Source organism: Theobroma cacao, chromosome 1 (assembly GCF_053813885.1).
Source record: "Theobroma cacao isolate CCN51 chromosome 1, ASM5381388v1, whole genome shotgun sequence".
In the NCBI taxonomy this organism is placed as follows: Eukaryota; Viridiplantae; Streptophyta; class Magnoliopsida; order Malvales; family Malvaceae; genus Theobroma; species Theobroma cacao.
In genome coordinates this window covers 12896581-12967752 of record NC_142639.1, presented here as the reverse complement: position 1 = coordinate 12967752, position 71172 = coordinate 12896581, and the positions used below count along the sequence as shown (strand labels likewise).

General features: G+C 34.8%; 6 protein-coding genes, 1 non-coding gene and 2 pseudogenes across 10 annotated transcripts; 6 read left to right on the top strand and 3 right to left on the bottom strand.

The window, feature by feature from the left end:
• Positions 1-3197: 3197 nt before the first annotated feature.
• LOC148764543 (uncharacterized) lies at positions 3198-7755 on the top strand (annotated as a pseudogene).
• A 13584-nt stretch (positions 7756-21339) lies between these two features.
• On the top strand, positions 21340-28157 carry LOC18612423 (RNA-binding (RRM/RBD/RNP motifs) family protein). Its single transcript, XM_088807718.1, has 3 exons — positions 21340-21570; positions 21908-23108; positions 27587-28157. The coding sequence occupies exons 1-3, from the start codon at positions 21352-21354 to the stop codon at positions 27598-27600; spliced, it is 1434 nt and encodes a 477-aa protein (XP_088663844.1). The 5' UTR covers positions 21340-21351; the 3' UTR covers positions 27601-28157.
• Positions 28158-30341: 2184 nt separating this feature from the next.
• Positions 30342-30422, top strand: TRNAL-CAG (transfer RNA leucine (anticodon CAG)). Its single transcript has one exon. It is a non-coding gene; the product is annotated as a tRNA-Leu (tRNA).
• A 290-nt stretch (positions 30423-30712) lies between these two features.
• LOC18612422 (Auxin-responsive family protein) lies at positions 30713-32230 on the bottom strand. The gene has a single exon (XM_007049208.3). It carries the CDS (start codon positions 32107-32109, stop codon positions 30898-30900), a length of 1212 nt encoding a protein of 403 aa, XP_007049270.3. The 5' UTR covers positions 32110-32230; the 3' UTR covers positions 30713-30897.
• Positions 32231-33808: 1578 nt separating this feature from the next.
• Positions 33809-37694, top strand: LOC18612421 (Acyl-CoA N-acyltransferases (NAT) superfamily protein). 4 transcript variants are annotated; one of them, XR_001927424.2, is made up of 7 exons: positions 33820-34159; positions 34300-34371; positions 34510-34597; positions 35762-35894; positions 36101-36139; positions 36788-36996; positions 37375-37694. XR_001927424.2 is itself a non-coding variant. In XM_018119296.2 (6 exons), the coding sequence occupies exons 1-6, from the start codon at positions 33985-33987 to the stop codon at positions 36866-36868; spliced, it is 588 nt and encodes a 195-aa protein (XP_017974785.2). In that variant the 5' UTR covers positions 33820-33984; the 3' UTR covers positions 36869-37280. The 4 variants fall into 4 exon arrangements, 3 of the variants coding, with proteins under 3 accessions (XP_088659260.1, XP_017974786.2, XP_017974785.2); XM_018119296.2 differs by lacking the exon at positions 37375-37694 and having other exon boundaries at positions 36788-37280; XM_088803134.1 differs by lacking the exons at positions 36788-36996; positions 37375-37694 and having other exon boundaries at positions 33809-34159; positions 35762-35943; positions 36070-36143.
• Positions 37301-44196, bottom strand: LOC148764542 (cytochrome b561 and DOMON domain-containing protein At3g59070-like; annotated as a pseudogene).
• Positions 44197-51531: 7335 nt separating this feature from the next.
• On the top strand, positions 51532-54122 carry LOC18612420 (cytochrome b561 and DOMON domain-containing protein At5g35735-like). Its single transcript, XM_007049204.3, has 3 exons — positions 51532-52352; positions 52859-53113; positions 53551-54122. Exons 1-3 carry the CDS (start codon positions 51747-51749, stop codon positions 53875-53877), a joined length of 1188 nt encoding a protein of 395 aa, XP_007049266.1. The 5' UTR covers positions 51532-51746; the 3' UTR covers positions 53878-54122.
• An 872-nt stretch (positions 54123-54994) lies between these two features.
• On the bottom strand, positions 54995-57976 carry LOC18612419 (putative MO25-like protein At5g47540). The gene is made up of 11 exons (XM_018119254.2): positions 57851-57976; positions 57349-57510; positions 57140-57258; positions 56986-57060; positions 56431-56524; positions 56242-56301; positions 55858-55926; positions 55628-55726; positions 55446-55490; positions 55237-55339; positions 54995-55161 (listed from the first exon to the last, which is right to left on the bottom strand). Exons 1-11 carry the CDS (start codon positions 57968-57970, stop codon positions 55052-55054), a joined length of 1056 nt encoding a protein of 351 aa, XP_017974743.2. The 5' UTR covers positions 57971-57976; the 3' UTR covers positions 54995-55051.
• A 2506-nt stretch (positions 57977-60482) lies between these two features.
• Positions 60483-64141, top strand: EMB2761 (threonyl-tRNA synthetase, putative / threonine-tRNA ligase). The gene is made up of 8 exons (XM_007049201.3): positions 60483-60912; positions 61041-61187; positions 61317-61464; positions 61877-62130; positions 62254-62631; positions 62759-63067; positions 63313-63513; positions 63651-64141. Exons 1-8 carry the CDS (start codon positions 60604-60606, stop codon positions 63909-63911), a joined length of 2007 nt encoding a protein of 668 aa, XP_007049263.3. The 5' UTR covers positions 60483-60603; the 3' UTR covers positions 63912-64141.
• Positions 64142-71172: the final 7031 nt, after the last annotated feature.

Sequence of the window (71172 nt, the reverse complement as noted above, 5' to 3'; positions counted from 1 at the left end):
TTTTGTAAAGTGATTTACTCATGTGGGGTTTACATAAGGGGTTTAAAGGAGCTAAAACAATTGCATGGTTTTGAGAAAATGAATGCATCATGATTTCGATAAACATTCCTTATGGTATGCTTGTTCCCATCTTGTTCACTCACTGAGTATTGTACTCACGTTTTATTAAAAAAAATTCATGTTTTCAGATCAGGTGACTGTTGGACCCTAGATCGAGGAGTCCCCGTAATGCATCTCCTGGGTATGTGTCTGGCATTCAATAGTAATCCTTTCTATTGTAAATGTCTCCGCTGGAAGTCATGGGTCCTTTTGTAGTGTGAATACAATCTAACAATGTGAATATGTGTATGCAATGTAAATTGCTAAATACATTACTGGTATAGTGCATGTATATTATTATCGATAATGCCATTATGTTTTGGCTATGTTCATGTAGACACCTAAAAAAAAAATAATAAATAAATAAATAATTTTAAATTATAATAAAATAAACTAAAATATAAAATAATATAAAAATATTAAAAAATATATTAAAAAAAAGATGGGGTTCTGGCCACCAACTCCCTGGTGCCAGAACCCCATCGCTGGGTTGTCCAAATTTTTGAACAACCCGGCTTTTTAAGGACCACCTGCAAAAACCAAACGGGGGGGCAGAAAACACAGATCAAAAAGCTACCACCAGAAGCTACCTAGCCACAAGCAAAGAAATACAAAAAAAATCAAAACAAACACAAAGAAAAAACCAAAAAAGAAAACTAGTGAGATCTGAAAAATGAGGGAGAGGGGAGTTTAAGGGTAGAAAAAGTTTTTTGGGTAGGGGAGAATCGGCAGGGAGATCGGCGTCAAGGGAGGCTACCGGCTGAAAGTTGAAGAAGGGAAGAACTGAAACTAAAAGAGAGTTTTTGCGGTGGCCGATGGGTAGAGAGTAGGTGTTCGGAGAGAGGCCGACGAGTAGGTGTTCGGAGAGAGGCCGACGAGTAGAGAGAAGAGAGAGAGAGGTCGACGAATAGAGAGAAGAAAGAACGTCGGCGAAGAGAGGAAAGAAGGTTTTAGAGAGAAGACAGAGAATGGCCAGCTAGAGAGAGAAAAAAAATTTGAAAATGAATAAAAAAAGCTAAAAAGAGTTTTTATACCCATAGGAAAGAGAGCAAAATGGTGTCGTGGACCAGTTTAAAAAACCCATCTTTAAAAACGTGGACCAGTTCTCACTCTGTCGACGAATCTAAAATCAATTTACAACTTCGTCGATAGAATCGGGTTAATAGGTGACCAATCACACCTAGATAAAAAAGATTGGTGGCGACTCCTAAACGATTTTAATTTTCACCGATGTCTGGTGGTCGGGTTCCCCGACCCGCACGTTGCGACAGATGGCGACTCCGCTGGGGACATCGAGAGTCAAGCCATTAATTAATCATAAGTTATCTTAAGCCTTAAATAATTTACTTTTTTCCCTAGCATCAATTTTACATATTTTTGTTTAATGTATTCATTTATTTTGTTATTATTACTTCACTATTTTTAATAATTGCGAGAAATTTAGGATAAGGGGAATGTGAAATTATTGGTCTAAGGTCGGTATATTCCTTCTCACACACTACACATCTTGCATTCATGCATAAGCCTTCCACCCGGGCTTTGTCCTTAATTAGGAGGGAGTTAAGTAGCTACGCTCTCGTGAGGTGATAACCTCCGCATGGGCTAGTGAAGACTCCCACTCAAATCGAACCTAGTCCGTTTGAAGCTTGTAATGGGTGAGGACCGGGGTGCCTTACTAGTCCGTGTGGACGACAGTGAGGAGCGATTTGGGAACCTTTAGCTCAATTTTCAACCCAAACTCAGCATGTAGAATACCGAGAGTCACCTTTGCTTAGGTAGAGCTTCACCCGTGAGAATATACCTTTTGACTAAGTACACATGAAGGAACTTTCATAATCCCCTTGTTCTAAATTCTTCTCCGCGAATAATAAAGGTATCAGGTTATTAATTACTTTAATTCATCTTTTGGAATTTTTGTTTATAGTGCTAACTTGAATTTTTTGTCATATACATATTTGCATCATAATAGAAAAAGTATTTGTCACCTGACAACCATTAACAGAGTAGATCTAGTTGCATACATAAAGTCATCATGGCCATCCTCAAGTTACAATGGAATTTATGAAGTGACTCAGCATATGGCGAGTGCCCAACAAAGTGAAGGAGATTGCTTGTCAAAGGATCACTTCTCATCACTACCTGATAGGGTCCACCTTGATCTCAAACAGAACGACTTCACCGATTTGCTCAACATATGGGATAAGTGGGGGGCTACCACTCGGGCAAATTTTGATAGGAAATATGGCCACATAGCTCGACTCCTTAAGGTCCAGATAGATGAACAGTTGTTGAAGGCCATTGTACAATTTTGGGATCCGTCGTATAAATGCTTCGTGTTCAATAAGGTGGATATGGTCCCCACAATCAAAGAGTACTCGGCTCTCCTACAAATCGATCTCGATAATCCGGACAAGATATATTGGAGAGGACAAAAGACCGGATACAGACAAAAGTTAGCCAAGATGATGGGTATTACTTCGGCGAAAGTTGATCAGAACCTAAGGAAAAAAGGGGGCAATGAATGTATCCCGTGGAGTTTTCTACGTAGTTAAATCATGAAGCATCGGGACACCGAGCAAGGACAACTTGTGATGGCCTTGGGAATTTACGGGCTAGTGATCTTTCCCAAAGTTTTGGGACATATAGAGATCGGAATTATAGACTTCTTCGAGCAAGTCATTAACAAGGCCAATCCTTCACCCTCTATTCTAGCGGAAACTCTTAGATCACTGAATTACTGTCGGAGTAAAGGGGAAGGACGATTTGTGGGATGTGCACAGCTTCTTTCCATCTGGATAGTAAGTCACTTTGAATGCAAGGTCGATAAGTTCAGAAAACCATTTCATCCACAAACCGCCCCTATCATAGAATTTTGTGAGAGTGAATGGCCAGAAAATAGGACTAAGGAGCAATGGATCTCTAGACTTCGGGAACTCATGAGTGTGGAAGTAACATGGAGAGCTCCGTGGATGCCGCATCACCCGATCTTGTACAAATGCGAAAATGAACCTTGGGTATCGTTAATGGGGCCATGAAGAGCCATCAGTTACGCCCCAATTATGGTGAGAAGACAATTTGGGTCAGAACAGTTCGTGCCGATGACACACCGACTTAACACTTTGGAGTTTGCTTATGGAGAGTCAGGTTTTCTGAAAAATATTGAGGAAATTGCGCAAGCCTGGAAGAAAACTAGTCGAGTTGATCAAGGGAGGTACATCGATGAAGTAACTACCAGATATCAGATATGGCATGACCAATGAGTTAAGGATGTGGTATATCCGAAAGAAGATGAACTACGTGGCCCAATTGATCCAGAACCACGAGACGCTTTGCTCGAAAGTGAGTTGGCTCGGAAGAAGTCCGAAGCTGAAAATGCCAGTTGGAAGCAACGGTATGAAGACCTCCAAAAAGAGTGTGAGAAAATGAAAAGAGAAGTAAGTGAACAAAGAAAGAAGGCCCGAAGAATAGAAGGGAAGTATGATAGCCTGAATGATAAGTTTTTTGTCACGACCAGTGAACTTCAAAGGGAAATACAAGTGAGAGAAAATCGAGGCAATAAACTTTAAACGCACAATGATGGACTAAGAAGACAAGTGCGATTCCAACAAAAATCCATCCAATTACTAAGACAGGAGTATGAAAAGCTCGAAGGGGTCATGACAACTTATCAACAGGAATATGAACGCCTCAAGCAACAGAGCACCAGAATTCAAGAGTGGGGTGAATCTTATAGACAAGCTTATATAGAGAAACACGACCAGATGGATTACTTGGTTTGGCAAATGAGGGAAGTGGCTTACAAGGCGAAAAGCATGGCTTGGAAGACGGACATATTAAGGAGCCAGATCTTTCTAGTTGGAAAACAAGAGCAACAGTTGATAAAGTATTTAGATGAGGTGTATAGCCATTATAATAAGATTGGCGAATATTTCTAGATGGCTTCTGAGTTGTAATCAAAGACAAATATCTTATGCAATGGATAGCTGTGTTGTTGGGTGTCATGTGACGAATACTTTTAGTACATAATCATTCATACATGCATAAATCATCATTTCATGACAATAAGTATTTTCATCTAAAAATAAAGATAATGGGTTCATTCATGCATCGAATACGCATCTAATTCGTGTTTATGATCAATAATAAGGTTCCAAAATAGCTCGACCACCTAAGCCAAGTGACCAACGTGTTCATAATACGCGTCAGCGAGCAAGGATCATGGAAGAAGAACAAAGAGAGCGAATGGACAGAATGGAAAGAGCTCGGGAAGAAATGAGAGAACAGTTAGCAAAGATGATGGAATTAATGATGAGTTTCAGTAAAGGAAAAAGAGCGATCGAAGAGCCAGGTCCGTCAGAAAACCCACCAGCACAAGATAGTGGAAACCAAAGGGATGATCCATCCTATCCCCCAAGGTTCACTCCACCACATGCCCAAACCTCTCAAAGGGTCCACCCTCAAGTGATGCCATCTGTTTATTACAATGTACCACCTCCGATGGGCCATCAACCGACTCATGGGCAATTTGGGCCATATTCTGGGATAAATCCTGCTGAACCAATACATGTCCCAGATTTAGAAGATCCAAAAGAACAAGAGAAACTAAGAAATGACTCGTCACAAACAGGAGAAAATGAAAAAGATCAAAAAAAGTACGATCTGTTGGAAGAACGTCTTCGTGCTATCGAAGGAGTTGATAGGTTTGGTACCATGGACGCAACCGAGCTATGCTTAGTGTTAGATGTATTGATCCTTGCCAAGTTCAAGGTTCCGAAATTTGAAAAATATGACGGAATAAAATGTCTCATGGCACATATTACCATGTATTGTCAGAAGATGGCTCCACAGTCTCACGATGATAAGTTACTGATCCATTTTTTCCAAGACAGCTTGACTGGGTCAGCTGCTCGGTGGTACGTACAGCTAGATCGAAATCGTATTAAGACTTGGAAAGACTTAGCAAGAGCCTTCATAGCCCAATACAAGCATGTGGCTGAATTAGCCCCTGATCGGTTGTCATTGCAGACTATGGAAAAGAAGCAAAGCGAGAACTTCAAGGAATATGCCCAAAGGTGGAGAGATACAGCAGCGCAAGTTCAGCCACCTCTCACCGATAAGGAGATGATTGTTTTGTTCATAAATACACTCCGAGCTCCATTCTATGAGCGCTTGATCGGCAATGCCATGAAAAATTTTGCAGATTTAGTCTTATCGGGAGAAATAATATTAGGAGCTATCAAAAGTGGAAAAATTGAAGGGCATGAAGTTGCCAGCTCAAAGAGAGGGAATACGCCCAAGAAAAAAAAAAGGGATGTGCAAGTAGTCGCTCACGACAGCCAACAAGCCCACAACTTTAACCCATATTACCCGTACCCCCCATACCAACCCTTCTATCCGAACATAGGCAACATCACACAAAACCCATATGTGTACCAACCTGCCCCGCAACCAACATTTCAAACCAATGTTCTTCCACAAACTCCACCACCAAAACCGATAGCTTCAACCAATAATCCTGGTCATGGTCAAAGAGGACCTAGAACTACCCTAGAAAAACCAAAGTTTGATCATATTCCAGTCCCTTACACTACATTGTTGCCACAACTCATAGAAAATCGACTCCTTGCTCGAACCCCTTTAGAACCACTCCGACCACCTTTCCCGAAATGGTATGACCCGAATACGCATTGTGATTACCATTTTGGAATTCAAGGGCACTCCGCCGAGAATTGTACTACTTTAAAACATAAAGTTCAAGCGCTCATTAAGGCAGGACTTTTAAATTTTGCCAAAAAAGATAGTTCAAGTGTTGATGGGAACTCTTTACCTAATCATGGAAGACCGACTGTAAATGTCATACATGAAGGTATGATTCGAAGGGTGAAAAAGAGTATTGATGAGATTCAAACGTCAATGGATAAAGTGTTTGAGGCGTTGTCCAAGATAAATGCCATCACTCCAGAACCCATCGACACAAAGGAATTGGGGCATGATCTCGCTTATTCTTGCAAATTTCATATGGGGGCAATTGGGCATTCCATTCAAAATTGTGATAGCTTTCGTCGTAAGTTGCAAGAATTGATGAATTCATCGGTAATTGAGTTTTATGAAGAAGTCGAAGAGAATTTGGTAAGAACCATAAATGGAGACACCCCAGTTAAAGTGGCATCAAGTTCATTCGGGGCGAACAAACCTAAACCTCTCACCATCTTCTATGAAGAAAACAGAAGCCCGATGAATGATACATCCCCTACTATGATCAGAAGTGGTATTACTATCGAAGTCCCCAGCCCATTCCCTTACAAGAGCGATAAGGCTATCCCATGGAATTATGAGTGTAATATTTTGGGCACAGCTTCATCTGCCCCCCAAGCATCTTTTGAAGATCTAACTGGAGTAGGGGGTATAACGCGAAGTGGGAGATGTTATTCCCCTGAGATAGCAGAAAGAGTTGAAAAAGGGAAACCTGCACAGGGAGAGGGAGGCTTGAAGAAAGCGGATACCTTTTTCAAGGACCAAGTTGTCGAATCTATAGTTGCTCCGAACAATGAGGTCAAAAATCCTGTTACCGAAAAAGAAGCGGGTGAATTTCTCAAGTTAATCAAACACAGTGAATACAGCTTGATAGAACAATTAACCAAGATGCCCGCTCGCATCTAGCTGTTGTCCTTACTGTTGAATTCGGAAGCACACAGGAACGCACTGCTCAAAGTCTTGAACCAAGCTTATGTGGCACAAGATATATCAGTGGAAAAGTTAGACCACATCGTGGGGAACATTACAGTGGGAAACTTCATTGCCTTTATCGATGAAAAAATACCATCGGGTGGTCGAGGGAGTAATAAAGCTCTGCACATTACTATCAAATGCAAAGACCATGCCGTACCTAGGGTCTTGGTCGACAATGGTTCAGGGTTAAATGTCATGCCTCGCTCTACTTTAACCAAGTTGCCAGTAGATGTGTCGTATATGAGAACCAGTCACATGGTTGTAAGGGCCTTCGATGGGACCACAAGAGAGGTGGTAGGGGACATTAAACTACCGATAAAAATTGGCCCTTACATTTTTTAGGTCAAATTTCAAGTCATGGACATTGCCCCGTCATACAATTGCTTGTTAGGGCGTCCATGGATTCATATGGCGGGACCATACCATCTTCCCTTCATCAAAAAGTTAAATTCATAGCTGAGAGCCAACTGATAAGTGTATGTGCGGAGGAAGACATACTGGCTATTCAACCATCATCTGCTCCCTATGTAGAGGCGACAGAAGAAGTCCCAGAATGCTCTTTCAGATCTTTTGAATTTGTTAATGCTACTTATGTGGGAGAAAGAAAAGTGATACCGACTCCTCGTTTATCAGTAGCAACTAAAATGGGGGTTAAGCAGACAGTGGGTAAAGGATGTCGTGCCGGTTTGGGGTTAGGAAAGAATTTATAAGGAATTAACCGTCCTCTGACTCCAATAAAGAATGAAGAAAGATTTGGTTTGGGGTACAAGCCTACCAAAGAAGAAAGAAGGAAACTGACAGCTCGAAAGAAGATTAAAAGGATGGCTCAACTTGAGGGAAAAGAAGAAAAATTTGGGGAACGGACAATCCCACACTTATACGAGACTTTTCACTCCGCAGGTTTCATTCATCTCGAAGCACCAATAAAGGTCAATCAGGTTCTACGGATATTTGATGAGCTATCAATCCATATGATCAGAGATGAAGAACCTAACGAGAAGATCCCTGTGGTGTATCCAGTACTGCCAAGAGAGGAGCTAAGCAATTGGACAGCCACGGAATTGCCCATCATCTTTAAGTCTTCCGAAATGTAATGAACAATTTTATCTAAATGCCTATGCCCAAGGGTGTTAAGAGTAATTTCTTGTTTAAGTAGGGCTTTCTGTTACCTTCATCATTTAAATAAATGACAATGCATAATGTGTTTCATAATTCATCAATCTTTTTGCATATTTCCTTTCATCTATTCTTTTAGCCAATAAATACTTGCCCAAACACGCGTCCAATTTTACCTGTTTGCAGGTCTTTAAAAAATGAACACGAAGACAATCTAGACAATGATTTGAATATCTATTTCGAGATGATTCCGAGTGTTGATGAATTGAAAAACAAAGAGGAGGTGGATGACTATGGCTTACCCCCTGATTTGTCGAGAATGTTGGAACAGGAGGAAAAGGAGATTTTACCTCATCAGGAACTCATAGAAATGATTAACCTCGGGAATGGGGAAGAGAAGAAAGAGGTTAAGATTGGCACCTCGCTGTCGTCTGATGAACGACAGAAGCTAGAAAAACTGCTCCGTGAATATGTGGACGTATTTGCTTGGTCATATCAGGACATGCCAGGTCTTAATACTGACATTGTTGTCCACAAGTTACCTATGGGACCAGATTGCAAGCCTATTAAACAGAAATTGAGAATGATGAAGCCAGAAATGTTGCTGAAGATTAAAGAGGAAGTAAAAAAGCAATTCGATGCTGGATTTTTAGAGGTGGCTAAGTACCCTGAATGGGTGGCTAATATATTTCCAGTTCCTAAGAAGGATGGAAAAGTTCGAATGTGCGTCGATTATAGGGATTTGAACAGAGCGAGTCCGAAGGATAGCTTCCCTTTGCCACATATTGATACTCTTGTGGACAACACAGCAAAACATGCTTTGTTCTCATTCATGGATGGCTTTTCTGGTTACAATCAAATTAAGATGGCACCCGAAGATATGGAAAAAACAACGTTCGTAACCATGTGGGGAACGTTTTGTTACAAAGTAATGCCATTTGGATTGAAGAATGCAGACGCCACCTACCAAAGGGCAATGGTAGCTTTATTCCACGATATGATGCATAAAGAGATAGAGGTATATGTGGATGACATGATTACAAAATCTCATACAGAAAGGGATCATACTGTGAATCTCAAGAAACTGTTCGAGAGATTGCGGAAGTTCCAACTCAAGTTGAATCCTGCAAAATGCACTTTCGGTGTAACTTCTGGGAAATTGTTGGGGTTCATAGTAAGTGAAAAAAGAATTGAAGTGGACCCAGATAAAATACGAGCTATTCAAGAGCTACCACCTCCCAAAACACAAAAAGAAGTGAGAGGATTTTTAGGGAGGTTGAATTACATTGCTCGATTTATATCCCAACTCACCTGCAAATGCGATCCAATCTTCAAGCTGCTTCGAAAACGTGATCCAGGAGAGTGGAATGAAGAATGTCAAATAGCTTTTGATAAAATCAAAGAATATCTCACAAATCCACCGGTGTTGGTGCCACCGACGGTTGGAAAACCTCTTATTTTGTATTTGACTGTGAACAAGAATTCTATGAGATGTGTATTGGGACAACATGATGAAACTGGGAAGAAAGAACAGGCCATATATTACTTGAGCAAGAAATTCATGGAATATGAGTCCAAATATTCTGCGCTCGAAAAGATGTGTTGTGCACTAGCATGGACCGCCCAGAGGCTCCAACAGTATATGTTGTATCACACAACATGGTTGGTGGCGAAATTAGATCCCATCAAGTATATTTTTGAAAAACCCTGCCTGTCCGGAAGAATAGCTCGATGGCAAGTGCTATTGTCTGAGTATGACATTGTGTATGTGTCCCAAAAATCAATCAAAGGGAGCGCCATCGCTGATTTCCTTGCAGATCGAGCTAATGAGGATTATGAATCTGTAAGTTTCGATTTTCCAGATGAAGATTTGATTGTCGTCTTGCATATAGAAGAGGGTGGTCCCAATGAACTTAATCCATGGAAGGTGTATTTTGATGGAGCATCCAATGCTTTAGGGCACGGAATTGGGGCAGTATTGATTTCTCCAAATAAAAAGTACTATCCAGCCACGGCGAGATTGAATTTCAATTGTACTAACAATATGGCAGAGTATGAGGCATTGGTAATGGGATTACAAGCAGCAATTGAGATGAAAGCTGACGCGATAGATGTTTACGGAGATTCGGCTTTAGTGATATGTCAAATGAGAGGCGAATGGGAAACTAGAGATTCTAAACTAGTTCCATATAAAAAGCTGGTTACAGAATTAAGCCAACAGTTCAAAGAAATCAGCTTCAACCATTTGCCTCGAGAAGAGAATCAGATTGCTGATGCTTTGGCCACCCTCGCAGCGATGTTCAAAATAAAAGAGGTGGCTGATGTACGCCCTTTTGATTTAGAAGTCCGTGAAGTCTCCGCACACTGCTTGAATGTTGAAGAAGAGGTTGATGGTAAGCCGTGGTATCATGATATCATGCAATACATCAAGCACCAGGCATATCCTGAGAATGTCACGGATAATGACAAGCAAACTCTTAAAAGATTAGCAATGGGTTTCTTCCTTAGCGAAGAAGTACTCTACAAAAGGAGTCTAGATCAAGTACTCTTGAGATGTGTGGATGTTGCGAAAGCCAACAAAATAATGAAAGAAGTCCACGAAGGAACTTGTGGAGCTCATGCTAATGGACATATGTTGGCTAGACAAATTATGAGAGCTGGTTACTATTGATTGACATTGGAATCAAACTGCATAAACTTTGCTCAAAAATACCACAAGTGTCGCGTATACGCTGATAGAATCCATGCTCCACCAGCCCCATTGCACGTTTTCACGGCACCTTGGCCATTTTCAATGTGGGGAATGGATGTGATTGGACTTATTACGCCGAAAGCCTCTAATGGACATCGATTCATTTGGTGGCCATTGATTATTTCACGAAATAGGTAGAAGCAGCTTCCTATGCCAATGTGACACAAAAGGTGGTGTGCAGGTTCATCCAAAAGGAGATCATATGTCGATATGGGCTGCCGAAAAGGATCATTATTGATAATGCGAGTAATTTGAATGGTGCGATGGTGAAGGAGGTTTGCACTAAATTCAAGATCAAGCATCATAACTCGACAACTTACCGTCCGAAGATGAACGGAGCGGTAGAGGCAGCCAACAAAAACATTAAAATGATTGTCGAAAAGATGACTGAAGTTTATAAAGACTGGCATGAGAAACTTCCTTTTGCCTTACATACATATCGAACTTCTGTGCATACCTCCACCGAGGTAACTCTGTACTCATTAGTGTATGGTACAGAAGCAGTTCTACCTGTTGAAGTATAAATCCCATCATTTAGGGTGTTGATGGAAACAGAATTGAAAGATACTGAGTGGGTCCGTTCCCGTTACGAGCAATTGAATCTGATTGAGGAGAAAAGGCTTGCGGCTCTTTGTCATGGTCAGATGTACCAACGAAGGATGATGAGAGCATACGAGAAAAAAGTTCATCCTAGGCGGTTCCGAGAAGGAGAGTTGGTTCTCAAGAAAATACTCCCTAATCAAACTGATTTTCGGGGAAAGTGGATGCCGAATTGGGAAGGGCCATATGTGGTAAAGAAGGCTTTTTCAAGAGGAGCTTTGATTTTGGCTGACATGGATGGGGGAGATTTGCCTAATCCGATAAATGCGGATGCGGTGAAGAAGTACTATGCTTAAAAAAAAAATGAAAGGGGTTCGTGCTGAAAACCCGAAAAGGGCAGCTTGAGGCCAAAAAGCAGGAAATTAAAATGGATTTGAAGATGTCAGCCTAAAGGGAACACAAGATTGAGGTAGAAATACACGATGAATGGAGCTCCACAATTTCACAAAATAGGGGAAGCTAGGGAATCTGTAACCTACAGATTTGCTCAAAGCATCAAACAAGGACAATTCTTGAAGTCGAATATTAGATTGTTTTCTCTTAGTGGTCTGAGTGTTCATTACTTAAAGATCTAATGTTTGCCCTGTAAATTCTTTTTGCCTTGAATTATTTGATTTCTCATATATGAAATTCTCCTTCGCCTCTTTATTTTAACCCTTTCGTTATTTACCATCCCATGATTCACATAGTGATTGTCATAGAAATGAATGATAATTGGTAAAAGAAATAAACTAATTAAGCAAGAAATTACACTCATTGTTCAACAAAAGACTTAAGGATGAAAAAAGGAATGGTAGAGCCCTGAACCTAAGGCAAAGTCAAATGTCAAAAGAGATGGTACTTAGGAAAAATCTGGAGTTACCTGAATTCTACAAGAGGAAAGAAAACAGGCAAAGAAGATCGAAAGTTGCAGTGAAAAATCGGATGAAGCAAGAGAAAGGTCTTGGAACCTTAATGAATCACAAACATGAAAAGCATTCTATCATGTCAATCATGCATACATGCCTAGCCACGCACTCGACAAGAATCAAAATTAATTCATGTCCCAAGCGTCGAAGGTAGAAAGTCACTCGACCTAAAGGGTTGAGATTGTAAAACTTTGACGGAAAGATTTGAGTCTTTTTCATTTTATGTTAATTCAATTAAGTTAGCACTAATTTTGTTTAAATCGAACCTGTTGTGAGATAGGTCGAGCCTAGATTAAGTCTAAGAATTTCAATTTTGTTTAAATCGAACTTGTTGTGAGATAGGTCGAGCCTAGATTAAGTCTAGGATTTTCAATTTTGTTTAAATCGAACCCATTGTGAGATAGGTCGAGCCTAGATTAAGTCTAGGAACTTCAATTTTGTTTAAATCGAACCCGTTGTGAGATAGGTCGAGCCTAGATTAAGTCTAGGAATTTTAATTTTGTTTAAATCGAACCTATTGTGAGATAGGTCGAGCCTAGATTAAGTCTAGGAATTTTAATTTTGTTTAAATCGAACTTGTTGTGAGATAGGTCGAGCCTAGGTTAAATCTAGGAATTTTAATTGAATTTGTTCTAATATGGGTCAAGCCCAGATCAAGTCTAGAAATTTCATTTTTGTTTAAATCGAACTTATTTTGAGATAAGTCGAGTCTAGATCGATTTGATTAAACCAACTGGCTTCGAAATAAGCCAAATGTGGTGTCTACGTCTTTGCACTATCCTTGATTCTCAAGAATGTACAAAGAGGGGCAACTGTAGACACCTAAAAAAAATAATAAATAAATAAAAAATTTTAAATTATAATAAAATAAACTAAAATATAAAATAATATAAAAATATATAAAATATATATATAAAAAAAGGGGGATGGCTGGGCATACGCCCAGCCATCCCTTCCCCCAACCACCACGCATGATGGGGTTCTGGCCACCAACTCCCTGGTGCCAGAACCCCATCGCTGGGTTGTCCAAATTTTTGGACAACCCGACTTTTTAAGGACCACCTGCAAAAACCAAACGAGGGGGGCAGAAAACACAGATCAAAAAGCTACCACCAGAAGCTACCTAGCCACAAGCAAAGAAATACAAAAAAATCAAAACAAACATAAAGAAAAAACCAAAAAAGAAAACTAGTGAGATCTGAAAAATGAGGGAGATGGGAGTTTAAGGGTAGAAAAAAGTTTTTTGGGTAGGGGAGAATCGGCAGGGAGATTAGCGTCAAGGGAGGCTACCGGCTGAAAGTTGAAGAAGGGAAGAAGTGAAACGAAAAGAGAGTTTTTGTTGTGGCCGGCGGGTAAAGAGTAGGTGTTCGAAGAGAGGCCGGCGATTAGAGAGAAGAGAGAGAGGCCGACGAGTAGGTGTTCGGAGAGAGGCCGGCAAGTAGAGAGAAGAGAGAGAGAGAGGCCAGCGAGTAGAGAGAAGAAAAGACGTCGATGAAGAGAGGAAAGAAGGTTTTAGAGAGAAGACAGAGAGTGGCCAGCTAGAGAGAGAAAAAAAATTTGAAAATGAATAAAAAAAGCTAAAAAGAGTTTTTATACCTAGAGGAAGGAGAGCAAAACGGTGTCGTTTTAGTGGAGTGGCAGAAGTTGGAAGGTCCAGGCCCAAACGACGTCGTTTTGAGCAGCCCCACAAGCACCAAACGGTGCGTTTTGAACTCTGCTTTGTGGATCTCAGGAGGCAGGCCGGGTGTAACAGATTTGGGCTTCTGCGGGTCGGCGGGTTGGGCTAATTTGAGCCTAGTAAGGTATAACCCATTTTCTTTGGTTTGGGCCTATTTCAATTAATTTGAAGTTAGCCCGTTTTGTTTAAAAAAAATTACATTTTTTATTATGATTTGAACCACATTAGGAAAGTTAGCCATATATATATAAATGTCTCTTTTAATGCTAAAAAATAATAATGATAGTAGTAAATAAAAATAATAGTAAAAGAAGAATAAATATATATACATAAAATAAATAAATAAATAGAAAGAAAATTCATAATACCTATAGATTTTTTTAAGAAAAATATATATATAAATAATAACAATAATAAAAAATATTATAAATATATTTAGAGGCTTGCAAATAATAAAAAATAATAATAAAAAAAATAAATGGAACAATTACTTGAGTATTACCACCTAATAGGGGCAAAGAGTTGTCTCTTTCAGGTGGGTCACTTAAGGGCGGAGTTCGAAACGGATTTTCACCGAAGCGTCGGGATAAGTCCGAATTCTATACTCCTATACCCATTAGTCCGAATAATTGTTGTTTAAAATAGTATATAATGATAATAATAAATAATAATCATAAATATATGAATAAGTCAATAAATTACCTGAAATTATTAAGCATGTTAATATTACCAACCAACTAATTAATAAACACGGTCATGTATATTTCATCATTTTATATTGTCATTGCATGCCACATTTATTTTGCAAATGGTGCGGGAATCCCGATGATGGGATTTCTCCGAGGAGCTTGTAGAGACGAGTTCTTCCGGTAATATCTCTAGGTGAAGAAAATTTCGAGATTTCACCAAAGCGTTGGGATGGTCTTCGAATAATTTTTCAATAAAAGATTACCGACTCCATCATTTAAAATAAACAAGTCATGACATCATTTTACGCTTGCATCATGTGCATACGTAAAACCAAATAAAAAAAACTCAGTCTGTCAATTTAATAAAAATTTAATTAATAAAGTAGGGATTAAACTAAGAGAAGGCTATATTAAGATGACTTGAGATTAAATGGTACCGTTCGTAGAACGGGCGTCACGGAGGTGCTAACCCTTCTCCGTGCGTAACCGCACTCCCGAACCAATCTCTAAAAACGTGGACCAGTTCTCACTCTGTCGATGAATCTAAAATCAATTTAGAACTTCGTCGATAGAATCGGGTTAATAGGTGACCAATCACACCTAGATAAAAAAGATTGGTGGTGACTCCTAAACGATTTTAATTTTCGCCTACGTTTGGTGGTCGGGTTCCCGGACTCTCACTTTGCGACAGTTCACACACGGAAAAAGGTGTGTGTGTATGCATGATATGATAAATTTGTTAAGTAAAGGTAAATGGATAGGCTTGCTTGGGCTTAGTGAGCTATACTTATTGAGCTCATGCGCCAGTCATGGCCCGAGAAATTGGGTCGTGACATATATGTTCACGCCGTTTGTTATTTGGGGTAGAATATCTATTTTCAAATCTAAAGAACTTGAGTTAAATTATAGTAAAACCTTAAGCATTTAGAAGAAATTTGCCCTATTAAAAAATGGCTTAACATTTGATGTACTAATAATGTATAGTTTCTATATACACTGTCAGACCACCAAATCTTGAAATTTCATTAATGAGGCTTTTAAGTCATAGTGTCTTCTTATTTTGAGAGAAATAAAAAGTGGATCTTATTTTTTTTACCTCATTAATGAAGTGTCAAGATTTGGTGATATCATAGTGTATAAAAACTATACACTGTCAACGCATTAAATATTAATATTAAAAAATTCACAACACCCAAAATATCAAAAAAGAAAAAACCTAAAACCACCTTTAAGAAATCTAAAATTTCTTTTGTGTCCCTTGAACTAAAAACTAAATATAGTTAGAAGTCCAAACGACTTCGTTTTTTAACCAACCAAGCCTAAAGAGAAAAAAAAAAAAAGGGACAATTATCCACTACGGAGCTCTTCCCTCACCTATAGTGGTAATATAGATAGATAGATGCGACCGCCTAAATCAATATCCCATGTATATTTGTGCTAGATTATATATTTGGATATCTTTAGTTTCCTTTTTGGTAAACATATTTCCTTGATCATGTTAACTCATGCAATTCTAATTAAATTTAATTCTTTGAAAAACTTCATAGGTATTTTTTTGTCCTTTTGGTTCATCATTTGAATAATTTTATGCAGGCCTTAAACCGCCTATCTAGAAGAACCTTAATTATATCTATAAATGGATTTTACTATCTAATCAGTATTTCAGTCAAAATATATAAAAAGAAAATAATGATTGAATATGTTATATTTATGTTTTCCTTTTGATAATTTAGTAGTTATTGATTTAAAAGCACAGCTAAAAACCAAAGGGATGGTGTTGGTTGAGGGCTGGGGTTGATTTAAACGTCAGCCCAAAAGGGAGGATAGGTGACTTACAGCCTGGTAGTCTAGCTTTGCTGTTACTTGAGTCCTAGGTTTGGTCCACCCATCCATTAATGCTTGTTTACAATATTGGACAAAGTTTATGGTTTAAATTAGAAATATCCACGAGCAACAAATGGCCGTAATTATTCAATACTTGAGTCGATTTGAACATTTCTTTTGGTAGAAGGAATGTTTGACTAACGACATTCCTCTATGAAAATACATATAAAAATTAGGTTTGGAAAATCTTAGCACCAATACACCAAATACTCTATGGAGTAAATTTTTTTTAGTGATTTGTAATATGAAAAGTAAAACTTCAAAATTTAAAATAAATAGAGGTAAGTTCCGAGGCATAGACATTGATCAAATAAATGTGTGCCATTAAAAATTAGATGGAAAAGGTAAAATGCAAGCAAGCAAGGAGATGAATGGAAGGAAGGGGAGACAAAGCATATCTCTCTTTACACATCATTTAATTAATGCAAGTCTTATGTTGCATGTGATGTATCTCTCCCATCATCACATCATCCCAACTAGTGGCAGGCTGGACAACAACCATGTAACCCACTAACCTTAGCTCTTGTACATAACGAATCAAACCTCCAAATAAAACCTTGATTCTTCTGCAATCTCTAAGAGGACAAATTTGGCATCAACTACCTTTGCTTTTAAAAGGCTCAATTAATTTCCAAACTCCAACTTTATTTTCAGATGAAATAAATTTGTTTGTTCCTTGTGTAATTCTAAATTGTCTCTTTATTAACCGAAAAGGAAAGCGTATTTGAGGGCTATGCAAATTTTGGCAAGTAATGAGACGATAGGTGGAGTAATTAAGCCAGCTAGGTAGTGGAAAAACCAAAGTACCTTTCGTGGAGGGCACGAAGCAAAGATGCTCGACTGCTAATCATCTTCCCTTATCCAATATATATAACTACAGCTTTGAAGTTTTCCATCCACCATCCATGCAAATGCCACACCTAACTCCTTGTAGAGTGCTCAATAATCACTGTTACGTTAAAGGAAAATTATTAAATTAACTAATAATCTAACGCATGGCTTTACATTCATTTTACTCTTTAATAAACAAGAGCATTTATTTTGTATAAAACATATTATACATAGGTGATTTATTAATAAGATTATTCTTGAAATGTACTTGTACATTACAAGGTAACTTGTAAATGAGTTCGAACTTTGATTAAATTATCATCTTCTTTTATGTTTACTAAATTAAATAAGAACTTCAATTATGAGTTTGTTTAAAGTTAATTTATGAACTCATAAATGAGCTCAACTCAAAAAGGAAGTTAAGTTTAGTATTCAACTTTCAATTTCAATAATTTTTTAATAAAAAAATTAGCTCAAATTAATTTTAAATTTGAATTAGACAAAAATACAAAATAAAAAAAAATTGAATGAATGAACTCACAGTTATACTAGTTGTGTTTTAACTTAACTGGGTTACACTGATTTTGTGCCAATATAATGCTGGTAATTGGCATAATTGCCTACTAATTAACAGCAGGTAACAGCAAATTCTAGCAGCCTTAAAAGTACTCAAAAAAGGAAAATCCAGCTACTTAACTACTTGGAGTTAGGCCAAAATGGTAAAAGTAATACCGAAAATAATAATTGATAAATAAGTAATTAAGTTGAAGTAAGCGAAATTAGTCAATTTTCATTAAGGATTAAAGACAAAAAAAAAAAAACAAAAATTAAAGCTTATAGAGGAAACTATTAAAAAATATACAATATATATAAAATTTTAAGAAAGTCACATCTCATAGTTACACGAGGCTCCACCTGTAGAGATTAATTATTGGCTTTTGTTAATATTGAATGAGTGTTCGCTTTTGGTGCAAAAGTTTTTTTTTTCTTTTTCTGACAAATAATTTGCGTTGGTATTAAATATGTGCTTCTTATATCAGGTAATATATGTGCCAAATGATTAGGGAGAAGAAAGAAAAAAAATGCTAGCTTAATAAATACTAAGTTTCTTTTTTTTAATTGAAAGATAATTTATAATTTTTATAATAAAAAAGCGGAATACTGTATATTTTGCAAGAGGCAGTTTGGTTGGTTCGTGTACTATTTTTTTTGTTTTGTTTTGTTTTGATAAGCAAAAGTAAAATGGTATTTGGATACAAAAATAGATAAATATTTTTTGAAAAATTATAGCTAAAATATGTTATTTTAATTTGTAGATTGTAGAAAACATGATTTTACTTTTGCTTAAATTAATTATCTTATAATTTATGCTATATTTTATTATATATTTTTAGTCAATTATAAATTTACTTTTTTATGTTTTGATTTTGTCTTAAACTATCTCTTCAAAAAGAAAATAAGAAAATTATCAACTAGACGGATTGAAATTGATTTGGGTTAAAAAAAACGTTACCAAATTGTATTTTCCATACTTTTTTTCTTTTTTCTTTCTAATAAAAAAGAGAGAACTGTATGCTTCAAGAGTTATTAAAAAAATAAGTTAATATAATTATTTAAATAGATATGTTATTTAATCTTATTTTTTGATGAATAAAAATTTCACCACTACTATTGTTTTTCTGAAACTTATCTGATAGTATATTGAATTGCTATTCTACTTTTTATGTTATTAAGTTGTATTGCTCAAATTATTCACATATAAATTAAATTATTTTATATATCTGAACATTTAATTTATTGGTTGGTACATAATCATTTTGTTTAAAGAGCAAAATTTTAATTCTTTTTTCTCAATTATTAAAAAAAATCAATTTATTCCATGACCTAAAAAGGCTAGTTTAAGTTTATCATAAACAACCAAAAACATGTTTACTTAAATTTAATAGTTTACGCTCTTGACCCAAAAAAAAATCCTAAACAAAATTTAACAAAATTAGAGAAAAAAATAAAAAAAATAAAACAAATGGACAAATTAGACCCGCACAAGCAATGGACCTCTCCTCTTTTTTTTTTCTTTGAAAAATGAAATTGGAGTTTAGGTCTTCGGTCGTGATGCTCATCCCCACACTAGTTAAGTTGCACGATTCACAATTTCACATACATATTAATAATATTATTTATATATATTTTCACATTTTACACATGTCTTAATATAATAATTTTAAGAGTAATATTTAACATTTATAGACAACATTGCAAATTTTACTTTCTTAATGTTAAAAGACAATTTTCTCTTAATTTAAAATTAATATTTTATAATTTTTTTATGTTAACAATCATAAAATCATCAAAATTTACAAAAAAAAAAGTTTAAAATTTTTAACATAAAATATATTGAAACCGAAGATCTTCTTTCATCGTAGTAGCATCAAAACCACTTTTAATATTTATATGTTTTAGTAATTAAAGAAAAACAAGATACGGTAGTTCATTGGTCAAAATTAATAAAAGAAATTACCTAATTTAATTTACTTGACGTTTATCTCAAATGCACCAAACTTAAATTCAAAGTATTAATTTCAAAAACAAGTAGTCAAATAAAGTTAAAAGAAAAAAAAAAAAACTCAGATCAATTCTGACAATACTGCTGCTGGAGTTGAATTATTCGTACACCTAAAAACAAAATAAAAAAAATATCAACGATCCGAATGAGATCATTGTTATTAATCAATTGATGAAAACGAAAATCCAACGGCCTGCTTCAATTTAAAAAGGACCCAAACAAAGTCCAATAAGAGTAGAATGGACCTGAAACTCTCATGCATGCAGGAGACAAGCATTAACGCGCGTGGAGGTGCGGCAGTAGAGTAACATGATCCCAATAAGTATAAAAGGAGGGAGGACAAGCCAAATCTCCTCCCCACCAAATTTATCAGATCAAATAAACCTCTCTCCAAAAAAAACGAAAAACTTTCCTTTTCTTTTTTTTTTTTTTCATTTTTTTACTGCAATAAAAAAGAAACCTTTTTATTTTTTTTTTACATAAAAATTTTCAAACCGATTTCCTAAAATATATAAAATTAAATGAAAAGAAGAAAGAATATCAGGCTCTCTCCTCCATTTTTCTGAGAGACTTTCTCTCTCTCTCTCTCTCTCCCTCTCTCTATATATTCCTCACGGCATACCCTTGAAAATCTTCCCTTTCTCTCTCTACAACATTTCTCTCTTTCCTCTTTTTCTATCTAAACAAAGTGTGTTTTTTTTCTTGCATTTATACGATACAAATTTTTATAAATATTTGTCTTAACTGAATTTGCATTGTGGGTGTAAAAAAAAAATTGAGATTTTTATAAGGAAGGACACAATTGAGAGAAGAAGGAAATATTATTTGTGGGGGGCAAGGCAAATAGAAGAGAAGAAAGAGGATGAAATTAACCTCCTCTATTCTTATTCTTATTGTGCCTCCTCTCAGATCTTAGTTTTTTGCAAGATTTGGCACTTGGCTTTCCTTTGATTGGTGGGTTTTTTTTTTAGCTGAATCTGGATTTGGGTTTTCGATCCTTTGCTTTAATTTTCAATAAAAGTTTTATAGCTACATCAATTTTCTGATTGATCATCTGTCTGGGTACTTTTTTGCTTTTGCCTTTTCATTTCTGAACTCCAGGTGAAGTTAAATTCCGGGGTGGTCGGTTGATTGATCCTGGGAGGATCTGTTTGTTTCTAAATTTTGAATCAGAGAGAAAATTTCCATTTTGTATCGGATTACAGTTTTGTTGTTAAAATAAAAGGTATTGAATTGTATCTGCATTATTGTGATTGGATTGCTAAGGTCAATGAAAGACACAATTTATATATGTTATTATTAATATGATTCACTGAGAAGGTTCTTTTGGTATTAATTTTTGATTGGTCTATTATAATTGTCGTTGCAATTAAATTTGATGTCTTGCATTGGATCCAGTAATGAATTTGGCCTTCTTATGTTAGAGTGTGTGTCTGATTTGCATTTGTGGAAAATTTAGACTTTCTATTGATGGAGCTAGTTTTTCTGGAATGTAGAAAAAGATGTCTGAGAATGGTAAGCTATTTATTGGTGGGATATCTTGGGACACCAATGAGGAGCGTCTCAAGGAATATTTTAGTAGTTTTGGTGAAGTGGTAGAGGCAGTGATCATGAAGGATAGGACCACAGGCCGTGCCCGTGGTTTTGGTTTTGTTGTCTTCTCTGACCCGGCTGTTGCTGAGAGAGTCATCAAGGAGAAACACAACATTGATGGCAGGATGGTAAGTTGTTGATTTTAAGCACACTTTTTTAGATTAATGTTGTGCAATGTACTATCATTGATGCTAATAGGTTATTGTAGCAAAGGATGAAATTCAATTCCTTATCGGAGTTATGAACCTGATATTGTAATTGCAGGAATTGGTATTATTCTGGTTCTGTCTCCAACTAATTCAAATTTGAACCAAGAGTAATCATGCTACCTCTTATGTATCTTTTTTGTTGCAATGATATTGGTTTTGTTTGTAATTTTATTCATTTAGTGAAATTACTTATACTGAGCTGAAGGAGTTTGTGATGTTTAAGTTTTATTTTCACTATCGAGTTACTTATCCTCAGGTTGAGGCAAAGAAGGCAGTTCCTCGGGATGACCAGAACATTATGGGTAGAAGCACTAGCAGCATCCATGCTTCGCCTGGTCCAGGCCGCACACGAAAGATTTTTGTAGGAGGTTTAGCATCTACAGTCACAGAGAGTGACTTTAAGAAGTATTTTGATCAGTTTGGGAACATCACAGATGTTGTGGTGATGTATGATCACAACACGCAAAGGCCTAGGGGCTTTGGTTTCATCACTTATGATTCAGAAGAGGCAGTGGACAGAGTGTTGCTAAAAAATTTCCATGAACTGAACGGTAAAATGGTTGAGGTCAAACGAGCAGTTCCCAAAGAGTTATCACCTGGTCCTAGTCGTAGCCCACTTGGTGGATATAACTATGGTCTGAATAGGGTCAACAGCTTTCTTAATGGTTACACTCAGGGATATACTCCAAGCAGTGTTGGAGGCTATGGACTTAGGATGGATGGTAGGTTCAGCCCTGTTGCTGGTGGTCGAAGCGGGTTTCCTCCTTTTGGTTCTGGTTATGGAATGGGCGTGAACTTTGAGCCAGGGTTGAACCCAAGTTTTGGAAATACTGCAAATTTTAGTAGTAATATCAGCTATGGACGGGGGTTGGGCCCTTACTATATTGGTAATACAAATAGATTTGGTAGTCCTATTGGGTATGATGCAAGTAGTGGAGGTAATTCTTCCTTTTTCAGCTCTGTGACCCGGAATCTTTGGGGAACTGGGGGGCTTAATTATAACACAAATGCTGCTAGTTCCAGTGCATATATGGGATCTGGAAGTGGGAGTATCGGAGGAAGTGCCTTTGGAAGCAGTGGAATTAGTTGGGGTTCTTCTGCAATTTCCGGTCAAGGTGGAGGAAATAATGTTCCTAGCAATAGTGTTAATTTTGGCTATGGAAGTGGTGATAGCAGCTTTGGGTTGGGAACAGCAGGGTATGGAAGAAACAGTGGGACAAATGTGCCACCAACATCATCATACACAACATCAAATGGTGGTTATGATGGAGCCTTTGCAGACCTTTATGGTGGTGCTTCAGTTTATGGTGACACCACGTGGCGAACATCAACGTCTGAGCGAGATGGTTCTGGTTCCTTTGGCTATGGACTTGGTAGTGCCACTTCTGATGTTTCTGGTAAAAGTTCTCCTGGTTATGTTGGTGGTTATAGCGTTAATAAGAGACAATCAAATAGAGGTAAGACTTGTTACTAGCATCCTAAAATTTTTCTGTAAGAGATTTTCAGCTTGAGGAAATTTCCTGTTAACTTTAAAGAATTATTATTGATGTTCATAGGAGGTTAGTTGCAAAATCTTGTTTAGATGTTGTAGAAGCATAACTAAATAGAACCTTAAAAACTTTTATGTTAGGACTCTGCAAGCTATCTTTCTTTGGGTCCAAGTCTTAAATTTGGCAACACATGCCTTGTAGTAGTATGATCTTTCATTTCTTAACAGCTGCTTACTTTGCTTTCTAGTTATAGAAGAACAATGTCTGTCAAGATCAATAGACATCTTTTGAACGTAATGACTATATGATTCATTTATTAATTGAATGTTGTTATTATTTGTAATGTGTATAGCATTTACATTTGACAGGTTTCATAACATCTCCGAAATTGGTTATATAATTTGGTAACTTTTAATAAATCTTTAAATCTTCAAAGACGGGGGTAGAGAAAAAGAGATAATGGAAATTTTTGTTGAATAATTAAGGCTCCTAAAATTTTCAAGTTATGATATTAATGTTGAAACTGTTGTATCAAAATAATAGTTGTCTTGTACAAAGATATTTTCATAGAGTAACAATAGCACAGACAAAGAAAACATTTTTGATCTATCTTGTTATTGCTCCTTCTATTGTAAACACGTTTGTTCTTGCACAAGTTGAAATAGCTATTTTGGCTGCTTGAATACTTCCTATGTTTAAGCTCGAATTTTAAGATTTCAGATGCGCTAATTGGTTTCCTGAAATTAGTAGCACCTTTAGGGTTATATTTCTTATTTCATATTATGTTAGGATTTATAGGTTGTAAGCTATAAATATGTAAGTTTATAATTTTCTAAAGAGTTTTGATGATGGATTATGGAGATATTCAGTTGTTGGAATTAAATTCCTTCTCTCTACTTGTCCTTCCCTCTGGTTTTCTTTTTCCTCGAATTTTCTGCCTTTCTCTCTCCATATTTCTGTATTTCTTTCCCTTCTCTTCAGTTTTCCTCTCTTACTTCTAACTTGTGCCACCTCATTCTCATCTTTTCAGCTAATCTTCTTGGCCTACCGTTGCTTGAATTGTTATCAATCTTTAATTCCTTGATATCTCTTTAGCATTTTTAAAGTTTAAAGTGCAATTCTAATTTGAACAAAGCTCTTCACTAGACATACCAAGTTGGAGCTCTGTGTAACTTACCTTTTAAGTTCCTGTATGACCTATTCCAAGTGGAAGTCATGCAAATAGATGGTTTCAGAGGCAACTCCTAAAATCTTTGACATGGTACACAGCTATTGTGCATGTGTGAATTGTGATTTTGGACAGACATTCCATTGTGATTTAGTGTTTGCATGCTATGAATAGTCAAAGAATTATTGCAAATATAGTTTTTCGTAAACATCTTGAAAGAAATGTGTTACATTCTCATTTTTCTAAACACAGACACACACCTGTGATTCCTTGACAACTGATTGCAAGAGTTCTAAGTTTTTGTCACAGTCATTTTTCATGGCACCTATAAAATCTTTTCTTTACTGTTACCTTAATGTGATTGTCTTGGAATGTTACTTTTCTTCTCAGAACTTTTCCCATGCTTCTTAGCACTTCGCCATTCAAGTCCTTTTTCAGTAATGTTCATTGAAAACTTTTTTGTTGGGACAGAAACAAAGTCTTAGATCATTTTTTATGGAGAGAATATAAATGTGTCTTATAAGGACGTATTTCTTTTTCCTCCACCTTCTGTGGATTGCTTTTTGGTCTTTTGGTTTTTTGTTCCTTTTTTTGGGCTAGGCAAAGTGAAGCAATTGCTTTTGCTCTCCCATCTTCTGTTTTCCCCTTCAACTTCATTGGCCCTTTCATGTTAAATGGCTTAGTGGTCTCATGTCAACTCTACAATATTTCCACTTGGTTGTGGTGTGATCAGGTTCCTAAGCATAAAAATGAACAGAGTGCTTAGAGAAGGAGGATGCCTGAGAATTGAATGGCAAAGACAAATGAGTTGAATTTGTGCCTTGCACATTTAGATTTAGCATGGGTTTGGTTTAGCTCTATGTTTCTCATATGACAGGCAGTTGAACTTTAACCGTGTTTCTCTTGATATTGACAGAGGGGTATCATTCTGTTTTCTAGACATGCCACTTAAATCTTGTCCCTTTTTTTTTTTTTTTTTTGTAGATGTGAGGCACCATAATTTGCTTATGGAGGTTCTTTTGTCACTTCTTACTTCCTCTTTTTAGTTAATTTAGGGTCATGAAAACATGATAGTAACTAAGAAGAGAACCAACTGCATTATTTTCATTTTCATAGAAGTGTTAGTTTATATCCATCCGTTGTAGAACATGCACCTATATGAACTCTCTCTCTCTCTTTCTAGTAACTAATAAGAAAACTAACTGCGTTATATTTTGTTTCCATAAAAGCATTAGTTTGTATCCAACTGTTGTAGAACATGCAGTTATACAAAAATACCTGAAATCTCTCTCTCTCTTTATATATATATATATATATATATATATATATGTATGTATGTATGTATATATATGTATGTATGTATGTATTCACACATAGATATGCCTAGGCTGCAGCTCAATGATACCAGCATGCAAGTTTTTCTTTTCAAAAGGTAGAAGGTGGAAGAGGCATGTCTTAGTCAAGTGTCTTTTCCTTTTCTTCTTCAAGTTATATTTGATTATAAACAATGCTTTTAATCGATAAAGAAGGACAATGCATTTTGTTTTTATAATTATTTTACCAGAATAGAGAAAAGGTTAACTTTGTCAATGTGTGAATTTTTGTTAAAAATAGAGCTGTCCTGTCAAGTTTGGGGTAAGGGCTTCCATGGAATAAGACTATCCATTGCCTTATTTCTTTTAACGAGTATTATTAACCGTTGGATAGACTTTCGTTCACTAGCTATTACTGCTATTAATGTTGGTTATTTAGAAAAAAAAAAAAAAACTAAATGTCTATGATCATTTGTACTTGAAAATCAGAACTCTTTAATTTTTTTTTTTGGTACATGTGATATTATGGGCTGCACAATGGGAGGTAGCCTTCTCCTGTAGCATTTGTTTCATTTGAGGTGAATGCTTTTCCAGTGCCTTGTGTTTAAGGTCCCAGCACTTTGAAGGTGCCTTATGTCTTTAAAAGCACTGCTGTCTGCATATGGTAGGACACACACAAAGATGGAAGGGAGCCGCTATAGAAACATTAGACCAATTATTATCATCCTTTTATACTTAAGCCTATATGTGAATATAGCATGATAACTTGCATTTGCACCTTGACTTCCTCATATTCTCATATTCTGGTGGACTGGGTGGGTTTTGGTTTTTTTTTTACATCTCTATTCTGAAATTTATAGAAAGTTAATGAAAAAGGAAAGAAAGTGATGGTTAGGGTAGTGGTTGATATAAGACTTTGATGCATATTTGCATGCTCTTTAATTTACTTTGCATGGAAGTTTAAATGTATGATAACTAAAATGATTAGAAGAAGTAGATTGATATTTGAGTTGACCATTGGATATCTGGTAATCCTGCTACTCTTGAAGTTGCTATGACTGGGGAAAAAGAGTAGCCAAACCATAAACCCCAACTTGTCTGGAGGTGGAGCGTTCAAAGTTCCTAGGGGTTGCGAGATTAAGTCCTGTAGCTATTATATGAATGGCCTAAGTTTATAGTATAGACTTCTGCAATGGATGGGGGATTTATGAATTCAGAAAGATTTCACTCCTATGATCCAGTCCAACCATTGGATTCTAAAGAAGTTAAAAGGAAAGGAAAGGAAAAAGCAAAGGAATCGTCTTGGAAAGAAAGGGCAAGGAGACATTCTTTTCAGAGTCTTCTATTGAAGGATCTACTCAAGAATCTTGTAGAGGGATTGAATTAAGTAGATTTCATATGAGTGGCCTATCTTGTAGTCCTGATTGGCAATTCTAAAGTTCTTTTAGAATTGGATTTTCTTTTGACAAGCAATAATTCTTCAACGTATGCTAAAAGGGTTTCATGGCTTGAGGCAAGCATGGTATTTAGAGCACATGATAGAATGAATTCTGATAGAATCCACTAGTTGGCTAAGGAAAAAGGTTATGGACTCAGAGTCTGTATTATTGAGTTATTGTCTGATGTGCAGAGTTTCTTGACTGCTCTTTTTGGCCTTACAGTCATAGATTTGATTGCCTGCTGTTGCAATAAATTTGTTTATGGTCTTTTATATGTGTATTATTTCAACAATTATGCTTCAGCAACTGGCAACTTTTGTTCTTTTTTTTACTAATTGAAGTTAGAAATTTCTGATCCCGCTTGTAAGTGCTCTAGTACTATCTTGTTCTTTTGAAGAAACCAAATGCTCTTTTAGATTTTTCCCAAAACATGTTTTTTAATGTACTTTCTAAAAGATTGTTGTAATCAGTACTTCTTGAGTTTTTTTCTTTACATTTACACAATTTGGTTTTCTCTTGGTTCAGGAATTGCTACCTAGAAGATTATTTTGGTTATCACAATACTGTAGGTGAAGATAATCTTGTGAAGCAGGTGATCTGTGAATTCTGCACATTTCCCTCGTTTATATCTTTCAGTTAAATGAAAGTTGGTTATCTAGAGCTAACTGGAGTGTGCCTGTTTTGGAGAATTAAATTTAGAGATAGAGATTACAAGGGATTTTGTGTTAAGGCTTGAGTTTTGAGTTATCTTTTTAGGTTTTTTTTTTTGGGTACTTGAGTGAGATGTAAAATCAGATTGCGGGATATAGTCAGAAATGTATCATGCATCTCATGTGAGGCGGCGATACATAAGGATATAGACTATTTTTTTTTTCTCCCTAGAATTTATGTTCTGTAATGGCTCTGGCAAAGTTGTGGGTTCTTGTCAGGTATGCTTTGTGTTTTTTTTTTTTTTCCTTATCTTCCATTATTTGGGTTTGTTGTTCAGCCAGATTGTATCTGAGGTTCTTGTCGATTTACTAGTGTGAAACATTAAAAGGGATACCGATCTAGGGTCCCTCTGAATAAGTTACGACATATGCTGATTCTTTCTCCATTGAAACTTTTGTGGAACAGGTTGAAACTTTGTTTGTGGAAAATTGAAATGGACAATTAGAATTGAATTTTGATCTCATACCTTTTGCTTTGCTTGCAATACATTGAGAAAACACATAACTACACAAACCTTTGTACAGACTAAATATGCAAGCCATGTTCATGATTAGTGCCGTTTTGATGATTTCTGGATGATGCTATCGTCTGTCTATCTCAATCTCTGTATCTCCACCAATGCCTGTCTGGATGGAAAATCACTCTATGCTTGCCTTTGACAAGTAGCATGATACAAGTTGCTTCCTCGTGCGTTCAACCACGAGTAATGCTTATATTATGATAGGGACACCGTAAAGGGAGACCATTTGGCTTGCTGCATTCATATGCTATGTTTTGCTTTATATTATTCTTTGATTGCAATGGAAAGAGCTGAGGCGAGAGGAGCTCGGAATAGCTAATAGCCCAAAAGTTGAAAAACAAAAAAGGGGAGGGGAGGGAACATCACCTTTCCGACCTTTGATCACTATGTAATTGGTTGTGAGGAATCAATTTGAACCTGTTTTACAGGCTGTAAATTGGTAAAACCCCAATCCTACTACACGTAATTGATGGGGAGAAAGCTAATGGGGTGGGCATTGGGCCGACAATCTTTCCCTCTGAAAGAGCTTTGCCTATTGACTTGGAAAAAACATGGATGAACAACGCGGATGGTGATGAGAAAACACTAGCGGGGAACATGTGGGCATCTTGACCTCTGCTTTGTAAGCATCTATCCCGGGTTGATCTAATTTCTTTCAAAGTTGTTTGATGCGCAAGGTGTGCGGCTGTTAGTGATCAAATTCGCCACCGCAATGATCCTACTACATTAACAGTTTTACTAATTCCTTTACTTTTTGACACACCAGAGAATCAAAGTGATCACACAAGGTAGGAAGGAATCGTATCATCTTGGCATCGTTTTAAGCCTTCCGTGGATGCATGTTTTCTCATCTTCAGCTTCGCTCATCCAAGCTGTCTCCATAAGGATAAGGGAGACTACTCTCTGTTGGAATAATTTAATTTTTTTTTTTTTTGTGTCTAAATTCATTGTATAGGTGTATTGCGTATATTTATTCATGTATGTCTTGTTACTTGTGGTATATGTAATTAAATGTCAAGAGTCACTTATTGTACCTATAAATACCCTATTGTACGGGGCCATTGGAATGCAAGTGAGAAGAAGAATTTCAAAAGATCTTCCTCTTTCTCCAACAAAGTGGTATCAAAACCACTTTCCCAGATACGTGAGAGATTATAGATAAGGACTATGATCCAACACAAGGTTGAGAAGGGTGCTCTGGCAAAATCCAGGAACAAGGATAAACAAGCTCTCACCCTCATCCATACAAGTTTGGATGATTATATTTTGTAAGCTCTCCAATGTAATTTATGCAAAAGAAGTCACACTTGAGTATTTGATTTCTTAGTTAATAAGATTTTACAAAATTCATTTCAAGGAGTTGATAAAGTGAAGAAGGTGGGACTCCAATCACTACGAGGTGATTTTGAAGTTTTATTTTTGTCAATTAATTGAAACTGCATGGAGGAAATATTGAAGATGAAAGAATTTTTTTTTCTTTGATTTCAAAATTCGAACAAAACAAGCGATTCTATTCACTCAATTTGAAAGCATGTCTTATGCGACTTAAATATGTTTAAAATACTCATAGTGCTCTGGTGTATATATCACATTACTATGATGTGGAATCTACTAAGACTTTTGTGTAAGTCAAAAGTCTGATTTTTTTTCTTACCAATAAATACAAATTAAGCTTCTTTTTTTTTTTTTAAATGTTATAACTTGGAATCTTTAGAGATTTAGTTTAAAGCCTAACAAAATGAACGTTGTGAGATATATATATATATGTGTGAAAGGATATTGGCTCCAATAATCTATTTGCTAGTTTGTTGAAAGAGTACGAGAGACTAAATTGTATAATTGGTGCAAGTTAAATTGTGGTGAATAAAATTTTCTTAAATAGTTGCATGGTGAATTTACTTCACACAAATTGTTTGATTAGCATTTGGAATCTTGAGCTTTGGTAAAACCACTTACTAAATCAAGTCTAATCTCCAAAGATATTAAATGTTTTAAATTATAATTTGAAACAAACTATTAATTTTTTAATGACCCAAACTCGATAATAATGTCAAGATGGCCGAGTTGGTCTAAGGCGCCAGTTTCAGGTACTGGTCCGAAAGGGCATGGGTTCGAATCCCATTCTTGACAAATTTTCTTTTTTGTATTTTGGCTAAGGTTTTTTTCGTTTTCTGGCTAAGTTCGATGATGGGCCTGTTTTGTTGACCAAGGCCCCATAAAAAAACCTGGGAAATATGAACCCAATTTTTAATAGGCCCTTTTTTTTTTGAAATAAAAACAGGCTTGTTATTATAATTCAATGGTAGTACAATACATTTGCGCAAGAAATCATGTTTCAACATGTATTCCAAGCTTCTCATTGAAACAAATTTTGATTCTAATTTATATAAAGCATAAAATAAAAATTGTTGCTCTGAACATTTGCTAAGCAACATATTTTATTATGTATATTTGGCTATAAATACAACAAATGAGAACCTAGGTTTCAAAGCAGCATCCACAAATTCCTTACAACATTGGACTTGACATCACAAAATTAAACCCAAATGGGGAGTTTTTAGAACCATTTTACTCACTCATTTCCGTTTCTTTTTCTGTGATTTACTTAACTATGAATTCCGCTGTGGATTCCACTACCTTTATCTGATCCCGAAATCAATCCTTCTCTCCTCATCTTATCTTCTTTAGATTTTCTACAGAAAATGACCCAAGAGTTCACTTCCAAAGCTATTGAGACACCTACCAATGTCGACAGGCACAAACAGTAGCCCAGCTTAGCATAAGACCTGCTTTCTCCCATAACTTCGAAGCCCTGGAAAACATTCACAACCCCAAGCACCACGCAAGCATACCCTACAAAATGGTGATAAGATTTCCAGTACTTCCTGAATTTATGTGTAGTCTTTGGCCTAAACAGTAGAGCAAGTGTTTGAAGAGCCCCCAAGCAAAATGCCGCGAATCCAAGCTTCCTGTGGAGTCCATACGTGATTCCCGGTGACATTTCACCTAGCCTGATCCCAATTGCAAATCCCACAGTTCCAAGGGAAAATGCGGACAATTGGATCCCTGAATGAACATAAAACCAAGTAGGCCCTAACGCTTGTACGTGGCGCAAGTAGCGTGCAGTGACAGCTCCCATCGGAAGCAATAAGCCCCATGCGATGGCGTTAATGATTCCATGAACAAGTTTGAGTATATTAATGTTGTTGTGCTGTGTAGCTGCTGAGCCAGAGAAGATATCAAATGTAGCAATGGAGGAAAGGTCATTAGAAGTGGTCGGATGGATGGTTGGGGAGTAGCCTTGGACATATAGTCCTCTGTTCCAAACATGGTGAATCTTGGTTTTGTTTGTTTCAAGTTTTACCGTGGCATAAATTTGAACTGCGGCACCGTTATGTATAGTAGCCATTTTGCCACCGTATAAGGTAGCTGATGAAGAAAGTAAGTGGATATCAAGGGGGCGAGAGAGGAGTGGGGATTTCTGGAGTTTAACAGTTGGGTCTAAAATGTAAGGAAGCAGTACTAATTGACCTGAGTTAGGATCCGGAAAGGCGACAAGGGCACGTGTACCGGTCATTTCCGCGGAAGTCGGATTGATGCCCCATCCCACCCATCCGGAGGGTGATATGAAAGTGCCAAAGAAGCAAAGGTCTAATGTGGCATTGTGGGGATGGAACGTCCAAGCAATTGAGGCTTGTTGGGTAGGAAGTGTCATGCATTTCTGAAAGGATTTTGTGGCGGTGGTGGTGCTACAATGAGCTGAGAATGCAGTGTTTACATGGGAAGAGAAAAGGAAAAGAAGGAAGAGAAGGATCATGGTTGTGGAAGAAGAATGGAGGGGAGAAGAATGAACGAGGCCCTGCTTTTCTTAACATTTATGAGATTGGTACTGAAGGTTTTGTTGGGCAGTGAGAGCGGTCAGTCATGATGGCTATTGAACAAATTATGAGGACGTTGTGAAAGTGCTTAGCTTTGAAGTTAAGACTACGTTAAATTTTGGGTTTGGTAGATGTCTCAAAAGAGATTAAGGATGTGATTGTTTTTAAGCTGTTTTGCCTGATTTAAAGAATATCCCAAGCAGTCTTCCTCATCGTTTATTCCATCAAAAACCCTTTGTTTTTTCCCTGACAAATTAATATTCTTGAGTCATTCTTTTCATTTCTCAATTGATAGAAATAGTTTCTGTTAGGGACTTGTACTGAATGAGAATTCGAAGATAATCGTTTGTCATGCCTTTAATCTTCAAATTGCAAGAGTTTTTGGTTGAAAATCAGGATTGTGGTCTGCTTGGCTTTGAAGCTAAGCTACAAAAACGTGAGATTCTTTTGACTGAAGTGATGAAGCTTTTTAGCAGTAGGCCTTGGAAGCATCTTTCCATCATTGTAGATAGCGATATCTTAGTCACTAGTGAAACTCTAAAACCATGTTTGTTTAGTGGCAGTCCCTCACAGCAAGAAGTTCCATTGCAGCGTCAGTAGATATGGCCTACCCTGATTAATGTGGAAGCAAGCAGCAATCATCAAAGGGAACCTCATTCGAACACTCAAAAAAGAAATGACAATGCAATTGTACTGGACGCTAACAAATTGAATTACAGAAAGCTTTGCCTTCTGAGCAAGGTTTCCACATCTTCTTCAATCCGTTGGTCATTTTTCTTTTCTTTTCTGGTCCCTCTTTCCTGCACTCACGCCAATAAAGATCCCTCACCCTGTGCTCCCCCTTCGTTGACTATTGTGACCCCACTTCACGCAAAATTGACATACAACAATGGCGTAATATTCTCACTCATGATTTTCTTTTTGTTTTTTTTGGGTCAGGAGAAAACTTTTATTGCACAAGCATGACACAATTTTTGTGATGAAATGACGCATTTTTTCAGTTTTTCATTTTACTGGGCCTCCTTAACAAAATATAAGCACTAATGTCACATATAATACATAAAATCATAATATCTAAAAAAATTCTTAAGTTATTCATAAACCTTTAAATAAATTTTTATTTTTATATTACTTTCAATCAAATTTTTATATTTTTATTTTGAGTTATATAAGACTTTATAATCAATTATTATTAATTAAAATACCGCTTATCATTCATTTGACTTTAATGGGATATGTTAGTATGTTATAATAAATTGTGGCATGTAATGATGATATAATTACGTGATTTTGTTATTTTTATGTAAATGTCACATCGTAAAAACTTAGTTAAATAAAATAAAAGTATATAAATTTAATTAAATATAATAAAAAATAATTTATTTACAATTTTTAAAACAATTTAAAACTTTTTTCCAAGTGTTTTACCATTTATAAACTACAGAAGCATTAGATATTGGTTGCATATTCTTAATTAGTATATGTTTTATAAACCCTAAACCTAAGTACTTAATGCTTCAATAAAAAAAAAAAAACCTTAGATTTGTTTGCTTAATGTTTTTATTATTTCTTTTTTCAGAGCATCCTTCTCCTTCTATAACTTTTTTCCAATAATAATTGTACTGTTTCCAACACCAGTAAAACCTTTCGACAACTAGTGGACAAAATTTGAGTTAAAGCCTAAAACGGCAGCGTCATGCACTGACCCTTTGCTCAGATCCAAGCAGCCTAACCCAAACACAACTGTTGGCCTGGCTCTCTGATCAAACTCAGTTCGATCCTAGGCGAGTTTTGGCAACACAGAAGCAAAAGTGATGGGTATGAGTTTGGAAGGACAAAAGGTGATAATGGTACCATACATGGAAGCGCATGTCCCAAAGTACCACGTCTGGATGCAGGACCCTGCTCTCCTTCAAGCCACCGGATCAGAGCCCCTCTCCCTCCAAGAGGAATACGATATGCAGCTCTCTTGGAACGAAGACCCTCTCAGTTGTTCTCTCTCTTTATACGAATCTCTGTTCTTTTTTTTTCTTTATTTCAATTTTTGTCATAATTTCTCAAGTGGGTTAGTTTTGTTTTTGCCTTTTGAGTTTGTAATTAAGGTTTTCAAGATTGTTGTTTTTCAACAGAGAAAACTTTCATTGTTTTGGATAAGGGGATGGTTGAGGGAAAGTTTGTTCATGGGGGTCCCCATGTGGAAGGTCAGCTAAATTTTTTAAATTTCACCCTTGATTTGAGAATTTAATTTGTCAAGATGTTTTAAATACTGTTTTCCCTTTTTTTTTGGTTATGTTTATTAATTATGATTTATGATGGACTGTTGGTAAATGATGATCCAGCCATGGTTGGAGATGTGAATATCTACATGAATGATTTGGATGACCCTCAATTGGCAGAGATTGAAATTATGATAGCTGAACCAAAAAGGTACTTTCCTTTTACTTCTCGACAATAAACAAATCTATTTGTAAAGTGAAAGTTCTTGCCTCGCCCCATATTTTGTGCCCATCAGATTCATCAACATTAAACTTTTTTTTGCTTATTTCATTTCTCTTTTAAAATTTTATTGATTTTCGTTGCCTTTTTCTTCTTTTCTTTATTGTTTTCATATGGATGAATCATTTATGGGCAAGAGTGCTGTCGAAATGAAGTACTGTTAAAATAATTAGTGGACATCAGCATGTAGAGCTTGCTATGATGACTGTGGGGATGGAAGTGGGGGGATGCATTGTGTAATTATCTTCTTCATTTCTGGTGTCTTACTCAATCAAGTGTTAGAATAAAAATACCTTTCCCTGCTGGTCTGCTCCTCTGTTACCTAATGGAATTACCATTTTTTTCGTCCTTTTTGTTTTGGATTTTGAGTGTGTGTCTGTGCTGCGATTGTTGTCTTATGTTGGTATTGTGTGCTTAGAAACAGGACTGATTAGATAATACAACTCTTGGGAGGAGAAAAGAATAAACTGAAATGTTTAATTCAGACAAATCAGCAGGTGTAACACTTCAGAATGTTTACATGTGTCACAGACAAAAAATTACCTGGCAATTTGGATTTTCATTCCTTACTTGTATCCTTCGTGGTTCCCTTGTGTATTCCTGATTTTGGAAGTCATTTGAACATATCATATCATATAAATATTTGACCAATCTTGGTAGTTCTCATAGATTTTCCTAATGTAGGCTTGGTCCTTTTGATATTTGTCGATGGCCCCAAGTCCCCTAGCTTAGGAGCATGTAGAAAATAAACACAACTAATGTAAGGATTTTGTGATGGATGAATATCAATTGAAAACATTTCAAGGGGAAAAATTAACAAAGGAAATGTAAATCTAAAGGTGGAAATGCTTGAAAGGGTAGGTTGAAATTCTTTTGGAATACAAAGGCTTCTTTATTTCAAGTTGAGTTTATAAATACAAATTCCAGAGTGACATTTTTGAAAATATTTTTTTGATCCTTATGACCTTGTAGTTGATGTGCTATAAATCATCTAGGACACAAAAGAAAGATTCAAAATTGTGTACTTGGTTTAAATTCTATTTTAAATATTCTCTTTCAATCACATCTCTTAATGTTTTGCTGATGCTAGAATAGCCGCGGTAAGGGCCTTGGGAAAGAATCTGTCTTGATGATGATGGCTTATGCTGTTCAGAATTTTGGAATCCATGTCTTCCGTGCTAAAATTGGAGAATCAAATGGGTCATCTCTTAGCTTGTTTCGGAAATTGGTCTCTCTCTCTCTCTCTCTCTCTCTATATATATATATATATATATATGCCCTAAAAAGCCTGTTTTCTTGTTTTGACACTTTAATGCAAGACATTCATTTTAAGGATTAATGTCCAACCTCTTGCATGGGGGTTAAGAGACTCATATGCAGTATGTATGTACACTTGTTCTTCCTGGTTGATAAATGCCTTTATGGTTGGTGTAGGGCTTTGAGGAGGCTTCTTATAGTGAAATCTTCAAGGAGGTGAGATATTCCTTATGTCATCAAAAGTGATTGGGCAAACCTGTCTGTTGGTTTTTGAGGCCATAGGAGTTGCTGTGATCTTTGATTGTTTCCCCACTCCCCTTTGCATATGTAGGCCATCTTAATAACTAAAATTAGTTTACAGCTTTAAATAAAATCAAATAAAAATCTTAATTTTACTGAGCTAAGAATATGGTCCTAAATCCAGTAGAGTGGCACATATGTACAGTTTACCTGAATTTGTTATTTGCTTTTAATTTTGAATAAGTGGACAATAGTCATGTAATCTTCAGATATATGAATTAGAAGTTGCCAGATCAACCTAATTTGATGACTTTACCATCTAGTTTTCATCATGAGGCCCTGGCTCAAGGTACAATTAATAGGAGATCAGAGAACCAGAAGAAAATTCTTGTTAAAAACGTTTCCTAAAGTAGTCAGATGATACTTAATTCTTTTCATCTCATAGTTGATGTTCAACATGAATCTAATGTGCGCTCACTGGCTGAACAAATGTTCCCTAACTATTAGTCTTATGTTTCTTGACCAACCAAGATTGTAGGATAGGCTTATGTCAATATTGGGTGGTTTATATGTTCCTTGTATAATGTTTCTGAGACTTTTGGTTTCCTTCTGCATGATTGACAGGTAACATTGGAGTTGGCAGTGACAGAGCAAAAGCGGGAGGAGCTTTCGCTGTTGTTTGGTGATGTGGTTACACATACATAGCCCAGAAGAGGTTGTATTTTGTCCCCCCCCCCCCCCCCCCCCCCCTCCTAACTTATTTACAGAAGGAAACACTTCCATTGGAATTATTTGCAATCATGCCGAGAAGCTGAAGTTGGTTAGAGTTGGAGGTAAGCTATAGTTGTAATTATCTTATAAAAACTCCTCTTAGAGTTGAGTACTTCCAAGGAGGCTAATTGGAGTGTTAGGAGAGTGCTTGAAAGGCCACTATTTAAGTTTGATGAAGGAGCTGATTTGCTATTTCCTTCATGCTTTTCCTAGAGGATCCAAGACATATTTGGACAACCAAAATATTGGCAGGACGAGTATCAATTAGTGATAGCGAGTTGTAGAAACCAAAATTGCAGATGTAAATGCCATTTGCTTGAATTTAATGGTTACTACTATGTTTAAATGTTGGGTTTCCAGGAACAATCAAGTAAAAAATTTTGATACTGATTTAAAACTTTGCTTTTGGTAATAAACTAGTGAAGCAAACTTCTGGACAGGCATTCTGGGCTTCGTCCGACAGCTGTTCCCAAGGTGACGGAAATGGAGCAGTCCCAGCGACATAACACTCTCGCCTGATACAAGATGACCCTGAGGAATGTTGTTTGAAACCGAACTTCCAGCTTGCCAGACATAATGACAGGTAGTTTGATATCCTAGTGGTCCTAGTACAGCAAAGATAATATGGAAGGCTACGAAGAAGAGCCATTAGATTTAAAGGGTTCATTTTCAGCCACTGATCAATAAAAAAACTTGCAACTACAACAGACAAATAGGTTAGATAAAAACCTAAATAACCCAAAATAAATAAAAATAAAAATGATATTTAAAAGGAAATAATTAACCAAGAAATATTAATTAAAGTGAAAAAACTAAGAGAATAACAGAATTTTTATGAAAATTAATCATTTATAATTATATTTTCAAGTAAAAAAGATTAAATATTGAGAAATTTTTAAATAAATATTATAATAAAAATTTAATTTAATAAATCAATATTTTAACTATGATTATTTCTATTTTCGTTATTATTTATTTATAAATTAAAATTTATAAACCATTAAATACTTTTAACTCAACAATAAAAAATTAAATGTTTAATTTTTACAACAATAAATTTATTTTAACTTAATTGTCTTGTTACGGTAAACTTCACATATTTACGTTAATATTTTTCAACACTTATTCTACTTTTATAATTTTTTACGTTAATTCTTACGGTTTTACGTTAAGATTTATAAACTACTAATTTTCACTATAATCTTTTTATCCTTACTATTATTCATGCATATATTAAAATTTGTAAGCCGTAAAATACTTTAAACTCAAGAATAACAATTAAAATATTTAATTTTTTCAAAAATTATGTTTATTTAACATAATTTATTTGTTATGTTAAATCTCACACATTTACATCAATATTTTAGTCATGTTTGTTCAACTCTTATAATATTTTATGTTAATTTTTATCGCTTTACGTCAAGATTTTTTTACTATTATTTTTCGGCGTAATTATTTTTATTCTTATTATTATTCATGCATATATTAAAAATTGTAAGTCATAAAACACTTTAAACTCGAGAATAACAATTTAAATATTTAATTTTTCTAAAAATTATGTTTATTAGGTATAATTGACTTGTTACGTTAAATCTCGTACATTTATACCAATATTTTAAAAATGCTTGTTTCACTTTTATAATGTTTTGTATTAATTCTTATCGTTTTACGTCAATACTTTTAAATATTAATTTTTACCATAATTTTTTTTATCCTTACTATTATTCTCGCATAAATTAAAATTTGTAAGTCGTAAAGCATATCAAACTCGAGAATAACAATTTAAATGTTTAATTTTTTAAAAAATTATGTTTATTAGATATAATTGACTTGTTACGTTAAATCTTACACATTTATGTAAATATTTTTAAAATACTTGTTTCACTTTTATAATGTTTCACGTTAATTCTTACAGCTTTACTTTATGACTTCTCAATTAATAATTTTCATCATAATTCCTTTTATTCTTATCATTATTAATGCATACATTAAAATTTGTCAGCCGTAAAAAACTTTAAATTCGAGAATAAAAATTTAAATGTTTAATTTTCTTGAAAATTATATTTGTTTGACATAATTGACTTGTTATATTAAATCTTACATATTTATGTTAATATTTTGTCAATCTTTGTTCTACCTTTATAATGTTTTACGTTAATTCTTACTGTTTTACGTTAATTACTAATTAATACTATAATTATTTTGTCCTTACTATTATTCATCTATAAATTAAAATTTGTAAGCCGCAAAACACTTTATAAAGCTAGAACAAACATTGTCAAAATATTGACATAAATATATAAGATTTAATGTAACAAGTCAATTATGACAAATAAACATAAATTTTGAGAAAATTAAACATTTATATTGTTATTCTCGAGTTTAAAGTGTTTTACGGTTTAAAAATTTAATCTGAAAAAATAATGGTAAGGATATAAAGAATTATATTAAAATTTAGTAGTTAAAAAACCTTGACGTAAAGTAACAAGAATTAATGTAAAACATTATAAAAGTGGAACAAGCATTTTAAAAAATATTGACATAAATGTGTGAGATTTAATGTAACAAGTCAATTATGTCTAATAAACATAATTTTGGGAGAAATTAAACATTTAAATATTATTCTCGAGTTAAAAGTGTTTTATAGCTTACAAATTGCATGAATAATAACAAAGATAAAAAGAATTACGGTGAAAATTAATAATAGAAAATTTTTGACATAAAGTGATGAGAATTAACATAAAACATTATAACGATTGAACAAATATTGTCAAAATATTGACATAAATGTGTGAGATTTAACGTAACAAATTAATTATGTCAAATTAATATAATTTTTTGAGAAATTAAACATTTAAATTGTTATTTTCGAGTTTTAAGTGTTTTATAGTTTACAAATTTTAATATATGCATGAATAATAGTAAGGATAAAAAGAATTATGGTGAAAATTAGTATTTAAAAAACCTTGATGTAAAGTGATAAGAATTAATGTAGAGTATTATAAAAGTGGAACAAGCATTTTTAAAATATTGATGTAAATATGTGAGATTTAACGTAACAAGTCAATTATGTAAAATAAACATAATTTTCTGAAATATTAAACATTTAAATTTTTATTTTTACGTTAATTCTTATAACTTTACGTCAAGATTTTTTAAATACTAATTTTCACCATAAATCTTTTTATCCTTACTATTATTCACGTATAGATTAAAATTTGTTAACCTTAAAACACTTTAAATTTGAGAATAAAAATTTAAATGCTTATTTTTTAAAAAAATTATGTTTATTTGACATAATTGACTTATTATGTCAAATCTCACACATTGACATCAATATTTTGTTAATCTTTGTTTCACTTTTATAATATTTTACGTTAATTCCTACTGTTTTACATCAACAACTAATTAATACTATAATTATTTAATCCTTACTATTATTCATCTATAGATTAAAATTTGTAAGCTGCAAAACAATTTAAATTAGAAAATAAAAATTTAAGTGTTTAATTTCTCTGAAAATTATATTTGTTTTACATAATTAACTGGTTACGTTAAATCTCACACATTTATGTCAATATTTTGAACTTGTTTCACCTTTATAATATTTTATGTTAATTCATACCGCTATACATGAAAGTTTTTTAAATGCTAATTTTTATCATAATTCTTTTTATCCTGACTATTATTCACATGTAGATTAAAATTTGTAAGCCATAAAACACTTTAAGCTCGAGAATAACAATATAAATGTTTAATTTCTTCAAAAATTATATTCAGTTAATATAATTGACTTATTATGTTAAATCCCATATATTTACGTCAATATTTTGACAATACTTGTTCAACCCTCATAATATTTTATGTTAACTCTTATCGTTTTACTTTAAGGTTTTTCCACTACTAATTTTTACCGTAATTCTTTTTATTCTAATTATTATTCACATATATATTAAAATTTGTAAGATGTAAAACAATTTAAACTCGAAAATAACAATTTAAACGTTTAATTTTTTCAAAAATGATGTTTATTAGACATAATTGACTTGTTACATTAAATCTTACATATTTAAGTCAATATTTCAACAATATTTGTTTCAGCTTTATAATGTTTTACGTCAAGGCTTTTTAAACATAATTTTTGGAGAAATTAAACATTTAAATTGTTATTCTCGAGTTCAAAGTGTTTTACGGTTTACAAATTTTAATATATGAGTGAATAATAATAAAGATAAAAAGAATTATGATGAAAATTAGTAGTGAAAAAATCATGACTTATAGTGTTAAGAGTTAGCATAAAACATTATAAGGGTTGAACAAACAGTGTCAAAATATTGACGTAAATGTATAACATTTAACGTAGCAAGTCAATTATGTCAAAAATAAATATAATTTTTTGAGAAATTAGACATTTAAATTGTTATTCTCAAGTTTAAAGTATTTTATGACTTATAAATTTTAATCTATACGTGAATAATAGTAAAGATAAAAAGAATTATGATGAAATTTATTAGTTGAAAAATCATGACTTAAAACTATAAGAATTAACATAAAACATTATTAAGGTGGAACAAGCATTTTAAAAATATTAACGTAAATATGTGAGATTTAACGTAACAAGTCAAATATATCTAATAAACATAATTTTTGAAAAAATTAAACTTTTAAATTGTTATTCTCGAGTTTAAAGTGTTTTATAGCTTACAAATTTTAATTTATGCAAGAATAATAGTAAAGATATAAAGAATTATGTTGAAATTTAGCAGTTGAAAACCTTGACGTAAAATGGTAAGAATTACGTAAAACATTATAAAGTTGAAAAAAGTATTGTGAAAATATTAACGTAATGTGTGAAATTTAACGTAATAAGTCAATTATGTCAAATAAACATAATTTTTGAAAAAATTAAATATTTGAATATTTATTTTTGAGTTTAAAGTGTTTTACAGCTGATAAATTTTAATCTATACGTGAATAATAGTAAGGATAAAAAGAATTATGATGAAAATTAGTATTTAAAAAGTTTTGACTTAAAACGGTAAGAATTAATGTAAAATATTATAAAGTTTGAACGAGGATTGTTAAAGTATTGATGTAAATATGTGAGATTTAACGTAACAAATTAATTATGTCAAATAAACATAATTTTTGAAAAAAAATAAAACATTTAAATTGTTATTCTTGAGTGTAAAGTGTTTTACGGCTTAAAAATTTAATCTATGCAAGAATAATAGTAAGGATAAAACAAATTACAGTAAAAATTAGTATTTGAAAAGCCTTGACATAAAACGGTAAGAATTAACGTAAAACATTATAAATGTGCAACAAACATTTTCAAAATATTAATGCAAATGTGTGATATTTAACGTAATAAGTCAATTATGTCAAATAAACATAGTTTTTGAAAAAATTATGCAATTAAATTTTTATTCTCGAGTTTAAAGTAATTTAAAGCTTATAAATTTTAATTTATGCATAAATAATAATAAGGATAAAAAGAATTATGGTAAAATTTATTTGTTAAAAAATCTTAACGTAAAGTGGTAAGAATTAACATAAAATATTATAAAGGTAAAAAAAGATTGTCAAAATATTGACATAAATGTATGAGATTTAATGTAACAAGTTATAATAATAATTTTAATTGAATTAAATTGGTAAGTTATAATGTTAGTATAAAAATAATAATATTTTTATATTTTAAAGTAAAAAAATTAGACTAAAAATAAATTAATATAATATTTAAAATAAATTAAATTAATTTAAGAATTATCTATATTGTTAATAAAAAATGGATAAGTTTAAAAATTATTTTATGTTGTTTACCTGTTAACTGTTAATATGTTTTTATTATTTTTTAAAAAATTATTTTAATTAACCTTACAGTAAGGTTAACCTTACTGTAGAATTCACCCATTGTTAACATATTCGGCTGAGATATCGGAATCAGGAATGCTGGTTTCCTGGTGCTGCATTCAAGGGTTGTAAGTCATTTGTGTTGTATAAGATTATATCATACTGCCATTAGAATTGAGAAAAGCAACAAGAACATGAGATCTAACCATGCCTCTTCCCATTGGATTTATTGCGCATGCAGTCCAATTCCATCCCCTGAGAGTCTGGATAGCTCTGCATGCAATCTGAACCTTTCTAGTGAATTGAATGTACAGGTTACAGACTTGAGAAATGTTGTATACGAGGGTTTGCTGATGTCTAGATGAATTGTTGGGGCACACTGCTAGCTCATTTCTGTAGTCTCAACATCTTAATTTCCAACCCGATAGGTTAATGGTACTAGTTACTACTACTAATCCCAAATGAAGGCCTAGTCTAGGAAGCAACTTATTTTTTGGATAAACCAACAAAAAATTAACAGAAATATATATAGTTGAATATATTACTATTTTTTTTTTGTTTTTTTGCAATGTAGACCCATCAAATTAAAATCCAAACGACCCGTTAGCAATATAGGTTTTAAATCCTAATAATAAATTGGGCCCTCAACCCAGTTAATAAATTGGTTTTCAAGCTATTAAGCTGATAAAATTTCAGATCCGAATTAAAACCAGTTCAAATAAAATAGATGTAGAAGATTTAAAAGTAAAAGTCGGATTAATTATCAATGATGACTTTATCTGAATTATTTGGAATTTGATTAAAAATTCCGGACAAAATGAGATGGTTACAATCCGTTTAAATACGCTAATTACAATAACTTATTTAAATAAGAATAGTAAGTCCTTTCGAGCATTTGCTTTATGGAAAGATAACCTGATGATGGCACAACGGTTGAAAAGTTCAAACATATATCCAAAGAGAAACGTAAGATGTGTTATTGGAAAAATCAGAACCACGTGAAAGCTATAAGTTTAGTTTGAATAATACGAAGAAAATGAAGACCATCTCTGTCATGCAAACTTTGTTGATGTGTTATTGGAAAATTTGGACGACATGAAGTCGACAAAGAACAAAGAAAATAGTGGGTTTGGGATGTTTGAACATTTCTTGATTTCGTGATGGCGACATTAAACACGGCTACACATCGATATTTCAACGAAAGGCTCATTTGGAGTTTGGATCCTTTCGAGTTTCAAAGCATGGTTTATATGGTTGGTCTAGAAAGGCTGCTATGTATGGCCAGCCCCACCTTGCTAGTCCTGAAAGGTGGGCCTCTTTTTGAGACTTGGACAACTTGCTTATATAAGAAGTTCATTAGATTTTGGCTTTCTCCAAAAATGGAAAATTTGAAGTTACCCTGTCATTTCTGAAATCTTGGAATGTTTCCGGAGTTGATTTTGATTAGGGTTATCAATAAGTAAGGCATTTAATAATTTTGAGGTACAGGAATCCTAATTTTATAAAAAATAAAATATCCAAACCTTATTAGTTATCCAAATACTTTTAAAAATTACTATTCTAATTTTAACCTTAATACATCATCATTACTTTATAATTACTCAAACCTGTTTAAAAACTCAATTATATAAAAAACTTATTAAAATGCTATTCATGGTACCCAATTACCCAAATCTGAATCCATACCCGTATTCATATAATAATATTTCTCCTACATATTTTCATATAATTTACTAATAATTAAATTAATAAAAACATACAAATAATAAATTTAAAATTTAAATAATAAAAAAAATCTCAAACATAATTAATAATTTTATAAATTATAATTTTTGTAATGTCAACACAAAATAGAAAATAAATATATTTATATTTAAAGTGTACATATACTAAAAATATTTTAGTATATATATAATAGTAATTATATTTTTTATAAATGAACCCAATGTATATAAAGTATATATATTAAAAGATATTATAAGTCAATTAATAATCATAGTTTCATTAATTAATTTAACTAACTATACGGATTTGTGATTTGTCCTTAATTACATGAAATTAAAAAAATAACTAGGTTTTAAAACTATTCTAATCTGACAACTTCCCTTTAGATTTATATATTATAATATATAAACAAAACTATATATATTGTAATTAATAACTTTGTCAGTTATAGTTTTTATAATGTTAATACAAAATAGAAAGTAAATATGTTTAGTTTTAAAGTATGTATGTATGTATACACACACATTAAAAGTATTTTAATATATATAATAGTAATTATATTTTTTATAAATGAACTTAATATATAAAAAGTATATATATTAAAAGGCATTACAAGTTAATTAAAAATTATAGTTTTATGAATTAATTTAATTAACTATAAGAGTTTATCCCTAATTATCTGAAATTAAAAAAAAAATAACTAGGTTTCAAAACTATTCTAATCTCACAACTTTTGTTTAAGTTTATATATTATATGTTTATATAAACAAAGGTATATATATTACAATTAATAATTTTATAAGTTATAATTTTTGTAATGTTAACACAAACTAGAAAGTAAATATATTTATATTTAAAGTATATATATATATATATTAAAAATATTTTAGTATAGATATAATAGTAATTATATTTCTTATAAATTAACACAATATATAAATTATATATATTAAAAGACATTACAAGTTAATTAATAATCATAGTTTCATGAATTAATTTAATTAGCTATATAGATTTGTCCTTAATTTCATGAAATTAAAAAAAAAATAGTTAAGTTCCAAAACTATTCTAATCTCAAGAGCTTTCTTTAATTATATATATTATAAGTTTATATAGACAATGGTATATATATTATAATTAATAACTTTTGTAATGTTAACACAAAATAAAAAATAAATATATTTATATTAAAAGTATATATATAAATAATAGTAATTATATTTTTTTATAATATGATATAATATTCATATTATTTAAATATAATTAATAATTTAATAATTTTTAATTTAAATATATTAATGTCATCACATTAATAATTAGAATAATCATACTTTTCATATATTTGTTAGATTTTAACAAAAAGAATTGCTTGTAAAGTTGGTAAAAATTGTATATTTTTAACTTAATTATTGAAATAATAATTAAAATATTTATAAATGATAATCGGATTTGGTAGCGGTATTCAAGAGATGGTACTTAAACCCTACCCGTATAGTGAAATCACTACCCGAACTTATCCCAAATCCAATTACAAGATATCTTTATTTTATATAACCGGATCCAATATCCGTAGGTACCTTGAAATCAAATACGCATTGCCATCCCTAATTTTGATTGATCTCTTCTTGTTCTTTTAGCTAGATTTGGGGATGAAATGCCTTTTTTATGTTTTGTTCCTTCCAATTTTTCATTTCGAAGACTCCTTTCTTTTATTTTGGGGCCAGACTTCTTGGTCTCGAAACCTTTTTTTTCGCTTGAACTGAGGAGAAAATGAATAGATCAGTTCGGTAAAAAGGGGATTCAAAATGAAACATATTGATATTGTTTCAATTATTATTATATATTGTTTGTCCCAAATTAAAAAGGTGAAAATACTTTTTATTTCAACTTTCAAGTTACGTTATAGTCTTCCTCTTTTGACGTCAAAACTATATATATATATATATATATATATATATATATATATATATATATATGCAACAAAATGACTTTTATGACTAGGCACCAGATCATATTTGGACCATATATATATATATATATATATATATATATATATATATGCATCAAAATGACTTTCATGACTAGGGACCAGATCAAATTTGGACACTATATATATGCAACAAAATGACTTTCATGACTAGGGACCAGATCAAATTTGGACTTAGGGTTAGGGGGAGCTTCGGAAAGGGGCAACATGCTTCTCATCAATCGATTACATACCACTTACTTAGCAATAACCTTTTACAACTAAGTCAGACATTTCAGTCTATGGGGGATTAATGTTGGCTTTTATCAATGGTAATGGTGAAGTTCCACTCAAATTGTTTGCCCTTCCGAATGATTAACTTCTAATTACAAAACAAGTTTGGTAAAAAGCAATTCAGTATTTGGGTGGATGTAATATAAAATAGCTTGTGTTACAAAAATGGGTGAGTGAGAAGGAGAAAGCATCAAATAAGGTTGAAAGGGTCAAAGTAGTGTCAGAACTAGAATCCACATTCTCTGCATTGTATTATGGACTTTTTTTTTGTTGTATAAAGCAAAGGTAAAGCAAAGTACTTGAAATTTATAATATATTTAAAAGGAAGCTCTACAGAGGTTTCTTTTTCTAGTCATGTGTAGGCTATATGAAAAAAGAAAAAAAAAGTGGAAAGAGAAAGAAAAAAACAAATAGAAAGAAACCCGTGTGCAACGCACGGGTCATAATCTTTTATTATAAAAACAAAAGATCTACCATATATGGTTCATTCATTGCACCTTGGCCAAGTATGCAGCTGTTCATCTTATCATAGTGAAATTGTTAATGTATTTCCCTTTATTTATATAGAAAACAGTTTCTTACACCGAGCTGCTTTTTGCTTGTGGAAGGAATTCAACTACTTTTATCTGCTATTTTCCACGTATCATAATGACCATTTCAAAGACTTTTCACAAGAAGAAAAGTATTTGGATTATTAGTTTATATATTTTAGTTAAAGGGTGTTTTGGGTCAAGCAGGGTTATGCCCGAGCCTGGTCCTCTTATTTAAAATTTATTTATTTTTAAAATATTGAAAATATTTTATGTTAATAGTTTAATTATATATACATATTAAAATTTGCATTAACTAAAAATAATTATTTAATTACCTCAAAGAAAAAACTTGTCCAAGACTCGGCTCGAGCCGACTGCCCTAGTACTCATGGATAGGTCTATAGCCAATTAAAATAAATACATTAACTTTTAGTGTAAATTGACTAATATTAAGATTTATATTCTCATTTTGTGTACTAAAAAAAGGGTTTTCCTTTCATTGTTGAGATTTATTGAAGGGATCGTTTTGGAATTATTTATGTTGAGGTATTAATCCTTTTTTAATTAGGTCATGATTTGATGCAAAAGTAAGTCTTTGGTCCTTGCATCACCAGAAACCCTCTTTTTCTCTCTTTATTTTTCACTTGAGGCGTTAGAGGTCAGATTCAAAGAAAATTATGGTGTTTTTCAGAAACCATTGCAGGGAAGAGATGGAGGATTATGATCTCATTGTAATTAGAGCTGAGAATGACAAGTCCCTTTCGCTTTTGGAAGCTTTACGTGTGGGCGTACGTGGCTGGGGTTTGAAACATATGTGTTCATATATTTAGGTGAATTTAAGGCATTAGAATCAACGGCCATTTCAATGATTGTAACCGAGCGAAATACTTTGCACCGACTTGCATGATTCAATGGCGTGTAGTTGAGTGCAATGGGGCTTTGTATCATTCGTAAGGAAGATTATCGTGGATTCAAGTTCAAGTCTTCTTTATATATATATAAATTTTATTTGAATTGTATGATTTCTACATGCTTTCACCCATGTGAACAAAGTCTTTGGAGGATGTGAGATTAAAGAAATTTGTTTTTCTTATTGGAAATCAAAAGAAAATATGTGTTGAAAATGTTGAGTTAAAATTTAACGGTAAACTAATTTTATAAAAACTTTATATGGTAATATGAACGACAAAGTCAATCAACTTAAACGTCCAATCAAAATAATTAAAAAATTAAATAAAAAAAATTAAACGCGTGACTTCGAATGGGAAAATGCTTCAAATTTCTAAAGTTTTCGCTTGAGAGGGACCAAGATAGGAAAATGTTAAGCTTTTAGCACAAAATATATGTTTCCGATCTTGATTTAGGCTCACAGAACTATAACTGGCCGCTGCCTAGCTAGTTAATCTAGACCTGGCAAAATCCTGAAACTACATAATCAACGACCAAAGATTGTGGAAAACTATTTTACGAACTTTTAATGCCCATGTAGGAATTATCATTGCCCACTTTATGGGACAATGTCCCCCTCCGCCACCATTTCAACAAAACAGTTCTTCAACAATCGGTTTTCTTCCTGACCCTTAAAGCGGTAATTCAGCAAGGAGCTGTTAGGGAAACCGAATTATAAGTACCGCTGCATGAGCAGCAGGAGCAGGGCCCCAAACATCCATTAGCTTGGACCTTCAATGACTCCGATCCATATTTCATTTTCTGGAACATCTCATTTGTTAAAACTGCATTTATAGCAAGCAGGGTAAAGGTTGCAGCGGATTTCGCAAGGCCTGCATCATGTTTGCCTAAGCCAGGATGATCTCCCCAGAAAAATTGACCTTTGGCCTAATTATGAGCTTCAACGTCAAAGCATTTTTGTTTTGGAGGCTAAGTTTTATGTCGAAGCTTGAGGACACTGAAAGAAACGTTAATTAAGAGTCTTGGTGTGGTACTGAATGATCCTGTACATTTATTCTTTATTAATAGTTGGATGCATGTTATGTTGTAGGTTTGTCCTTGTTCAGCTAACAATTAAATTTTTGGTGATCAACTGCTTGTTATTTCTTAGTTGTGCAACTTAAAAACTTAAACCGTTACACCAGAGCTTCGTAACATAACATGTTTGATGCTTCATCACAGCAACCAATCGTCAATTCCTTATTTTAACCAAAGGTCAAATATAATAAACCACAGAATTAACAAAGTATTTATATATATATATATATCAAATTTAAACAACCATTCACCACAAAATAAATCTCATTTTAATCTTTGATTGAGTTGATTAATGAATAATTGGCAAAATAAATGAGTAAGTAAAAATCCTATGGTTAACAAGGCACACTCATGTCAAATTAACTTGAGCCACAAGCACATCGTATACAATCCTAGCCTCACATGTAAACACGTGGCCGAGTCAAAAGATTTTAGTCTCTTTCACATTAACCAAATTCCCTCCAAAAGCATTGACATCAGACTTTATATGATCGTGCCACTCCTGGCATTCTTTTTTTATTTTTGTTTTTGTAAGAAAAAACAGGCAAAAGGGGTGTGGAAGGGAAATAGGGGATCCGAAATTATAGGTGCGACGTAGCAATTGATAGAGCAACAAGTTAACGCTTAACAATCTAGAAGGCCAATTAGGACGATGTTGTCCGAAACGACGTCGGCCAGGTACACGACACGTAGACACAAGGTTTAAGAATGCCGAACAGACACGGCATCTGCATCCTGGACCTCACCTATGACGTAATTAAATGTTTTGGTCAAACTAAGCAAAATCTTTTTTTTTTTTGTTTTTTTTTTTACTTTTTGGTTTCTAATTTCTATGTTCCATTCAAACCAAACTGTCAACTTAATTCCATCTTTGACATAATAATACAAAAGAAAGCAATACATAAATTGCCGAATTTTAGCCGGCGACATACACCTCGGCCCAAGTCAAACACTCTTATTTATTTATTTTCTTACCATCTCGTTTTACATTACGTTCTCTATTCTCCCATTTTTTAAATGGTAATTCGCTGGTCAATAATAATAAGTTTTTTTGCATTTGTTTTTTCACTTGGAACAAACACCTCATTTGATTAAAGGTTTATAACATAGTTTATATAACTCATCTTGTAATGTTGATATAATCATCAAATGGCTAAGATAGTATCGTCAAGTAATAGTAGGTGCATGTATTTTTTATTCAGAAAAATCAAATTTAAAATTTTCTTTCTCAAAATAAAATAACAAAAAATGACAACTCAATGAAATTGATAAAGAAAATTATATAAAATAACCCATCATCCTAGATGTAATTAATTAAGTCTAATTAGTGTGATCGAACATTAAATCAACTCCTAAGCCTTGATGAAAGGTGATTTTCGACCTAGAATACTATTAATTTTATTAGGCCTTTGTAATTAAGCACTCTAGAATTCAAAAACCAACTCATAACTCTTTTCAGATGCATGGTTGACTCAATACTTATTATAATCTAGATATAAGACTTTCTAAGGATCATATTAGTAATACAGCTTGCGGTTTGCTTCCTCCATGATAAATGAAATTAAAAAGCTTGAAACCCAAATGGCTTCTATAAATTTTTTGAACTACATAATAAAAGATAATTATCTCTCATTTTGTACATTCTATTGAAGCCCACCAATTGCATTTTATTTGTTTGAGTGCATAGATATACTAATAACTAGTAAGTTAAATTTACGCATCACTTCCTAATTCTTTTTTAGATTTGCTGGGGACAACTAGAGTTGGTGTTGTGTTGAAAATTTAAGCAGATTTCAAGTTTCTCGGTGGACTGAATTGTTTACAACCGTGTAGGGCCATTCCTTTAGTTTTTTTGCCTATTTTCCAATAAGAACTAATTTCATCGGAAACTTGCAGCTGATCAAAATAATGTGTGAACGCTGAACATAGACTCAAAGAGGGTGGTTGGACATAAGAGAGCGAGAGAGAGAGAGAGACAAGACATTAATATAGTAATGATTAAAGGAGAAAAGGAGTGCTGAATTGCAGAAACAAGGAATATAGTAATGCTTAAAGGAGAAAACGAGTACTGCCAATAGGCCAAGACTTTCTCCCCTGCTTCCTCGCTAATTTAAAAAACCTTCACTGTGTCCTCAAGACCACTAAGTTTAATTATAATTTCAACAAATTAAAATAAATGAGTATATATTGTATGCAGAATTCGTCAACAAAAACAAACTCTTTTAAAAGTCTTTCGAAGGACCTCACTTCCGTTCCTGACTTCTTCCTACTTCTTTGATCATTCCCTCCTACTTTAGAAACAGAATTCTATATAAATCTACGTAGTTGGGGTCCCAAAAGGCTTGAGATACCAAATTGCCTTGGCAAACAATCTTTCCGGTATCATTTTCTGGGACGTCGATCCTGGGACCTTGTGTTTTTGTCAAAGGTACAGAATTGAGATTAATTCAAGATGGAGAAAGCCTCGAAAATTGTCCTTTTCTCATGCCTGGTGGTTTCTTTCTTGGCTTCATCGTGTGCCCAAACCTGTCGTACCCAAACTTTTTCCAACAACAGGCAATATGACAACTGCAGCGATCTTCCAGCCTTGAACTGTTACCTCCACTGGACATATCGAACAGATGGGACCGTTGATCTTGCCTTTAGACACACCGGCACCAACTCGGGAAGATGGTCAGCATGGGCTATCAATCCCAGTGGAGCACGAATGTTTGGTTCCCAGGCTTTGGTCGCCTTTGTCAACTCCAGTGGCGTCGCTCACGCATTCACAACACAAGTTAATCTTCCGTCCCCTACCATGCAACAGAGTAATTTGAGCTTTGAGGTTCCCAGCCTTTCAGCAACCTTTGAGAACAATGATATGACGATATTTGCTGTTCTGAGGATCTCCGAAAACTTGTTATCTACTAACCAGGTTTGGCAGGAAGGTCCTGTGACCAACGACGTTCTAGGGATGCATCCTACTTCTGGAGAAAACATGCAATCCGTTGCAAGTGTCAATTTTCTTACAGGACAATCTGGAGGGAGTGCATCTAATTCAAGGGCTAGAAGAAGAAATGTAAGTGACTAGAATCTTGGGTCAAATTCACTTAGACAGCATATTTTCTTGATCGTATCATTTTAATTTGGTTTTATTATCATCATCATCATCAGCGCCAAGTTTTGATAGATGGGTTTACTCTTTCAACCACCATTCATATCTTCCTGTCTGTTTCCTTGTTTGCTTCGTTTCTGTTTTATTTTTTCTTGGAGAAAGGAGGCGCCTATAATATTGGATTCATAAGTGAATAGTAATATCTGTTACACGTTTATTTAGAGTTTTCCTCTAAATTAAATGATTGATGATTAATTTGTTCTAAAATGGATTATATAGTGTAAGTTTAACATGTTCACAAGATCTAAAGTTTAGGCCTTTCTAAGAAATTTATTGTTGAATTTGAGCTCTGTTGTCAAACTTGATTTGAATTCGAACTTGTTAAAATTTCTCTGTTTTGAACATGGATAGAACTGGAACTACCATTCAATAGTCCAATTTCTTGAAGTTGGTTGTGTTGAATTTTCCAGGTTCACGGAGTACTGAACACTGTCAGCTGGGGAATTTTGATGCCTTTGGGAGCCATAACAGCTAGGTACATGAAGGTGTTCAAGTCTGCAGACCCGGCATGGTTTTATCTCCATGTTGCTTGCCAATGTTCGGCCTATATTGTTGGTGTTGCAGGATGGGCTACTGGTATTAAGCTCGGCAGCGAGTCTGCTGGAATCACCCAGAATCCCCACAGGAACATTGGCATCACCCTCTTCTGCCTCGGAACTCTTCAGGTTATTTCTTCCCCCTTTACATTAACATAGTTAATTCAACAGTAAACACAATACTGGCTAAAGGAAATGTGGAATTCCATATCCGTTATATTTTTTTAAAAAAGAAGTGATCTCAGATTGGAATATCCTATTTTTGGTTATCATGTTCAACTGGAGTTGATTCATAATTTTTGCTAGTCTCTGTCAATTCTCTGTTCGAGAAGCAACCATATCAAGTAAACTGAGAGAGAAGTTGCTATCAGATATTACGTATAATGGACCTTTACAAGATACCCACTACCCCACTTCTTAGAGTCATTTTAGGTCTTTTTCTTTTGTTTGCCGCTATGATATGTTTCATGGCGTTTCTTAATTGTGTTCCCTTAAAGACTACTCCACTAAAATTATTACCTCTGTAGCAAAGGTTTCTTACAGGTATTTGATTGTCATATTGGCAGGTGTTTGCTTTGCTTCTGAGGCCAAACAAGGATCACAAATACAGATTCTATTGGAACATATACCACCACTCCATTGGTTACTCTGTCATCATCCTCAGCATCATCAACATTTTCGAGGGTTTCGACATTCTTCAACCTGAGGACAAATGGAAGAGAATTTACATCGGCATCCTCATATTTTTGGGTATTGTCGCGTCTTTGTTGGAAGCATTCACTTGGTACATTGTTCTCAAAAGGAGGAAGACTGGCTCTGATAAGCACTCTAACAGCATGAATGGAGCAGGCAATGGAGTGAATGGATATGGTGCCAGGGGACAGGGAGTGTAATACATATTTTTTTTTCTTTTTGGGTTAGTAGGCTTTTTCATTTTTGTGTTTGTTCTTCGGTGTTACTAGTACTCTCTACGTTATTATTTTTGACAGTCCGATACACCATGAGTTGGGGTATTTTGGATGACCACCCATTTGTTATTACAGCTTATTGTTTTTAATTCTGTTGTAGTTATAATGTGATCCCTGAGATATACACTGTAGTTGTGGTGTGCATAGATGAAGTCTTTTCCTTGTCTCGATTCCATTTTCTTTTCAATTCGTTCATTGTTCCTTTAATTCTGGTAGACATGTTGGGCTGCGGAAACTAAACAGCAAAATTGACGTACAGCCAATTCCATGGGGACTTTGATGGGGGAGGGGGAGAAGTGTATGGACCAGTGAAATAAATGTTGTGTATGTGAAAGGACGTGTGGCAATCACTTGCCAACTTAGTCCAAGGGATGGGTGGCTCTCCAAACAACGTTTAAATGGTGTAATTGGGTAATTTAGGTTAGGTTCCTTTGCCTAATTTATGGTCAATTAGTTTAGGTGATTTAAATTAAATTTTGAAAAGTACATTATGAGAAAAGTAGAATTAGATTTACCGACCCTTTGTTGAGTCAATAGCTATTCATATGGAATTTCGTTGTTCATAATTACTGCAATACATCATGCGTAACTGGGCATGCACCCACTTTTTGTATGAGAGCCAACTTGTGTATAACTGTAGATTGCATTTCGTTTTTCATGTTTTGGTCCTTCCTAGTTTTGCTTGGTAACCTGGTGAAGCAACAAGGTTATGGTGCCACTTTTGGGCTTTCGGATTAGCATTCATTACTTTCATGGACTACGAACTAGCTGCAGCCGCAGCCCACAATCTAAAGTTTAACTCTTCAGTTTACCAATATGGCCAATAGGACCAGATCCCATATTTCTTGCGACCTGTCTCCACCAATATTGTTTCATCTTCACATACAAAGAGCAAATCTAACCAAAAGAAGTGACAAAAACTAACCAATTCTACTAACCAAAAGTAATGGAAAGTAGGCTAATAAAAATGAAGAAAGAAAAATGATAAATTAAGCAAGTTACATACAGAAAACCATAAAATATTTTCAACTTGCTAAAATAAAGTATACACATGCATTTAGTATAGCACAATAATTTAGCTAAAAAAAATGTATGGAAATTAACATGGAACATCACAATTATCTAAATCTTGGCATGAACGATCTGTGGATTGCAGGTTGGCAATCTCTTTGATGATTTGGGATTTGTCTGCTTCAAACTGTTCATCCTCTGCAGCAAAGCAGAATTTAACATTAATTGACCTTGTATAGTTCTAAGAGTAATTTCAACACAGATGTTTTCTACCTTTATCAATGTTGAATTCACTAAAGAAGCGCAGGAGCTTGCTCCTATTTGTCACAAGGATGCTGATGATTTCAGGAGGCTTATTTTGATTTGCAACAAATAGCTGTTCAACAGCAAAATCAAGAAATGAAAGTGAAAACAAAACTAAGTAAAACCACAAAAAGAAAAATGAATATATGCAGAAAAATGGCAAATTCATTAACATTCACCTTGAACACATGAAAGGTATCTAGTTTTATTGTCTTCTTTGAATCCTGCAGATTGGTGAACCAAAATGAATAGAGTGAAATATATGCAGAAGCTTTTCTATGAACACAAAATGCTGTCCAGGAGGATGTAAGATGTGTGTACATCCACAGCAAACAGCTGCTTGACTAAGTGAAAAGGGTACCCTGAGAAGATTCATCATGATCCTCATGTTATCTAATGAGCTCACATACCGAACCATCACAGAAGCATTTGAACGATCTAGCAACATATCTCCAAGGAGCTGCACAAAATATCATCAGCAGTCAGAATATTACTGTATAGCAAACATTGAGAGGAATCAAAAACAATGGTGAAGGACGTAAGTAATTTTATTTGAAAACAAGTTAAATCACCAAGAAGCACCTAGTATACCTTGATAGCATGTCGTCTGGTGATGTAGCTTTCAGATTGCAGCAGTTGGGAATTGTATTCCTGGAAAAACTGGAACCACAGAAAAGATAGTGTCTTACAGATAACAAACAAAAATTAGAATAACATGATATTATCCTATAGGAAAACGACCCTAGTCTTCTCCATTTATTCCAGTAAAAATTGATATTTTCTGGTTATATGCTTTGGATTAATCCTTAAGTATATGTATTCTGACTATAGATATACAAGCAACACAATCATGAATCATAAGTTCTGAGTTCATACCTCTGAATTCTTGTACTAATAATAGTCACTATGATCATACATGGAAATAGTTATATAACAGAGAGATTATACATCTTGATATTGAATCCAACACTTTACCCAGTCATAATTTGCAGAAAGGAATCCAGCCACAGTAGATTTATGCCTTATCAAAAGCTCCTGAAGAAATGTGTTTGTGTGTAAGAGTTCATGAGTGTTTCTAATTTTTGACACAAGCAGAAGAGAGGGCATGTTATAAAACATATATGACAGAAAAAATAGAAAACAAAGAAAAAAAAGTTACTGAACTTTAAAAGTTGCTTGAACATCTGATGCTATGTCGAAATTTGGATTCTGTAGATAATCAAAAAACTTCTTCATATGCTTTGATTCCAAGACATACCTGTAAAATCAACCCACCGAAGAAAAAAAAAAAGTTTCTTCTCTTAGTTTAATCTAACACTAAAAGGAGCTATGGTAAAACGAATTTTCACTCTATACTAGCTTCATGAAAAACAGAGTTATGCCTAGGCAAATACACACGAGGATAAACCAAAACACTTGAGTCAAAGCAGTAGCTATACATTCAAATTCTATGTTTTGTGCCTTATTCCTTTTGACTCAAAGCAGAGCATAGATTATGAAATCATTTGCAGCAAAGTAGTGTTCAAGTGCATAATAACCTCTCTTTGCACAACAAAACGGTTAATTAATATCTTTGATCTCCATCACCCGAAATTCTGATCGAATTTCAGATATAAAATTTCCCCAAAGTTGTACAAGCTTTGATTGGTAAAACTAACATTTCCACAAGGCTTTTCTCAAACATTTGAAATATGAATCCCAATTAAACATATTTCTTACTTAGCAACACTCTGATGACGGATGCACTCCCTTGAAATTGAACCATAAGTCCAAGCAATATCGCTATCTTCATAACTAACACCAACCGCAACTAGTTAGTCAAATTATTTGTATTTGAACCCTTTTACCCATGAAAACAAAATTAAAATCTTACCCAGGTATCAAAATATCCATAATATCCAAGTTATTTTCCAAATACTCAGAAGCAATTAGCTTTGAATTCACCCTTTGTCTTTGTAAATTTGCAATCACATGAGTAGCATTTTGACGGGCCTGCGAATAGTCAAGAATTGATAATCTTATGACTTGTGTTCCAAGAAAGAAAAAAGAATTTATCATCTTGAATGAAATGTTAATACTTACCCCTGAATTCAAAGTTGGAAGACAATGGATGAGAAGGCGAAATGTATCCTGTTGAAAGAACTCCTTGGTCAATTGTGCACAAGCATCCGAACTTGGCTCCACTTGACCGTCACCATAGAGAATTGTTCTTATATCCAAAATCAATTTGTCTAGTTCTGCAATCTGCACAATTTATAACCTTTGAGTCAACGTATAAGGCGTTTGATTTCATGATCAATTCAAAATGAAAATTATAAAACTCTCCTGTTTCTATCCTTCAAACAAAAGAAGATCTCTTTATGCAAGAGATATTTTAGCAGAAGAACTCTTTATGCAAGAGATATTTTAGCAGAAGATCTCTTTATTCAAGAGATATTTGTAATAAATCTTCTCATGCGGATTACAGAAAGGAATTTCGACATAATTAAGCGATTCATGTCTCCTGAATTAAGTAGTGCTGATGATTATAAAAGGAATTTATTCTTATCAAACAAAAATTGATAAAAACAAAAATCATGGAAACCTTCTCTGCTCGTTTGCGTTCACGGGTCTCGGTGTTGCTGAGAGCGTAAGCAAGAAGCTCACGCGTTTGCTGCACCAGCTCCACCGGTGTTGGGGGCTTTGATTTGAACAGCCCCTTCATCTTCCCTTTCCTACAGCTTTTTCTTCCTTGTTTACGTAAATCTTATCGCTCTCAATATCTTCGAATGCATGATGATTATTAGGGTTTTAGAAGAGGAGGAAAAATGTGGGATCAAAAAGGGAGCTCGCACGATCAAATGCCAAAACGGATATTTTGGGGTTTGAAGCTTATTTGAGGCATGCAAGGAGGGTCGTTAGTTAGTTATAATTAGAGCGAGGGAAACAAATCAAGGCATCCGCAGTTTTATCCTTGCGTGCCATTGCACTGGCGTTGGATGTTAAACCCACCTCAAACTCGTTATTCATGTAATGTATTTAATCTTTATTTTACGTTGACACTTCACATTAGAGAAAAATGAACTACAAAGAAATCAAGAAGAGTCCATTGACTCAAACCCCTTACGACATGCGTATGATATGGGCATATATATTAGCTGAGAGTTGTTAAATTGAACCATTCTCACTATTAATAAGGATTGAGAAAAAATCTTTTAATTTGTGGATATTTTATAATATTCTAGTTTTATTATTTATTTAGATTAAAAATGGTAGTCTTTACATTTCTCTCTGCTTTCTTGGCTTGCTGGAGAAAATAAAAATGACAGAAGATATATTTTTGGATTGTGAGATATAATTAGCATGGAGTTAAATTTAATATTTTTGGCCAAGTTTTCTCAAAATTAATTTGATAAAAAACCCTTTTTTTATTTTTTGGCCGTCGTAGGAGTGTTCTATCAGAACAGTATTTTTTCTTTATATATATATATATATATATATATATGTATGTATGTTTACTATTGACAATGACATTCTTGCTATTGAGGATCTTAAAATTTATCTTTAAATGCTTGATTTTGGATTAAAAATCTTGGTGTTTGAAATATTTCTTTGACATAAAAGTGACTCGGCTCTTCAAAAGGTTTATATTTAACACAAAGGAAATACACACTTGATCTTCTTAAAGATTGTGATTTTCTGGATTTTTTAAATTGTTGAATCTTCAATGGAACAAAACTTGAGGCTCACGGATTCTGTTCCTTTTTTGCATGGACGTCTCATTGGTGATTAATTTATCTCATTATTGCTTAGCTTGATATTGCTTATTCAATGCACATTTGGAGTCTGTTCAAGCATTTTTCTCGTAAACCACATTTAGATGCAGCCTAGCCCATCGTTTCCTTCACTAATTGAAAAGTGCTTCTATCTAAAATCTTGTTCTTCCAATTGATAATTCCCTCTGATTACGTTTATTGTGTAATTCTGATTGGACCATATGTCCAATGACTCGTCGGTAGAAATAAACCACTATTTTTTACTCTTCAGCAGAAGCTAAGTATCGCGTCATGATAATGACTACTTGTGAAATATTTGTTGAAATCTCTATTGAAAGATCTTGGTATGTTTGCTATCCAGCCACTCTCGTTGTTCTGTGATACTCAAGAAGCTTTGCGTATTACAACCAATCCAGTCTACCTGAAGTTGATTGCCATGTTGTTCGCGAAAAATTCCATCTTGCCATCCTTTTTCCTCATTTTATCTTCACCATACACCGGCCTGTTACTAAACCTCTGGGTAAGAGACGTTTTTATTTTTTATGCATCAAGTTGGGTATTTAGAATCTTCATCAATCATCATGTTTCAATTTGAGAGAGAGTATTAGAGATATATTTTCTTTATTAGATTTTAGTATATCTCTAAATATGTTGCAATATATTTTTCGTACATATTTAGTCAAACACTCTTGTATATATTCTTTGCTTCTTCTAAATACAAAATAGAACAATTTAACCTCAATTATATGTTTTTAATAGCTTCCACTAATTCAGGAATGCAGCATTTTTCAAATGGACAATAGATACGGCACACGATTCATCCTAGTATATATTTGATTTTGGGAATGTAAATTTATTACGTGTTACCCTTGTACGAAAATGAAATGAGTACTAAAATAATCACATATATATACTATCTATCTAAATAATTTCCAAAATTCTCTTTTTCTTGTAGAATTTTATTAATACAAGCCTAGGGTGTAGAGTTTATATTTTTGGTGTATAAAGCTTGGCTTTTACACTTTGGTTATAGTATAGGGATTAATAAATAATTGTACGTTATAAGAAAAAAAAATTCTATGCACGAAAATTAAGAGACCTTTAACCTTGAGATGGACTTATACTCACTAATCAACTAGTTTGACAGTTTGAATCTCCAATCTTGATTTCTAAACCCAAAATCTGTAAGAAGAAGCTCATTTTGTGCCTTTTTTTTTTGTTTTTTTTAAAAAAGACATTTTGGGCTGATATATTGAACATGTATAGAGTTAGGAGTAGGTTACAGTCACAGACATTAAAAAATTAAGATACAAAATGAATATCATAAAACTATGGAAATGTATTTGTAAAATTTCATCCCAAAAGGATCTCTTTTGATAAAAGTAAAATGATGGCAATTGCTTAGGGCTTGTGAGAGTCATACATACCAGCCCCAAATAGCAAAATTCAGCAATGTTTTGTAGAATTCCAAAATCTTGACGAGGCAAATGGTTATCCAGACCCAGTATCCACCACAAGGCACAAAAACCTCCACCACAAACAAGATCCAAAACTTCCTTCTCTTCACATTTCACAAAGGCCAATGTCCATACTTCACAGAATGGCTACTCTCCATGCTCTCCTCTATTCCTCTCGCCTCCTCCCTAAGCCCACTTCTCTCCCTCTCCCGAACCCATCTCTATCGCTTCGTTTCCCTCCTAACCGCCTCGTTTCCTTCCCAAAACGACAGGAAGTCAAACGCATACATGGAGCGGTTGCCACTGACTCAGCTCAGCCAGCTGTTGAGCTCCAAAACGACACCGTTCAGGATATCCAGAAGCAAGAAGAAGCTGTCAAGCTTGTTCTTCCAACTAACGAGTCATCTGAAAAGCTCCTCAAAATTAGACACACGGTAATTATTGATTTATCGTTTTTCTTTTCTGGGTATTTTTCGTTTGTCATAAAAGACATATGGTACCAAAGTTCTCATTTTTATTTCTAGGCTAAGCAAAGCTTTTATATTTATCTTTGGGATTTCAGTGTGCACATGTAATGGCAATGGCAGTTCAAAAGCTGTACCCAGAAGCAAAAGTGACAATTGGACCCTGGATAGAAAATGGGTTTTACTATGATTTTGATACAGAGCCTTTGACCGATAAAGATCTCAAGAGGATTAAAAAGGAAATGGTAAGTAAACTAATGTAAATAATCTAGTTAAAAAGGGGAAAGTTTTGTGAGCTTTGGGGAAAATGTTTTCATTTGGGCTATGATTTTCAGGGGTTCAGAGAAATTCATTTGTTACATCAAAATCTGTAGGATCGGATCATTAAACGAAATTTACCGCTTGTAAGAGAAGAAGTTTCAAGAGATGAAGCTCAAAGAAGGATAATGGCTATTAATGAACCTTACAAGATGGAGATTTTGGATAGTATTAAGGAAGATCCTATCACTATCTATCATATTGGTAAGCCACATCCCCTTTTTTGAAATTCCGGTAGAGTTGGAGCTTAAATTTCCTTGTACATGACTTTTTTTTTTTTTTTTCTAGTTTTAGCTTGATAGATTTTAACTTTTTATGTAAAAGTAATGTTTTTATTTTAGGTTGGTCAATTCAAGGTTTCACGCTTATTGTCTATAATTCTGCTACAAATATTGATTTAATTATAGCAGGTTTCTTTCATGCCTGTTGCTTTCAATGTTGTTGTAATTTTCATTTCCTTATATTCACTTTTGGTGGTCATGCATATGCTAAGTATCTATGTCTACATTTGTTGAACTTAATCAGTGTGTCTAGTTATGAGTTGCGAGATGAAGTAGCAGACATCAAAGCTGTTTTTCTTGTGTTTGACAATTTTCCTGACTAATACTTACTCCAGGGAATGAGTGGTGGGATCTTTGTGCGGGACCTCATGTTGAAACTACTGGCAAGATTAACAAGAAAGCTGTTGAGCTTGAGTCTGTTGCTGGTGCTTACTGGAGAGGAGATGAAACGAAGCCTATGTTACAGAGGATATATGGAACTGCATGGGAAAATGAAGAACAACTGAGGGCTTACCTTCACTTCAAAGAGGAAGCTAAACGTCGGGATCACAGACGTATTGGCCAAGATCTTGATTTATTTTCTATACAGGTAGCTCTCTTCTGGCATTTTCAGGTCCTACATTTGGTGACAGTTGATAACTTAAAATCTTTGTTCTTCATTCGTGCTTTGTGTCAATCGATACATTCACATTGATAAATTTATTTATTGCAGGAGGAGGCTGGTGGAGGTTTAGTCTTCTGGCATCCAAAGGGTGCCATTATTAGGCATATTATAGAAGATTCATGGAGAAAGATGCACATAGAACATGGTTATGATTTGCTATATACTCCTCATGTGGCAAGGGTAGATCTTTGGAAAATCAGTGGTCATTTAGACTTTTATAAAGAAAACATGTATGATCAAATGGAGATTGAGGATGAACCTTATCAACTTCGACCAATGAATTGCCCTTACCACATATTAGTATACAAAAGGAAGCTTCACTCTTATCGAGACTTCCCAATCAGAGTTGCAGAGCTTGGGACTGTCTATAGATATGAGTTATCTGGCAGCTTACATGGCCTTTTCCGTGTAAGAGGTTTTACCCAGGTAAAAGTTATATCTCTGATTAGTGGTTCGACTGATTATGGAGCTTAGATTAACATGTTAAACAATATCTTTACTTATTTTCAGATCAAGCTTTGATTAACCACTTCAATTGCAACTGCATTTGCAGGATGATGCACACATTTTCTGTTTAGAAGATCAAATCAAGGATGAAATCAGAGGTGTCTTAGATCTTACGGAAGAGATACTATTTCAATTTGGTTTCAGCAAGTATGAGGTGAACCTCTCAACTAAGCCAGAAAAAGCTGTGGGAGGTGATGATATTTGGGAGAAGGCAACAATAGCACTTAAAGATGCTTTGGACGATAAAGGCTGGAGCTATCAGATTGATGAAGGTGGTGGTGCCTTCTATGGTCCTAAGATTGATCTTAAGATTGAGGATGCTCTTGGAAGGAAGTGGCAGTGCTCAACCATCCAGGCAAGTTTTAAGTTCTAATTTAAAATAGATTGAATTTTGACTTATCCCTGTTCTCTGCCATTCTTCCAAAATTTCCCTCTTTTCCTTATTCTACACCTCTTTTCATCTCTTTTATGTTGGCTTTTAGCTCAAATATACATTTTCTTTCTGGTGAAGTAAGATCATGGCTAGAATATTTGATTAAACTTGTGCTGCAAAGATTAAAGCGCTTTGATCAGCCAGTAATTCATTTTCTCACTGCACAGGTTGATTTTAACTTGCCAAATCGATTCGACATCACTTATGTTGACTCAAACTCAGAAAAAAGGCGTCCAATCATGATCCATAGGGCTGTGCTTGGATCCTTGGAGCGATTTTTAGGAGTCCTTATTGAGCATTATGCTGGGGACTTCCCCTTGTGGCTCACTCCAATACAAGCTCGGATTTTGCCAGTTACTGATACACAGGTAAATTTGGCTTCCGGTTTATCAACTCTTTAATAAGCGTGTGCTGTGTCAATTGATTGACCATTTATTTGAATCTTCTCAAAGACTTTGGCTCTTGTAGTCTTCTAAAAGAACAAACTGCTTTGTCTTTTATGCAGCTAGGATACTGTAAAGAGGTGTCCAGCAAACTCAAAGCTAATGGCATTCGAGCTGAAGTTTGCCATGGCGAGCGCCTACCAAAGCTTATCAGAAATGCTGAGAAGCAGAAAATTCCACTAATGGCAGTCGTGGGCCCCAAGGAAGTTGAAACTCATAGTGTCACTGTTAGATCTAGATTTGGTGGAGAGCTTGGAACCATGAAGATTGATGAATTTAACAGTAGTATGGAGCAAGCCATTAAAAACAGAAGCTCATTGTAAAGTTCTTATGCTAGGTAGGTAATTGAGTCCTATATATCTGATGTTATCAAATAAATAGGGAAAAGGTGAAGCAATATATGAAGGTTGAAAATTTTTGTTTCTAAATGAGTATAGATTCCAAAATATCTCATGTTTTTGACTCTTTCTTTTCCTTCTTGTGAAAGGGAAAGGAAAAATCATTCAATGTATGGCTTGTGTATGTATCCTTTACTCAAGGAGTTGGATTTGAATCCTGTGTCTCTTATATCAAAATGAAGAAGAAAAATGGACAACTATGGAAATGAAAATCCCCAAGCTACTCAAAGGAGAGTCCTGACTGTAAATAAACACAATAGCTCACAAGTTATTGGATAACTGCAACAAAACTTGTTCAGTTTGTTGGGCTTTAACTTGATGGAAAACTCAAACATATAGTTGGACCTTTATCGGTTTTGTTTTGAGCCCCGTTGAAGCCCGCATGGTGATAACACTCTGGAAGTCATTCTTCTTGTATTGCAAGGTACGACATCAAGGACAAAAAAGTCGGGGTCTTGGCTCTTAACCCTTCTCTCTAGGGCTTTGCTTCTTCTTCTATTAAACAACTCGTCGAATCTAGTAAGGAATATTAAAATCCCACTTTATATGATCGTAACATCAGTAATCCTTTATAGTGGGCTAAATTGGCGAATGGCAATTGATCGAAGACATGATACTAATCTAGTCCTAATTCTAGTCAAGCGAGAATCTTTGATTTTGAAAATTGCTACAGCATGCGGGGGAAAACAAAGCTTCCACAGGAAATGGCTAATATATAAAAATAGCACAACATTTGTGCCTAGGCATGTGAATGTTTGGAGCCGAAACTCACCCGTAAATGGAATCGTAAAGCAAAATCCAAGGATACATAATTCCGTTTTTCGAAGGACCAATCGCTTCAAGACTCAATAGTTAAAAACTAATAACAAGTAGGCTGAAGCTTTTGTGGCGTTGAGGATCTCTGTCACACTATAAATTAACCCATTGAATTCATTTGTCGTCATACAAAGAATTTGTTCTAGCTATAAAGAAGTTTAAAAGAAGGAACAAGAAAGAAAGGAAAAAAACAAAAGGAAATCAAGATTTCCAGAACCATCAAATGTTCCAGCTTCCGTGAAAAAACAGAAGTTGGTCACATTGGTTGCAGAGTCCAATAGCTGTGAATTTCACCAGAAAAAATACGGAGCAAAGCCTGATGGAAGCATAGATGATACCCAGGTGATGACAACTGTGTTTGAATATGTTATTTGTGCTAGATTATCATCTATCTGAAACTTAAGTTTTAAATTTTCTTTAAGCTATTATGAGAGCATGGAAAAAACCATGTGCTATTACAGATCAAGCAACATTATTATAGCCAAAGGGACTACATGGTTGGTTCTTTGAAGTTCCAAGGGCCCTGCAGGCTCCCAGTAGACCTCAAGTCAGAATATGGATGGGTTGTTTAATTAACTGTCTCGGGAGGCGGAACATTTGATGGCCAAGCCGAGGAGGACTTGCTTGGGCCTACAACGATTGTGCCAAAATTGGCAAATGCAATTTACTTCCCATTGTAAGTCCCGATCTTTCACTTTATTTGGCCTTGTCTAGTTGTTTGAAAGTACAACAATACGGATTAGACTTGCTACATTCATGACATTACTTCTCTGGACAGTAAGCTCTTGTATCACAAGAGTTTTCTCTAGAACCGTGCGATCTTAACCTTTGCTTTACTCAAGGGTTCTTAAAAAGACTAGCAACCTTTTCAAATAGATTAAGTTAGGATCATTTATGGTGAGCAAAACAAGAGTAAAGTGAGCTTTAGGAACAAAGAGGGAGTTTTATTGCATAGGAACTTAGTGCATGAGTCATTAGTTACAAATGAGGAGGCTCAAGGGGTTTATAAAAGCCAAAGACCCTTTAGAGCTGTTACAAGGTAATGTCTAACAGCTAAGTAGCATTTTAAACCTTGGTGGGCCAATCTGATGTGACCTTAAGCTCCCCTTTAATGACTAGCAACGGCTGCCTCGCAGGCCATGGGTTAGCTAATGATTCCTGCGCACCTTGCGAGCTAGTTGCCTTTCTACCCACTAGTCTGCTCCAACGCCCTAGTTGCGCACCAGTTTACTCCCGTGTGCTGTGCACTACTCGCTAGTCTGTTCCCCTGTGTTATGCACAGTCTGTGTGCTAGTGCCATGCCCAAGCTTCTCGTGTACTACCTGCATGTCACAACGCTGCCTTGGCAAAAAATTCGAGTCTTAGCCCACATTGCTAGTCCATCATCAAGTTAGCTCGCCTACTCTCAAGCTGTAGTCCCTTGCCATCGGGTTGGTTCGCCCTCATGCATAAAATGGGCATGACACTTTCTCCCAACTATGTTGGCAACTCCTTTGTTGCCTACTGAGTGTGGAACTGCTCCACCAAATCCTTAAACAGCCATAGTGCTTGGGTAAGCTCTCAACTCGTTTCACTAGTTGGCTGCCCCTTCCATCGGACTAGGTACTGGTGTTGCGACAGGTGGTTTTTCTTCCTTAAGACCATTTCGACTAGTATCTCCTCGACCTTTTGGACATAAAAAGCCTTTTACCCCATAGAGTGCCTTTGACTCTGGCCTTTGGTCGAGTCATTTGGGTTTGCATGATAAAGCTTGAGCATGTTGACATGGAAGATCAGGTGAACCTTGGGCTTGGGTGGCATTTCCAACTTGTAGGCTGTGCGACCAACCTTCTTCATAATGCAGAAGGGCCCCTCATACCTCTTAGTCAGGCGCTTGTGTAGCTTCTGGTTGTAGAGGATCAAATGAAGCTTGACCAGCATAAGGTCCCTCACATTGAAACTCATGTTCCTATTCTATATGCCTACCTACCACATCTATTTCTGAGTGGCACACTCAAGGCTCACTCTAGCAAGGTCTCGCTGCTGATGGCACTTATTGGCATAACGGAATACCGTTGGTGTTAGTCTCGTATAACTACTAACTAGGGCACCAAGGGTCGTGGGCTGTTACCCTATCATTACCTTAAAAGGACTCTTGCTTGTGGACTCCCGCTATTACAGGTTGTAGTTGAATTGGGCAACATTTAACAAATTGGGCCAATCCATCTGAGTGTTGCGGATGAAGTGTCGTAGGTAAGTCTCAAGTAAGTGGTTCACTAGTTCAATCTGGTCATTCATCTAGGCGTGCAAGCTGGTCGAGAAGCTTAGCTTTGATCCCAGTAACTTGAACAACTCGATCCAGAACTTGTTTATGAATCTCCCATCTCGATCATTCACCAGGCTCTTTGGCACACCCACAATTTCACCACATGGGCCATGAATGCTCGAGTTGCCTTCTCAGTTGGACATTGCTTGGTCACTAGCACAAAGGTCCTATATTTGCTAAACTTGTCCACCACAACCATAATAACACCATAACTGTCAACTATGGGAAGGTTAGTAATAAAATCCAAGAATACGGATTGCTATGGTCGGTTTGACAACTTTAGGGGCTTAAGCAGGCTTGCTGGTCATTGCTGCTCGCCCTTATCTTGTTGGTAGATTAGGTATGTCTGCACATAGGCCTCCACATCCTTAATTACCTTGGGCTAGTAGTAGCGTGCTGCTATCAAAGCCTTAGTGCGCTCGGCTCCAAGGTACCCTACCCATAAAGAGTCATGGTGTTCCCACAAGATCTCCTTACGTAGCTTATCAACTCTCGACATATAGACATGGTTCCCATTGGTCATTAGTAGGTCACCATTAAGCCAAAATTGTCGTGTTTTGCCTTCTTTAGCATACTAGTTTATGGCCTATGAAGTAGTGTCACCCATAAGCCCTACATGTATTTTAGCCAGCATCTCATCCTGCACTTAGTCGATGGTTGCCAACTTTACCTTGTGGCTCAGTGCATTAGCAACCCGGTTAGTAATGTCTGGCTTGTATTCCATGGTGAAGTCAAACTCAGCTAAGTAGACTTGACATCTAGCCTGTTTGGGGTAAGCTTTTTTTTGGGTTTGGAAAAAACTATTTGCCACATTGTCAGTTTTCACCATAAATCGTGACTCCAACAAATAGTGTTGCCACACCCTCAATCACTAGACCACTACTATTATCTCTTTCTTCCGGGTAGTGTAGTGTCACTTAGTGTCATTGAGCTTTCTACTCTCATAGGCTACTGGTTACTTTTTTGCCTCAAGACTCCACCTATGGCATAATATGAAGCATCAATGTGCACTTCATATGGCACACTAGGGTCAGGTAACCATAGCACAGGCTCCTCAGTCATAGCTTGTTTCAAGCGTTGGAATGCCCACTCGTAGTTTGGGCTTTAGTGCCATGCACGGTTTTTGAGCAATATATTGGTCAAGGGTGTCACAATGTTGGAATAGTCGAATACAAACTTGTAGTTGTAGTTCTCAAGCCCTAGAAAACTTCTTAACTCAATCACCCTAGTATGCTGTTCGCACTCATCAATAGCACAGACCTTAGCCTTATCCATTCAAATTTGGCATCTTTTAATAATGTGGCTAAAGAAAAGGATCTCGGTTTGGGTAAATGAGCACTTATCCTATTTGACATAGAATTGGTGCTGTTACAGCCTTTCAAACACAACTAGCAAGTGCTCAATGTGCTCCCCTATGGTCCTGCTATAGACAACAATGTTATCAAGATAAACCACCATAAATTTATCAAGGAACGATGACAATACCTTGTTCATTAGCGTGCAGAATGTTATGGGGCATTGGTCAGGTCGAAAGGCATTACCAAGAACTCGAAGTTTCCGTACCATGTCACACAAGCAGTTTTCTCTTGATCTTCCTTGGTTATCCTTACTTGGTAATACCCGACCTCTTGTCAAGTTTGTAGAAGACCTTGGTCTTACGTAGTTGGTTGAACAGCTTAGATATGTTGGGGATTAGGTAGCGATTCTCGATGGTCAGCTTGTTTAGTGCTCGATAGTCAATGCAGAAATGCAATGAGCCATCATGCTTCCACTAGAAGAAGACAAGCGCATCATAGGGTGCTATGCTTGGCTGAATGAAGCCCGCCTTAATCAACTTTGTGAGTTGTCGACGTAGTTCAGCTAGTTTAAGAGGTGCTATATGGTAAAGTGCCTTTGCGGGTGGCTGTGTGCTAGGGACAAGTTCGATATTGTGGTTTACTTCCTACTCGAGTGGCAAGTAGCTTGGCAGTTTAACAAGCATTACGTTAGAATACTCATATAGTATGCCCGCTACTTCTCTCGACACAAGTGCTGCCTGACTCAGCTTGCCCTCATTCATGGACAATGTGGTTATGTAGGTCTCCTCACTTTTGTGCATACATCAGAAAGCTGTATGGCGCTTAATGTCTTGATCACAAATTGTTGCCCGCGTCTCACTGGCACCACATATTGACCTTGGGGGTCAAGTATCACAATGCAGTTTGAAAAAGAGACAACCATAGCATTAATGCAATCAAGGAAATCCAAGTTAATAACAAAGTCATAGTCATCAAGTGAAATTACCTAAATAGATTCTTTACTTACCCATTTAGCTTGTTGCACAATCACATTGCTCATAGTGCCCTTAGTGGGGACTTCCTTACTGTTTATAGTCTTGGTGTATGAGGCCCCTGCCTTGGTGTTAAGCCTCAACATTTTGGCTGTCTCGACAGAAGCAAATAGGTCACTCGTACCGGTGTCAACCAAAGCATTAAGCTTCTTACCTACCAGCAAGATGTTTGCGAACATCAAGCCCTTGGTGTGGTTCGACTTAGGCTATTTTAGTGCTGTCAACATCTTGGTTCCCAACCTCAAAGTTTCACCCTTTGATTACTCATCGCTATCTTCTCGTGCGATGGAAGAAAGTTTGCTCCTTTTAGGGCAATCTCGAACCCAATGGTTCGACTTCAGGACCTTTTTCCCTTTGTCCTTCTTGTCCTTACTGCCTTGGTCAATACCTTGGGAGTAAGTCTACTTACTGATGCTGCTCCTCGGCACATGTGTAACGACCCTCACCTACGGCCATTACCGGTGCACAAGTCATGTAGGCTAGCTCACACGACTTTGCAAGCCTTCTAAATATTTTTATCTTACCTAGTAATTTCTTTTCCTTTATATCATCCATCGCATTAACAATGATACGTGCCAATGTAGCGATTTTTAATACTTCATCACCATAGGATTTCATAAAAGAAAATAACAAGTATTTATACAACACGTTTTATAAAACATAACTTCAACTTTAATTAAACAATACCTAAGGGCCTCGACCCAAAATAATTTTAAAAATATGACATGTCTTTTAAATGGTAGACAACTTGACATCTAGTCAACGGAGTGACACAACGGTAGGGCTATGAGACACCAATTACCTATGTAGCGAGCTGAAGTCCTCTCACCATGATTGCTTCCCAAAGTTTACTTATCTGCCATATTAACTAGTTGGAGTGAGCCTTTCATACTTAGTGGGTGGACAGGAAAGGAAACAAGCATTAAGGTAGAGCTTTTAACAAAAGCATAATAATAATAATAATAATAATAATATATGTATGATGAGATAAACTACGCACAGGGTTAATAGATTATGTGCAAATCAATATAAAGTGCTTAAGTTTAAATCTCAAAATCAAATCACAAATGTATCGTGTAAATTTCATGCTCATAAAAAAAAATGATTAACCATGGCAATTTTAAGTATAGTAATTTCCAGTACGTCCTGTAAACAAATAAATCATAGCCATGGTTTTTTTTCAAAGCAAGTATAATTGAAATGCCATGCTCAATTAATAAAAACATAACAATTAGGGTATCCTTGGGTAGGTCTAGTGTAGCTTGTAGGCTCTCTTTCATATCAATAACATCAACACCTACTCGTGGGAGCTCCCCATGCCACCAAATATGAGTTAGGGCTTCAAGTCCTCTTTTATCTACTTGTGGGAACTCCTTATGCTGTCAAATATGAATCGAGGTTTCAAGTCCTCCTTTATTATCAAATATCAATCATCAATAATCACTACTTTGAGCACACAGACCACATAAATTTGGTGTGGTAACAGGACCTATACCCGTAAGGCTTACCCAAGAAAATAAACTAATGGAATTTTAATTGCATATAATAAATTCAATCATAAACTCAAAAGACGTGTATGCATGTTTAAATCATGAATGCCGTGAGCGATATATAAACAAGTTCATCATAAAATCAGTGAACATTAAAATAGCAAGTTCGCTTACAAAAATCAATGAGCATGGCATAGTTAAAATATTTCACTCAAGCATCATGAAAATTGCCACCAAGGCAAATTA

Coding starts and splice junctions, on each gene's coding strand:
- LOC18612419 (XM_018119254.2), bottom strand. CDS start 57,970: ATGAAGGGGCTGTTCAAATCAAAGCCCCCAACACCGGTGGAGCTGGTG. Junction 55,927..56,241: donor TTTCTGCAAATTATGACTGG/GTAAAGTGTTGG, acceptor CTGTGGTTCCAG/TTTTTCCAGGAATACAATTC. Junction 55,727..55,857: donor CCAGACGACATGCTATCAAG/GTATACTAGGTG, acceptor TATTTTGTGCAG/CTCCTTGGAGATATGTTGCT.
- EMB2761 (XM_007049201.3), top strand. CDS start 60,604: ATGTCCATACTTCACAGAATGGCTACTCTCCATGCTCTCCTCTATTCC. Junction 61,188..61,316: donor AGAGGATTAAAAAGGAAATG/GTAAGTAAACTA, acceptor CAAAATCTGTAG/GATCGGATCATTAAACGAAA. Junction 61,465..61,876: donor TATCACTATCTATCATATTG/GTAAGCCACATC, acceptor TACTTACTCCAG/GGAATGAGTGGTGGGATCTT.
- LOC18612421 (XM_088803134.1), top strand. CDS start 33,985: ATGGGTATGAGTTTGGAAGGACAAAAGGTGATAATGGTACCATACATG. Junction 34,160..34,299: donor TTGGAACGAAGACCCTCTCA/GTTGTTCTCTCT, acceptor GTTTTTCAACAG/AGAAAACTTTCATTGTTTTG. Junction 35,944..36,069: donor TATATATATATATATATATG/CCCTAAAAAGCC, acceptor ACTTGTTCTTCC/TGGTTGATAAATGCCTTTAT.
- LOC18612422 (XM_007049208.3), bottom strand. CDS start 32,109: ATGATCCTTCTCTTCCTTCTTTTCCTTTTCTCTTCCCATGTAAACACT.
- LOC18612420 (XM_007049204.3), top strand. CDS start 51,747: ATGGAGAAAGCCTCGAAAATTGTCCTTTTCTCATGCCTGGTGGTTTCT. Junction 52,353..52,858: donor CAAGGGCTAGAAGAAGAAAT/GTAAGTGACTAG, acceptor TGAATTTTCCAG/GTTCACGGAGTACTGAACAC. Junction 53,114..53,550: donor TCTGCCTCGGAACTCTTCAG/GTTATTTCTTCC, acceptor TCATATTGGCAG/GTGTTTGCTTTGCTTCTGAG.
- LOC18612423 (XM_088807718.1), top strand. CDS start 21,352: ATGTCTGAGAATGGTAAGCTATTTATTGGTGGGATATCTTGGGACACC. Junction 21,571..21,907: donor ACAACATTGATGGCAGGATG/GTAAGTTGTTGA, acceptor ACTTATCCTCAG/GTTGAGGCAAAGAAGGCAGT.